At 37.9% G+C, this 72,089-nt stretch overlaps 1 protein-coding gene and 2 long non-coding RNA genes across 3 annotated transcripts; 1 reads left to right on the top strand and 2 right to left on the bottom strand.

Moving 5' to 3' along the window:
• Nucleotides 1-28,632: 28,632 nt before the first annotated feature.
• LOC311089583 (uncharacterized protein) lies at nucleotides 28,633-33,716 on the bottom strand. The gene is made up of 6 exons (XM_084124321.1): nucleotides 33,328-33,716; nucleotides 32,606-32,938; nucleotides 32,152-32,508; nucleotides 31,578-31,697; nucleotides 31,292-31,351; nucleotides 28,633-31,146 (listed from the first exon to the last, which is right to left on the bottom strand). The coding sequence occupies exons 1-6, from the start codon at nucleotides 33,386-33,388 to the stop codon at nucleotides 31,109-31,111; spliced, it is 969 nt and encodes a 322-aa protein (XP_083980447.1). The 5' UTR covers nucleotides 33,389-33,716; the 3' UTR covers nucleotides 28,633-31,108.
• A 6,292-nt stretch (nucleotides 33,717-40,008) lies between these two features.
• LOC311096251 lies at nucleotides 40,009-43,717 on the bottom strand. The gene is made up of 3 exons (XR_014608987.1): nucleotides 43,273-43,717; nucleotides 42,374-42,501; nucleotides 40,009-42,253 (listed from the first exon to the last, which is right to left on the bottom strand). It is a non-coding gene; the product is annotated as an uncharacterized lncRNA (long non-coding RNA).
• Nucleotides 43,718-46,551: 2,834 nt separating this feature from the next.
• Nucleotides 46,552-49,206, top strand: LOC311096354. Its single transcript, XR_014609003.1, has 3 exons — nucleotides 46,552-46,996; nucleotides 47,768-47,895; nucleotides 48,016-49,206. It is a non-coding gene; the product is annotated as an uncharacterized lncRNA (long non-coding RNA).
• Nucleotides 49,207-72,089: the final 22,883 nt, after the last annotated feature.

The raw sequence follows: 72,089 nt of genomic DNA on the forward strand, positions 1-72,089 counted from the left end.
CCTCAGCCTCACCAGAAAGAGCACAGAAACTCGCAAGTACATTATCTGATAAAAGCTGTTTCCAGGTGTCTCGTGAACCTAGGTTTCTGTATGTAATAATTACTAGCTTTTCCCCTTCTCTCTATTTCTTTCATCTGACCACGTTATTGTTTTATGTTCTTGTTTGGTTAAATGTTTGTTTGTGTTTATTGTTTGCATTTTTACGTACATTTATATTCGTAGCCCATATAATCTCGTCTTACATTTATTAAAATTCATTAATACTTTTAACTGTCTCTGTGTTTGAAAGCCCGCTTTTATAAAGTCAATGAAACAAAAGATCTAGCTACAAGCTCGATATATATAGACTACATTGAGTAGTTTTAATTAATAAACTCAGAAAGTTTGATGTTCGTGGCCAGAAGATAAAACTTTCTTGGAGTTTGTAAAGGGATACCCCTTCTTAACGGTGATAATCTCACATTTATTCGCTGGACGAATGACTGATGACCAAACCAGTTACAGAACAAGGTAATCTCGACAATTGATAAAATAAATGTACATGCGATTTCTGAATTATTATGACCATGAGTTATAATTATTAATATTTCCAAAATTCCCTATATCCTTGAGCTAATTCACATTTACCCAGAGTCATATTTGTTACACAAGTATGTTAAATGTAAATCATTCACACATCCTTGTACACTAAAAACGTATAAGATTAGACAATTGATTACTTGTAAGAGTACATATGTTATTTACATGATCATTTGACCAGGTTCACAACTTTATGTTGGCAAAACTACACATGCATTACGCACAAGAATGATTGAACACACAAGTGCCATTAAGAGACAGGATGATACATCTTCAGATTCTCGCCATTTCAAGTCTGCCAACCACTCTCTGTCTGACATGAAGTTCCTGCTGGGCATCGAGAGGATTCTGCCTCATTGAAGAGGTCGAGATAGAGAGAGAGGCTTTCTGGATCTTTGAACTTAAATCTTTATTTCCTGAAGGTATGAATGAAGACACTGTTGAATGAAGAACTTGAATTTTCTTGTTTTTTGTAAAATAATTATTATTACTATATTTATTTTTACTTTCTTCTCTGTTATATTTGCTGTGTTTGTAATGTTGTATCATTCTTTGAAGCTGTATATCTGAAATATTCTGCTATATGTGTGCAAGATGGAACTTGCTTGGAATTCTGCTTGTGATAACTGAGGTTTATCTGAGATAACTGTATTCAGCTGATTGTCCTTAATGGCTGACCCGCTTAAAAAGGGTGAATGTTGTTTGCTAAGTGAGCACAGAAGACAGCAATGTGCTGAAACGTTTGCTTGCTGGTGTCTATTTGTTTTTAACTCACATGCACTTTGCACTTTTTGCACGATGCAATTTATAGACAAGTTCCCTGAGTTAAATAGGCGGGCCGCCATTAGCCTTTCACTCTGCCAACGACATCCGGTTGTGTCTTCCAAGCACTTCTGGTTAGCGAGTTAGCGTCTTTTACTGTCTTTAGCGTGCAGAAAAAGTAAACTATGGATGGTGTTACACGCCGACACGGCTCCGGGACATATTGTGCTGTTCGCGGTTGCAACAACTCGTGGCGATTGCTGAATGTTTGGTCGGAAGGAGAATGTTTCGACCATCAACCATCTACAAGGCGCCAATGTGGCTGGCTCCCCCGTATGCGTTGTATGAGAAACCAAAAACAGATGTTGAATCTCGGAAGTGGCTAGCGGCTTTGAAGTTGAAGAATCCGCCCAAAAGACTGTTTGTTTGTTCTTATCACTTCATTGATAAAAAGCCCACAGAGGAAAACCCTTTCCCGGAACTTTGGTTGGGATACGAGCGACCTCCCCAGCAAAAGAGACGTCAACTCGACAGAAACACAAGTGACACGCAATCGGATGGTAAGTGTATTTTGATATTTTTCTGGTTAGCTAAAGTTTGCAGCATAAGTTCGACTGTTGATATATGTGTCTCTGTCCTGTGTTAGTAAGGTATATACATTTATAGTTGATGTTGTTTGTCTTTTAGAAGTGTGCATCGAGCCGAAGTTTAAAGATGCTGCAACACAATGGGAGGACCTAACAAAAACTGACCACAGCTACGCGGCAAAGTTGGACCACGTGAACAAATCGACGCAGACTGTGGGTCAGACTGTGGCTGATGATATGCTCCTGGATGATGATACCTCGCTGCTGTACACAGGACTGCGCTTGGTATATTTTTTTACTTTGGTGAAAACGATGTTGCCATTTAGTAAACCTTCATGTAGTATTCCTGTTGTTGACCAAATACTGATGACCCTCATGAAACATTGGTACATTGGGTGAGCAGCTTGAACCCATGGTTGCCTGGCTGCCAAGAAGTGTTATTCGTGCTAACATGCCACCATCCTTTAAAAAGAACCACCCCCAGACCACTTGCATCATTGATTGTGCTGAACGGCTATTCAGAGAGCTACAAACCTTAACTGTAGGAGTGGCACTTTCAGTCATTACAAGGGAACCAATACTGCCAAATATCTTGTTGCTGTGTCACCTCATGGGCTGATAATGTTTATATCAGAGGCCTATGCTGGTAAAAGCAGTGATAAGTTCATCACTATAAACAGTGGGTTTCTGGAGGCCCTAAGGCCTGGTGATGAGGTAATGGCTGACAGGGGTTTCACGATTCGAGATGTACTACATGAAAGGAAGGTGAAATTGAATATTCCTGCCTTTACCCACAAGCGTGGTCAATTGACCAATGAGGAGGTAACGCGCACTAGACGAGTGGCCAATGTCCGTATACATGTGGAGAGGGCAATCCGAAGACTTAAAGTCTTCAAAATTCTGTCCCAAACTGTCCCCATCTCCATGACCCCGAGGTTGGACAAGATTCTTATCATATGTGCTGCTTTAGCAAACATGAGGTCCAGACTCATCCGACTGCCACATGAGGTGTATATATACAGGTCCTTCTCAATAAATTAGCATATTGTGATAAAGTTCATTATTTTCCATAATGTAATGATAAAAATTAAACTTTCATATATTTTAGATTTATTGCACACCAACTGAAATATTTCAGGTCTTCTATTGTTTTAATACTGATGATTTTGGCATACAGCTCATGAAAACCCAAAATTCCTATCTCAATAAATTAGCATATTTCATCCGACCAATAAAAGAAAAGTGTTTTTAATACAAAAAAGTCAACCTTCAAATAATTATGTTCAGTTATGCACTCAATACTTGGTCGGGAATCCTTTTGCAGAAATGACTGCTTCAATGTGGCGTGGCATGGAGGCAATCAGCCTGTGGCACTGCTGAGGTGTTATGGAGGCCCAGGATGCTTCGATAGCGGCCTTAAGCTCATCCAGAGTGTTGGGTCTTGCGTCTCTCAACTTTCTCTTCACAATATCCCACAGATTCTCTATGGGGTTCAGGTCAGGAGAGTTGGCAGGCCAATTTAGCACAGTAATACCATGGTCAGTAAACCATTTACCAGTGGTTTTGGCACTGTGAGCAGGTGCCAGGTCGTGCTGAAAAATAAAATCTTCATCTCCAAAAAGCTTTTCAGCAGATGGAAGCATGGAGTGCTCCAAAATCTCCTGATAGCTAGCTGCATTGACCCTGCCCTTGATAAAACACAGTGGACCAACACCAGCAGCTGACATGGCACCTCAGACCATCACTGACTGTGGGTACTTGACACTGGACTTCAGGCATTTTGGCATTTCCTTCTCCCCAGTCTTCCTCCAGACTCTGGCACCTTGATTTCCGAATGACATGCAAAATTTGTCCAAAAGTCCAGTGCTGCTTCTCTGTAGCCCAGGTCAGGCGCTTCTGCCGCTGTTTCTGGTTCAAAAGTGGCTTGACCTGGGGAATGCGGCACCTGTAGCCCATTTCCTGCACACGCCTGTGCACGGTGGCTCTGGATGTTTCTACTCCAGACTCAGTCCACTGCTTCCGCAGGTCCCCCAAGGTCTGGAATAGGTCCTTCTCCACAATCTTCCTCAGGGTCCGGTCACCTCTTCTCGTTGTGCATCGTTTTTTGCCACACTTTTTCCTTCCCACAGACTTCCCACTGAGGTGCCTTGATACAGCACTCTGGGAACAGCCTATTCGTTCAGAAATTTCTTTCTGTGTCTTACCCTCTTGCTTGAGGGTGTCAATGATGGCCTTCTGGTCAGCAGTCTTACCCATGATTGCGGTTTTGAGTAATGAACCAGGCTGTGAGTTTTTAAAAGCCTCAGGAATCTTTTGCAGGTGTTTAGAGTTAATTAATTGATTCAGATGATTAGGTTAATAGCTCGTTTAGAGAACCTTTTCATGATATGCTAATTTATTGAGATAGGAATTTTGGGTTTTCATGAGCTGTATGCCAAAATCATCAGTTTTAAAACAATAAAAGACCTGAAATATTTCAGTTGGTGTGCAATGAATCTAAAATATATGAAAGTTTAATTTTTATCATTACATTATGGAAAATAATGAACTTTATCACAATATGCTAATTTATTGAGAAGGACCTGTAGTAATAGTTACTTAAATGACCATAACTAAATGCTTTATAACTACCTGAATTAACCATTAATTATTGACACACTAACTTTTTTTGTAAACTCATCTAAAGTGAGGACTAAGCCAAGTCATGGAATTTGGGAGTGCGGTGCAAAATACTCCAGTCCCGTCCCAAACCGAGGGTAACGCCCGCTAAGTATTCTCCACGCTTGTAAACAATGGGGCGGTACTTCCGCCTACGTCCAGCGTGACCTTTTCAACGTGATTACGTAATGCCTGGCGCGTCGTACACCAGCACAAGACGAACAATTGTGGTTAAAAAGTATATACATTTTTATTTGTTTTAGAAAATGAGTGATCGTTTCGCTAGATAAGACCCTATTCCTCAGCTGGGATCGTGCAGAGCCCTTTGAAGCTCTTCAGAGCCCTTTGAAACTGCATTGATTTGGACAATTTGGTGACCGTTGAAGTCCATTGTGTGGAGAAAAATCCTGAAATGTTTTCCTCAGAAAACTTCATTTCTTTTCCACTGAAGAAAGAAAGACATGAACATCTTGGATGGCATTGGGGTGAGTAAATTATCAGGAAATGTTCATTTTGATGTGAACTTATTCTTTAAGTAATGGGGGAATGTAGTGTTTGTGTATTAGTCAGGAGATGGTGCTGTAGTCCACATGTTGTCACCTATAAAAGGTGTAGAGTACGAGTTGTGTGTTGTACATACTGACCATTATGTAACATCTGGCACTGTTTGATTGCTTTAGGATTTTAATAAATCTATAAGAACTGAGAACTTTCTTGGCCTCATGCTTACCAGGATTTAAACATTACAACATCAGCAATTGCTGGTATACTGGAAATCTCTGAACACATCTAGTGTGTGTAATCAGAAATGTCCTGTATCTGATCATCTCTGTGCATCTCAAGTGTATGGACGTGTACGGGGTTTTCACACACCTTAAGTTTCACTAGAATTTCCAATGTCTAATTTAACCTGGAAATGACTCTTAAAAAAGGACAAATTGACATTAAGAGCTATCCAATTGAATATATCAGAACAGTTTATTATGCATTTCTTCCAATATACACAGATGGATCGAGAAATCCAGAGATAGGTCGTACTGGATCAGCATTTTATGTTCCAGAGTTTAAAATAGGAAAATATGGGAGATTAACAGATGGGACTTCAGTGTATACTGCAGAATTGGTGGCAATTCAGATGGCACTTAGTTGGGTGGAAGAAGTGATGCCAAATAAAGTTGTGATTTGTTCAGATTCAATGGCATCACTTATAAGCCTACACACATATCAAACAGTTAGATATGATATCTATATAGAAATATTGAATATTATGTATAGATTAAGGCAAGCTGGAACAATAATTAAATGTGTTTGGGTACCAGCACATGCTGATAGGCTATACTAGGAAATGAAAAATCTGATAAAATGGCTAAAGAATCACTTAAACTGAACATCCCTACTATTACAGTTGCATTAAGTAGGATGGAAGTGTAGGGCTGAGCAAATATGGGCAGGACTCTTTACTGCCCTAGTACTTCAAAAAGCCTTTTAAAGGTATACATGTGAATTAAACGTGGCACAATGGCCTTCATCATCACAGTATGCTAATGCCTATCTAGTGCAGGGATTCATCAATATGCGGATCGAGGACTGCTGGGACACTCCAGGCACAGGATAGTTCTGTCGGGAGAGACGGAGTCGTTTGCGCCTCAATCACACATCTGTACCATTTGCTTCACAGGACATATGCTTTCAACTACATGCTGTTTATTTACTAGTGTGCTCTAATGTGTAACTATGCCATGTTTGGTCTCATCTGACAGCCTAGGTTAGGTTAGGTTACTTTTATTGTACCCGTAGGTAAATTTGTTTTACAGTGCAATGACTATGGCATCCAATACAAAAACACACAACATAGAACACTCCACAATACATTGGAACAAATAATTAAATACTCATACTGAGTAAAGTACTCTCAAGACAGTGCTCTCAAAACATTAAATGTGGTCTTTGTAAAAGAACCTTAAGAAGAACCTAAAAACAAACAACTTAAAAATCAATAAAAAACATATTAAAATAAATAAAGATAAAAATCATAAAACCCTATTACAACATTTCTGAGAACCACCTCTACATTTTGTTAATCATATTAATCGCATTTGGTACGAAGCTGCTCTTATATCTTTTCGTTCTACACCTTGGAACTTTATACCTCCTCGCAGACGGCAATAACTGAAACTCACTGTGCAGGGGGTGAGAGTCATCATGTAAGATTGAGAAGGCCATCCTTTGTAACTGTTTGGTATACAGGGATGCCACTCCTGGTTTAGACTCACCTATCAAACGGCCAGACCATTTTACTATCTGGTCTAACAGATTTTTTGCCTTTAAAGATATATGACCATACCATACTACAGTGGAGAAAGACAACACAGATTCAATAAAAGCATGATAAAACATTTTCATTATCGTTCGGTCAAGATTAAACACAGATAATTTCCTTAGGCAGACCATTTTACTATCTGGTCTAACAGATTTTTTGCCTTTAAAGATATATGACCATACCATACTACAGTGGAGAAAGACAACACAGATTCAATAAAAGCATGATAAAACATTTTCATTATCGTTCGGTCAAGATTAAACACAGATAATTTCCTTAGGCAATACAAACGCTGGTGCCCCTTTTTGCACAGAGCCTCACAATTTTTTTTAAGCCTATAAACTGAACTGAATGGTGGTGAACTTAATAGAGATATTAAAATATCCTAATTGTATTGACGAGGCTCACTCACCAAGTACTGTTATCAGAAGGCTTTTATTCTGTTCAGTAACACACAGTGTTGAACTTGGCTTACTGCCGCTTTATACTGCCATCTAGTGGCCCAGTTAGCATGGAACACATATCAATACATCTTCCCTTCTTTTTTTTTAACTTCATACACAAACAACATTTGATCCTCCTTCAAAATAATACAAATAACTCTTTATATTCCACCATTTACAATGCTTAGTTGTCTCCACTTAAATGTGAAACTTTAACAAAATTCTTCCCTTATAATCTCTGCTTACCCTGGTTTTACACAAAAAACTTTATCTGTTATCTGAACACATCTTCACATTTCTTCTATCAGTCTTTGTGGTCTTTTAATTTGTCTTTTTGGACGTTCTGTCTGAGTCTCAACGTCTTTCTCTTCATCAGTCTCTGATAACTTGCCTTGCCATTTTGATTGTTCACATTGCTTTGAGATTTCCAGGTCATGTGAGTCACTTTCCTTGATTCTTGTGTCTCTCTGAGGCACTTTCAGCAGGTGTCTTCTGCTCATTATCTTTCCATGTTCTGTCAACACTTTGTATGACCTGGGTGTAGTCTCTCACACTGTCCATCACATCTCACCCGCTCTACTTCTTCCTGAGCTAGTGGACTCAGCGGTTTGGCTGTTCTGTTGTAATGCCTCGCCTGCCTCTCATTCGCAGAGTTCAGTGTACTCTGTACCTTGTGATGCTTCGCTGATGGAAGCTTTGTCGTTTAGGGACACGGGTAACGGTCTTACTGCAACTTCATAAGATAACGTTAAATAAGTTATCTCTGTGTGTGTTTTTGTACTGCTGCGTAGCGATATAAGCACGTATTTCAATGTAAGTTAGTACCATCTGACATTGCTGTGTTTTGTTGTTGGTAACTTGTGTGTTTAATGTTGTCAGGTTTAAAAACGCATGAGAGGTAAAAAGGCGTGGGAATGAGTAAAGTGATAAAACAGTCATTTATTCGTTAGAAGTATGTTTACATAACCTCTTCAAACACTGATAACGATATTGAAAATATATTTGTTTACATTTTTTATTTTTTAGATCAAGCAATGGAATAATTTTTATCGGGGGAGAACACCCAACAGAAAGACCCATTCACCATAGTGATGGGTCGTTCGCGAATGAGCCGGATCTAAGAGCCGGCTCTTGTAGGTGAACGACGGGAGCCGGCTCGCATATCTGAAGAGCCGACTCTATTTTTAAAAATATAGCCTATAGAAATTAAATCATTATTTAGGCTAATAATGAAATAATGAATGATTTTAATTGTATTTAAAATAACTGACTAATTCAAAAACCAACAAAAACATAATTTTATAGGCCTAAAGGCGCACACACATTTGTTTCGACTGTCTGATCAGCCTCACATTCTGTTCCTGTCAATCATACACGCGATGTCAACCAATTAAACTGCATGAGGGAGGGCCGAGCTAACTCTCACACACACACTAGAGATGAGGATAAACCGCGGATGACGTGACGAAAAATAATATTAATAATTTAATTAAATTCGGGCGGGTGGCGGTTGAACCAATCAAATGAAAAAAGTTTGCCACTAAGCAAACCTGCAAGCTATGAGCCCAGCTGTCAGTACTATTGGAGGAGGCCTAAACGTGTCTTAGATGAGAATGCCTGCGTTATTGTTATTTTGTTTCGATATTAGGCTAGTTATATTTTAAAACAGCCAGTCGTAGCCTACCACTCGTGGAATAGGCTAGGCATTTAAAAGAGAGACAGATTATGGTCTGATATGACTCAGAAATGACATCGGGCAATTGCCGCGCAAGATGTTCAGAAGAACGCAAGAGCTAAACTTCTACAAGCTCAATAACATCCACATAAAAAAATAAAAAAAGAAGGTAAGAAAAATAGTCAGTCATAACTTTGCCCATTAATTAGATGTTCAAGGCAAGCAGACAAGTTTTTGGGTTGTTATGGACAATTAAAAATGTGGATATTAGCGTTGCACAGTTGTGTGGTGGACTTTCAGCGAGTTAAAACATACATTTTTTAAAGAGCCGTTTGTGAGTCAAAAAGAGCCGGCTCTTTTCAGTGAGCCGAGTCAAACGAGCCGGCTCACGAAAAAGAGCCGGAATGCCCATCACTAATTCACCAACTAACTGTTACAGTAAGTTAATTTTACCCACTGTTCAAAAACCTACACTGGGATTAATAGTATTAAGTATGATTTTCACCTTTAAAGTAAGACATTTAACGTTACTGATAGAAAGTCTGAGTAACTTTGTGTCCTTTTGTGTTTCTTCTGCTGAAGTGGCGCACTGAAAGTGGATTCATGTCACCTTCATCAGTCCTTTCTTTAATCACTGGAAACCATTAAGGGAAAGACCTTCAGACGTGTCATAATAGGATAAATGCGGCTGCAGGTAAAATTATTTGATGGTTTGATTTTGGTACCAAATGGCTTTTTTGTAAGTGCTTCCCTTGCTATGATACACACTTCTGATGGGATTGCCATGCTTTAAGTTTATGTTTACATTTTTAATCATGTAACAACTAACAGTCTCAAAGATGACATTACTCAGTTCATGTTGTGTGAATGTTATAATGGCAAACGTTTTTACAATTTAAATCAATTTTAAGATTGTTTAAAGGAATGGTAAAAAAAAAAAAATAAATCCTGCTTTTTAAGGACTTTTCATTGAATAATTTCTTCTTACCCCCTTCAGATTCGCCAAGGATCCAGCTGATAACTGGCAATTTGGTGGAGGATTATTCTTTAGCTGCTACATTGCACTATCACTTCTGGTCATTCATTGGCCTTTTGTGTTATTTTTTATTTTACTTGATTTAATAAATTACTTTTAATTAGTAGGCTATAATGTATGGTTAGGATTCTGAATTAAAACATTGTAATGTTTCTCCACAAATATTATCAGAAATATACGGAGCCCCCAGGGGTCAGGCAAAAATTGTTGAAACAATATAAACCTGCATTGAAAGATATGTCAAAGAGCAACAGACCACAACCCTCTCAGCTCAACACCACAATTTGTTGATTTCTTCATCTGTTTTAAGGATGAAATCATGACCTTATGATTATAGTAACCGTAACTGACACATGGGAGTAATATTACATTTGTTTACAATTCCACGTTGGGGCTCTGAAGAATTGCTTGTGTAAATTTACATCTGAATACATAAAATGTGTTTTAGAATGGATAGTGTTGTATACTTTGTTTTCTACCTGACTCTAATTGAACTGTAAATTGAAAATCTTGTACATGACTTATATTGTATTCAGTTTTCTTGCTTTCAATTATACAGGATAGTACAGACAGCGGGCAAGAAGTGAAGAGGAAGTGATGGCATCGGAAGCAGCACAACCAAAAGCTTGTGACCCCATGGAAGTTGTCCGAGTGCGTGGAAGAACAAGTGTAAGTGCAGAAGCCAATCTTAGGATGTAGTGGAGGGAGTGTATATGAAGAAGATATAAAGGAGCCAACTTGTTTAGTTTTTAAAATTGAACTAAGAGCCAGTGCAAATGTTGTAAAACAGGAGAAATATGTTCTGTAACATAACATTAGAGCGAGCAGACTTTGTAAAGTTGCTACAACTTACATGTCAAGTGATAAGCAATATTTGAGTTGGATGAATGATGGGCAAATGTTTGGTTTTCTAACTCCCCCTGGGAACCCTCAGTACTGCACACCCACTTCAGATCTCGCAGTTTCTATAAATGAGCTAATGTGATGAATCAGGTATATTAGATGAGGGAAACGTACAAAGTCTGCATCTGAAAACCATTGCCTCGCTGCCCTATCAGGCAACGACTTAGCAGGCAGCGTTTACACACTAAGGTGCCTCACAAAACTTAATAAGTTTAGTTTATTTATTTATTTGAGCAGTAACCATTCTGATTTCAGACAGACTTATGAGGCAGCATAATGGTTTAATGATCTACAACACTAATTTCTAGAAATGACTTCAAAAGTGGTAAAAGTTGGTCAAAATGTACATTTTGTGCCTCCATATGTGCAGTGCAGGGGGTGTTCCAGGACAGGTTTGCAAACCCCTTATCTAGATAAACTTGATGTGGGGCACCAAAAGGTTAACCTGACACATCTGTTTGAACTGTGAAAAGGAATTAAAAAAGTGGCATAATGGTTGATTGATTTATTTTCTCTTTTCAAAGGGCCGTTGGGAGAGCGACAACGGAGGAGTGAGAAGCTGCACTTTTATTGTTTTGTTTGTGAAATAGTTAATTTTTCAGATATGCATACATATATATATATAAAAAGTTATATCTTTAAAAAGTTATATATATATATATATCTTTAACTTTTTTCTTTTCTTGTTTTGTGATACTTGTACTTGCTTAATAAAGTAACTTTAAAAGTGAACTACTGGTTTCTGTTCATTGAATACCTTTGACATTTCAGTATAGTTTAGTGGATTACATGTAATGTTTGTATTTAGGGGTTTACTGTAAAATAAGGTAACCCAAACAGACAAATATGGTAGCCCATATATATACCCGTTGTGGCCCATTCATTTTGATGTGAACTAATCCTTTAAGTAATGGGGGAATGTAGTTTTTGTGTAAAAGTCAGGAGATGGCGCTGTAGTCCACATGTTGTCACCTATAAAAGGTGTAGAGTAAGAGTTGAAGTGTGTTGTACATGCTGACCATTATGTAACATCTGGCACTGTTGGATTGCTTTAAGATTTTAATAAATCTATAATAATTGAGAACTTTCTTGGCCTCATGCTTACCAGGATTTAAACATTACAACATCAGCAATTGCTGGTATACTGGAAATCTCTGAACACATCTAGTGTGTGTAATCAGAAATGTCCTGTATCTGATCATCTCTGTGCATCTCGAGTGTATGGACGTGTACGGGGTTTTCACACACCTTAAGTTTCACTAGAATTTCCAATGTCTAATTTAACCTGGAAATGACTCTTAAACACACAAGATAACAAGTGACTTGATCAAGGACAAGTGATGGTGGTGATGGTGATAGTTGTCACAGAGATTAAACAGGGTATCTATGGAAACAAACAAGATGGAAACACAGGAAAAGGAACTGTAGCAAATTATCTCAAAATAAATATTGATAATCAATCATAACTTGTAATAATTAATTATGAATATTTGGATCAGTAAATCAGTAAAATAGAATTAAAAGCAGCAAAGGCATTGAGCGATTTTTTGCAGGTTGTAGTCGCTGTGCAAGTAAACCTCACTCCTCTGATCTTTAGCCTCCTTGTTAGAGTGCCTGACTCCCACGCTGGAGACCCGGGTTCGAGGCCCGCACAGAGCAGGGCGAGTAGGACCTTGGTGAGGGGTCACATATGGAAACACTTAATTTAATCTTTGTTTTCTTATTTTATTAGTTCATTAACTAATTGTAAACTCAACAAATGTAATGTAAAGAGCTAGATACTTATTACTAATTAAATAATGTCAACTATAGTAAATGTATTGATTAGAGTTGCCATAGACTAAAGATTTTTCTAGTCGACTAATCACACGTTTATATTAATTTCTGCTTAAAGACTGGGTGCATGGAGGAATATAGCCTATTCTGCATAAATCTTGCCACAAAAGCAGGCTAATGATAAATAATATGTCTTAAAACATATTTAAATGTGTCTTAAAAAATAATGAGGCATTTTAATTGTTTATTAATAAACTAGTGTTTTCTAAATCAGTGTCGGCTGCAAACATATCTCCATACATCTCCGCTGTAAAGTGGATGCACCTTTAGAAAGAAATGCATCTTTCATACGGATTACATAATCAGATGATATTTGCTTTCGATTATATATTTTTTTAGTTTAAAATTGGACATATCAAGCTTTATATAGATATATATTATGTTTTTCTGTTTATTTTTGAGACGTGCTCCAGTTCACGGAGACCATGAAAGCGCGCCCTGATTGTTTTATTAGTAGTATTAAGATTCAGCTTGTGTCAAAATGATTGATGGCTTTTTATTTAATTATGATTGATGGGTTTGACCTTTTGACCTTAATAATTTCAACATTATACTTTTGAGTATACATTCATACATTGAGGTAGTAAAAAAAATGATAGACCGGCATTACACACATAAAGTAAAACAATAACGATATTTACAGATGGTCTAACCACAATAGAAAATCGCGGTAGGCTATCATGTTTTGCTCTAGGGTAAAGCTGGCCAGACTTTCAACTATTTCACCAATGTCAGTTTTTGCATTTTTTGACACCTGTGACACACAGAGATCTGGTACAAATGTACACATATTTACATTTGTATCAGTATTACATTTGTGTCAGTATTTCGGTGACTCCGAACTCGTCACTACATACACGCAACACATCCAGAACTTTTCTGAGGATTATACTGATCGGCTCTTTGCCGTTAAAAAACATGGGTGTAACTCATCTGTCCAAGAATTTGTCGCCATTGCAGAAGTTTTTAGATTTTAGGGTCTTTAACAAAAAAAGCCTCTAAAATCGAGGAGGTCAGAGGTCATGCTTCCTGCTATAGTATCATCAGCTCTCCCCAAAGTCTATTCATGCGGCCACCAGACAGACAGCCTGTCGCATCAACAAATGCTAACATTTTAAACTTCTACATGTATTTTGAGTAGATAACCGATAGTATATTCTCAGCAAAGGGTTTCACCCTGTGTGTTTCCACACTGATTAACCCCCTGAGGTCGGCGGTATCGCCGGCGATACCAGCTCACTTTTTTTTTATCAGTGTAAAAGAAACTCATAAATACTCTGTTGACTTTGATTTTCCATAGGAGTTTTATACATCAATTGATTCTGTTAAATGTGTATTATTTTTGTGTATACTCACAATAAAAACAAAGTGTTGTGCTTTTTGCCAAATAATGAAAAATAAACACGAAGCGAGTTCTGCCTTCTCTCTGCCAGTGAAGTCCATTCTGAAACGCGTCCGAAAATGAACAATAACTCAGCGAATACTTAGTCAAACAGGCATACAGACACACAGGCATGAAGCTTGAATTCTCTTCTTTTAAATGAAGTAATTTATATAAAAAACAAATATTCTCAGTTCATGTAATCTGTAAGAAAAGAGCGAGATGTCCGTCGTTCTCATCTCATCTAATTGCTTGTAATGTGACTCCGCCCACGGAGAGCGCGCGCTATTCAAACGCAAATGGCTGAGGCAAGCCTGTGAACGCCCCCCATATCAGCTCAAGAAAACACAAGATTATTCAGATCATTGTAGCCTACTTGTTTACACCGTCTCGCAGCACTGTGAGGAATAATAATAATGGAAAATGTCCCTCAGAAGTGCGGGTATTTCGAGGAGCAAGGATCCGACTGAGCTAAGGAATACTGTAGTAAGTTTTTTTCCCTTCTCAAGTGATTCGCGTTTCTGTGTGTGTGAATGAATGAACGGCAGAGATGCTGTTTACCACAGCTCGCACACTCGCGTTTCTGTGTGAATGAATGAACGGTAGAGATGCTGTTTACCACAGCTCGCACACTCGTTGAACGGTAGAGTTCATTCTGTGTAAATGAATGAACGGTAGAGATGCTGTTTACCACAGCTCGCACACTCGCGTTTCTGTGTAAATGAATGAACGGTAGAGATGCTGTTTACCACAGCTCACACACTCGCGTTTCTGTGTAAATGAATGAACGGTAGAGATGCTGTTTACCACAGCTCGCACACTCGCGTTTCTGTGTGAATGAATGATGATGTTTTAGCAAACTGTATTGCTATACTGAGATGAGTAAAAATGTTGGCTATATTCAAACTAATGAATATATAATAAAATGTAGGCCTATAATCATTTTTTTAACAAAGAAAGAGTACACTTGAAATATTGTTGAAATTGTAATTATTGTTGTAATTGTTACCTTTTTAATAAAATAGCAAAAGATATTTACAAGATAGATGTAAGCAAAATCTTAAATGGTCAATATAAGGCCCCGTTTACACGATGGGAACGTTTTGGCCTGTCATTTACACGAAAACGCCGTTTTTATCCCTGAAAACGATTATTTCTAAAAACTCCGGCCAAAGTGGAGATTTCTGAAAACGCCGGTTATGTGTTGCCGTGTCAACTGGGAGAAACGGGGTTTTAGGTTCTCAAACGTCACATTATGCGCCAGAAAATGCTTATGTCATGTGAGCGCCATATGTTTATAGTTTGGCTACTGTTTGATCATGGATGCTGTTAAGGTGGTACTCATTTTTACTTTTGTGAAAAAAAAAGAAAAAAAAAAAACTTTTGTGCAAACGCTTTTGGCCTGTTTGCATTTGCAAAACACAACTGCTGAACTATATCGAGGAGCAGAGGCGAAGGAGTACACGAAAATCAGCATTTTTACAGCAGCTTTTCCTTCCAAGACGCCGGTACATTGCCTCCCAACGTCTGTTGTTTTGAAAGGAACTGGAAGTCGCTCGTGCTATTTGTTGTTGTCGATTTTGAGGATTCTGATTGGCTTGCATGGCTTTATCCTTCTCCCTACGCTCCCTCCCTCCGCTGCCCATAGGTTATGATGGCGCTCGAAGGCGAATTTATGCGGGTTGATGTAAACGACAACTTTTTTGAAAACGATGTTGTGTGCACGATGTTATTTTTGAAAACGGAGGGGGGAAAATATTTGTTTCTCTAAATACCCGGCTATGTGTAAATGTGACCTAAGTCTTCTTCTAAATATATCTTTTGTCCTTGCATTGTGGCTCAGTCAGTGTCACACCTGAATGCATGGCTCATTATGCAGAGTGGGTGGGACATTGTATTCTAAGGTGTAAACCACTCCTCGTTCACGCCCCCCTCGCATATTGGCTTTCCAAGCAAAACCGGTCTTACCCAATTTAAATCAATGTATTGTTTTATGTGAACGATAAAGCAAGACTATTTTCACATAATTTTGAAGCAAGAACTCGTAGCAACAACATCCATTAGTCAAAAGTCTTATTGACATATTTATTATGAGTTTTGTGGTCTTATTTCAGCAACTTTCATTTTTATTTTTTTCAATAACCACACATAAACATTATTCTCTTAAAAATACAAACATCTACATACACAATGCTTACATATTATGGTAGGCCTGTTTGTGCTATATAGAGTGAATTTACACCTTTGCCATTATCATGTTTATAAATAACTGAAAAAAGCACAAATGTCAGGGCATGTCAAAACATCCCAAGGGCCCCAAAAACACCCTAGACTCCAGAGGGTTAAGGATAGTTCGGGAGATACAAGAAAAGTAAAAATGATCTTATACATCTTACACATGCAATAGATCATAGCTACTGTAGAAAAAGTAAGATCATGCTTTGAATTAAGACGAGTAAAATGAAATATTCACTCAAGACAAACTTTACTTGTGCTGCGTCATGGACCACAGAGGCACATCGTGTCTCTGAAAATGTGGTATTTTTCTAAAAGATACAACTTAGTCTAAATAAGAGCAATGTGGAGTCCTCGGATTTCTTAAAAACAAAACATGTTACATGTTGAATGGACAGAAATACTGTTTGAAATATTTTTGTATAAATAAGATCTAAGCATAGTTTTTGCTTTTTTTTATTTTTTTTAATCTAAAGTTTTTGAACAGACTCTGTTTAGTAAAAATAAAAATAATACCTTAGGTTAAATTTAAGCAAAATCATTTATATCATACAAAAGTCTTCTAAGAAGATAAATAGAAGATGAGATTTTAATAAAACTTTAAAGATTAAAATATCTAATTTAAACTTTTAAGGTTATGCTTTTAAATGAGTTCATTATAAAACTCTGGATGTAGTATGCTCTGGAGCGCAGACTAGCTTTACTGTGACATTGTCCCTGGAACATCCATTTCACACTGTGGTTTATCACTGGGAGGGTCTGGGATTGTTTTGTTTATGACAACTTAAACTATTTGCTTTTTGGATTGTTTTTTATCATTGCATAAACAACTACTTCACCTCTCTAGAAATGTAAGGTGTTTTTATATATATATATATTAATTTAGTTAAAACTATGTTTTCATTTTTTTAAATACATTTTAGTAACATATTTATTATTATTCATTGATTATATATTGTATTTATAATAATTTAATTTAAAAATAGAGATTAGTTCATTTTATAGACACTTTTCAGTTGGTAAACATGGTGACGTTTTTGTGGGCGGAGCTTAGCTGGAGGCAGAACGATCCCTCTGGCCGCTTCACTAACGCTAGTTTGCTAGTTTTGTTAGCTTGTTTATTAATAATGACTGGAGAAAATCCGATTTTATCTTAATGTGCAAGGTCACTCCCTGTCCAGGACCGCAATTGTTATTTGCAAAAGTTAATTTTAACAGACATCCCAGATTGGCTGACCCGTACACGCTCAGTCAATGGATGGACGATCTGACAGGATTAACGTTAACACTACCTCTGGTTGAGTGGCCTGACTTCTACACCGACCCGATAGAGAAACTGAGCGTAAAGAGAAACTGAGGGCATATAAATCTGTAGATGCCTATAACTGTTGTAGCAGGTATTAACTCACTATCGGACCAGAAAAATAAAATCAGAAGACTGCACGGTACGTAAAAGGAGGTAGTGGTGATACTGAGTAACAGGCAGAGACAGAAGGTAAGTTGAACCAATAACACTTTACTTTAAGTTCAGTGATTTTCTTTAGTGTTATTTTTTTCTCAATCACATAAACAAAGTACAATATAAAACAAACAAACAAGACAAGTAACTATACCCTGGGTGCACCCTCTGAATACATTTTCATATCAGTAATCACAATCCAAATCAATGTATTCAATGGAACACAAATTGGAGAAACAATCAACAGTGGTTTTACATTTAACTCACTGAATTCAGTACTTCAAATTCAAATGAAACAACAATTTGACTATGGATCAGTCTTTTACTCTCAATTGGGTTCTTGAGATGTAATTGGGTTCTTGAGATGTTTCAGTCCCAACAAAAAAAAAATATATCAGTCTCTGTAAATGGGTTCTCTTACTTATCTCAGGAAGACATAATAGAACTGAAACGGTCCATTCCTCTAAGTTCGTGATCCTTTCAATCGAAGTGGGAGGCTCGCCATCAATTAATGAAATCCATCTCGAACAAAAAACATTCACACAGAAAAAAAAACCTGGCCTGATCACAGGCCAGAATATGCATTCAATATTGTATCTTAATAACGAGTTACATTTAAATATAACACAGAAAACAAATACAATACATACATGAATACCATCATCATAGTAAATGACATTATATTCAATTACCTGTTCATTCACGTCTTTCTTTTTTTTTTCCACAGGCACGCGCACTCAAAATGGCGTCAGTGGTGAACACTTAATACACCATGCGGTCTGACACAACCACACTGCAAATAAACAATCCAACCCATATAACATGACAATATAACCCAATTTTGTATCATATGCATAAAACAAATAAACCATTATCACATCCAATGTGTTGTCATTCGTTTTTTTAAGGCTAATTATAACATTTGGTAAACTCACCGAGTCAAAATGTAACCTCTGAAACGCCCGATCGGCACAATCACACTGGATCCTCCAGTATCTCGTGGTTACCCTCTGATTTATTTTTGTGAACTTTGAACAGTTTAAAGAACAAATGTTTCTATTTTTTGCACTCTCGCGTCAGATCACATTTCTCCGTCACTCTGCATCTGCTTTCTAACGTGATCTGCGCGACGCGATCAGTAAGCAAGGAGGCGGGGCTAACAACCCAGCGCTCTGATTTGTTGTTACTCACTTCTGAACTCCAATCAAATATACATATATTTATATAGATGTATTTTTATGTAGTTTCACATATATGAATAATCATATCATATTCAAGCAGCATACAAATAAACAATATTTGTAAATCTTATTTAACCAGGGTTACACTTTCCCCCCCTGAAATCATGCAAGTCCCTTTGCATGCTCTGAGTGGCTGATTAGTTACTACATTAGGTGAAATGTCAGGTAAAACGGAAAGGGAACCTGGATTGTCAACACCATTGAGAGAGCTAACAAGGGCAGTGTTTAACCCCTGAAACAATGATTGAACAACATAAGACAGGGGATTTCCAAGCTGAAAGTATTTAAGTCTCTCAGGTTCCCCTCTCTGCCTATTAGAGCGTCTGAGTGGAATATCTGAATTATGCCCCTCAGTTTCTGACTGTTGTTCTCTCCCTTCAACAGGAACATCTGAGATTCCAGCAACGTTTGTCACTTCAACTTCATCTTCACTTCGAACAGGTAGGTCTTTTTCTGTTTCAGTTGGGTCTTTATCAGGTATATTACTTGCTTCAGGGACTCCTAGAACATCAACAGGTGAGTCGTCAACTGGAGTATCAACAGGTAAGTATTTGTCTAGAGCATCAACAGGTGAGTCGTCAACTGGAGTATCAACAGGTGAGTCGTCAACTGGAGTATCAACAGGTAAGTATTTGTCTGGAGCATCTACAGTTATCATTGATTGTAGAGAACCTTACTGTTTCCACAACTGGAAATGCATTATACATTCCATTAAAACCTTCATCCTCCGAATCTGCGAATGAGTCATCATCATCAGGTGGTGGAATACCAGGATTCTGACGCGTTCTGGGTTTAGAAGTAGGTTTGGTCAAGGTAGGGCTTGAGATTTCTGATACTGGCAAAAATCCACAAGGGAGCAGAAGGTCTCTGTGAAGCACCCGAAGAGGACCATCCTTGTTCTCAGGACGGACTGTGTAGACTGGCAAGTCAGCTGCTCGCTTTACTACTACATACACCTCAGACTCCCACTTGTCTGCTAATTTGTGCTTACCACGCAGCCGAACATTTCTCACCAACACTCGATCGTTGACTTCCAAGGAGGAATTTGTCACATGTTTGTCAAACCTGGTTTTGTTCCGCTCTGCACTCTTTAATGCTCTACGGGAGGCAAGCGAATAGCTTTCTTCTAGATGAGACCTTAGATGCTTGACATATTCGGAATGGGATTTTTGTGGACTGTCTTGGTATGGCAACCCAAAGGCAAGGTCAACAGGCAACCGAGGCTGACGCCCGAACATCAATTCATAGGGGGTAAACCCTGTAACTTCGTGCTTCGTGCAGTTATATGCATGAACTAATGGCTTGACGAAATCTTTCCAATGGGTTTTGTCCTTCTCTTCTAATGTGCCAAGCATATTCAGCAGGGTCCTGTTGAAACGTTCCACAGGATTTCCCCTAGGATGGTAAGGCGTTGTTCTAATTTTCTTAATTCCTGATATCTCACAAAGTTCTTTGATTGTGCGCGACTCAAAATCTGGGCCCTGATCACTATGAAGGCGTTCGGGAAACCCGTAGTGCACAATTAAATTTTCCCAAAGACACTTTGCTACCGTCCTCGCCTTTTGATTTGGGGTAGGGACTGCCACCGCGTACTTAGTGAAAAAATCTGTGATCACTAAGATGTCTCTTGTATTGCTTCTGTCTGGTTCTAATGAAAGGAAATCCATACAAACTAATTGTAATGGTCTGGTGGCCTGGATGTTGACCAAGGGTGCAGCTTTTTGAGGTAAGGACTTCCTTCGCACACACCGACCACAAGTCCTGACCTTCTGTTCCACTTCAGAAGCCATTTTCGGCCAGTAGAACCGGGACCTGACCAGATCCAAAGTTCTCTCCATCCCCATGTGACCCATGTGGTCATGTAAACTGCTCATCACAGAGGATCTTAGTTCTTCAGGGAGTACTAACTGGTAAGTGGTAGAATCCTTGTCTTTCCGTCTCCTGTAGAGTACTCCGTCCTTTAACTCAAAGCGGTCCCACTCTTTTAAGAAATAGGGAAGACCAGGAAGTTCCTTCCTTACTGTTGGTGAAGGTTTTTCTCCCAACTCCAAATGCAAAATCACCTCTCGAAGAACTGGATCGGCTCTTTGTTTGTCATAGAGGTCTTTTGAAAGGTGAGGTATAACAGGTAAACAATCGGATCTACCCTCTTGTTCATAACAGTCGGGAACAGCATCGGGACATATCGCAAGGGAGCTTACGAGAGCAATGCCTGGGCCAACATCAGCTGACTGCCTAACCAAGTGCTTCTCATAGATAGCCTGGACTACATCATCTGGGGTACTGACAGAATATTCAGTGTTTGTAAGCTGATGCTGTATGAACTGTTGGATCCTTTCGTGCTCCTTTTGGGACAAGGGATTTTCTGGAAAAGGCTCTTGAGCTCGCCTTGAAAGGCTATCTGCATCAATGTTCAGTTTGCCTGCTCTGTACTGCAACTTGAATGAAAAAGTGGAAAGAGCTGCAAGCCACCGATAACTGGTAGCATCCAATCTTGCAGTGGTAAGAACATGCGTGAGAGGGTTACTATCTGTAATGACAGTGAATTGACTGCCATAAAGGTAATCGCTAAACTTTTCCGTTACTGCCCATTTGAGAGCAAGGAATTCAAGTTTGTGAGCGGGATACCTTGACTCACTGTGTGATAGCCCTCTGCTCGCAAATGCAATTGCACGCATCTGCCCACCTTGTTCTTGATACAGGGCAGCTCCCAACCCTTTGGTGCTGGCGTCTGTATGGAGGAAGTAGGGGAGTTTGGGATCAGCATAACCCAGGACAGGTGCACTAGTTAGCTTTCCGATAATGGACTGAAAAGCTTCCTCACATAGGGGCGTCCAACGACTCCCAAAGGGCTCTTTAGGATTGTAGTACTGACCTTTTTTGTCACTCTTTTTTCCACTTTTCCTTAACGGTGGATATCCAGATGTAAGATCATTGAGTGGTTTCACAATTCTCGAATAATCCTTAATGAACCGGCGATAGTAGCCGGAAAAGCCCAAAAATGATCTCAACTCTTTTAGGTTCTGGGGACTCGGCCAGGTTTTTAAAGCTTGTATCTTTTCGGGATCTGTCTCAACTCCATGCTCCGACACAATGTGTCCCAGATAGCGAACAGAGGTTTGGAAAAATTTACATTTCTCCAATGAAAGTTTCAGTCCGTACTCTTTGAGGCGAGATAGAACATTTAATAGCCGTCTCTCATGCTCCTCTGGAGTGTCAGAGAATATTATCAGGTCGTCCAAAAAGACCAGCACTTCCTTCAGATTAATGTCCCCCATACACTTCTCCATCAATCTTTGGAAAGTACTTGGTGCGTTGGTGACACCTTGGGGCATACGATTGAATTCCCAAAACCCCAATGGGCAAACAAAGGCAGTTTTGGGTTTGTCAGACTCCTCAACTTCTATCTGATAATATCCCGATTTCAAATCTAGTACAGAAAACCATTTAGAACCGGTCAGAGCAGAAAAAGTTTCCTCAAGATTTGGGAGTGCATACGCATCCTTCACTGTCTGGAGGTTTAACTTCCTATAATCAATACACAGCCGTATATCTCCGTTTTTCTTTCTCACCACCACTATGGGTGAGGAAAAGGGTGACTCGGACTCTTGTATGACTCCACTCGCTAGAAGGTCACGTAGATGCTTGCGGACCGCCTCAACATCTTGTGGGTGGATTGGCCGTGCTCTGTGTTTAAAAGGGGTCTCATTGTTCAGAGTTATGCGATGTTTTACCTTTTGGGTGTGCCCAAAGTCTAAGTCGTGCTGACTGAAAACTTCTGGCATTTCTCTGAGCTTTTTAGTGATACGGTCCTTCCATTCCTGTGGCAATGGGGACTCACCAAAATTTAAGGTGAAATTGAGCTCCTGAGCAGGTAGGTGCTTATCTACAGAGGTGTTTGGAGGAGGAAGTACTGATTTGATCGCATGGAGTTCTGCTAATATACACCTTGGTGGGATAGCTATATCATGTTCGGTTTCATTTGTGAGGACCACTGGTAAATGGTAAGGCCGAGTTTTAGAGAGGGTGAGTAGGCACCGTTTCACAAATACTCCACCAGGCAAAGATGAGTTAGATGGATGGTCCACCACAACACACTTTTCAGCTCCACAGGGCACTGCAACGGAACCTTCCACAACTACTGTCTGACCTGCAGCCATGACCTCAGGCACTTTACTTTTCAACCGCACATGACCCAGAATACCATTTGTGTTTTGTTTCCATCTTGTTTCAAGTGTCTTCAAAACCACTCTGTAACCAAATGAAGCTGGTTGGTATGTTGGGGAATTTGCAATCGAATGTTGTTCATAGAGAACATCAAGGGTGTTTGTTCCTATTAAAACCAAGGGTTGATTGTGAGATTTCACATCAGGTACTACTAGCGCTACGGTAGGCACCTCAACACTCGCACCCAGAAACTCCTCAGGAAAGGTAATGTCTACTTCTATATAGCCTTCATATGGAACAGACAGACCATTGGCGCATTCTACTTCCAAGATGTCATTGATGGAGTTAATGGGGTACTCTGAGAGATGCTGCTCATAAAAGGACTTGGGGACTGTTGTGACTTGTGACCCAGTATCCAATAAACAATGACACTTTTCACCGGCTATGCTGACCTTCGCAATGCACCTAGCACCGACTAAACCTTTTGGCAGGGTAGAACTTTTCTTACTAGAAGATTGACATTTGTTTGCAACATGTTTAGTAGTGGGACGTTTTGCTTTAACTTCAGCCCCTGTCTGTCCCACAACAAGAGCTGGCTCTAGTTTAAATCAGGATTGGCGGTGGGGTTCTGAGCGTCCCACTGAAGTTGCTTCTCTTTTAGGAGCTTGCGTTTGTTAGAGACAAGTGCAGGGTTAGGTTCAGAAGTGCAAGAAGATGCAACATGGCCATCTTCACCACATTTAAAACAGTACCATGGTCTCGGCCTGCCTGTTGGTTTCTTATTGACTGGATTTGCACTCATATTGCCAGCAGTTCCTATCTTCAGTCTGCACTGTTTGTCTACGGTTTCTTGCGGTAGGAATTTTTTCTGGGTCTTTGGCTTGGTCATAAGATTGGCTAACTGACTTTGTAGCTTAGCAATCTGCTTCTTGAGCTCCTGTGTTTCAGTTGCAAGTGAAACCACTCCCGGAGCTTCCCTTTGCTCAAGTTCTGCTGAGACCCACGTTCTTTGGGAATGCATCAGAGCTCTCTGTTTAGAAGACCCAAGATGCTGTTTCATACGAGTGACCTTTGCGGTATGTTTGTCTTCTTCTGTGCGTAGCATGAGCAGAAACTGCGCAAAAGAAGGAGGACGGTTGCGCTTCTGCTCTAGCTGCAGATCAGTAATCAATTCATTATCCCAGCAACCTCTACAAAATTGCTTGAGGAGGTGCCGGTCTGCCTCTTCAGGAGTTATTCCACCTCTTTTGATAGTCGCCCTCAAGGCTGTTTGCAATCTATAAAGGTAAGCGGATGGTTTCTCACCGGCATCCTGTAGGGTATTCATAAATCTCGCAAGGAGCTCATCCCCATCTTCAACAATGCCAAAAGCAGAATCTAGCAACTGAAGGTAAGCTGAGGATGGAGCTTCAGGGCTTAGATGCTTTATAACATCGGCTGCAGGCGGCAAAAGACTGTCCACTATCTTCCTGGACACATGCAGATCAGATAAGCCAGGGTCCTTCAGAACAAGCTCAACACTGGAGCGCCAAGTGTCATAATCAACCTCATTTCCAGGTCTAGGACATTTACCGGAGAACACCCTGAGCCTCGCCTGTACAGGCCCTTGGGCAGCCACTTCACCACTCCTCACAACGTGTTCAACAATGAATTTCTGAACTTCAGGTGGATTTAGTATTTGTTGAGAGGTAAAGAGAGGTGGGGCATTCGATTTAATAGGCGTAGGCCGTGACTGTGGTTCATCTACCTGGCTTGGTTTAACAGGTGCTGCTCCAACACACTCGCCAGGGAGTTTTTGGGGTGATTGCCCATTAGGGTTTCCGTCTCCAGCCTCAAGATCAGTGGATGCTGGTGTGAGTTCTGCGCTCATTTGAGAAAGCATTTGGCTCAACACTGCTTCAAAATTGGTTCCACTCAGTTTAGCTATTTCTTTCAGTCCTTCAAGGTAAGATTGAGTGACGCTACTGCCCAATTGCTGTGTAAAGACACTAGATAATGCCCTCACGTGGTAAGTGATACCTGGATCACTGGACAGCTGGTGAGTATAGGGTAGCTGGGGTTCTAGCGTTTCCAAAGCTTGGCCACTGTTATATTCAATTATTGTGCTCTGGTAAAATTCTGATTGTTTGTCACTAATGAAAATGGTTCTGGCAAAAGAACCATAGCTTTTCAAGATGTCAATTAACTCATCATCACTCTCTGTTTTAGTCAAGCCACTAACAATCACAGAGTTTGGAACCTTAATACCCTCTGCCTCAACTATCTCCATTTTTTTTGTTTGTGAAGGATCAAAAGATGCAAAATTAATCTCAACTGTTAATACTCAGCAACAGCGCCACCTCCTGGCTGGCTCGCCACAGTTGTAGCAGGTATTAACTCACTATCGGACCAGAAAAATAAAATCAGAAGACTGCACGGTACGTAAAAGGAGGTAGTGGTGATACTGAGTAACAGGCAGAGACAGAAGGTAAGTTGAACCAATAACACTTTACTTTAAGTTCAGTGATTTTCTTTAGTGTTATTTTTTTCTCAATCACATAAACAAAGTACAATATAAAACAAACAAACAAGACAAGTAACTATACCCTGGGTGCACCCTCTGAATACATTTTCATATCAGTAATCACAATCCAAATCAATGTATTCAATGGAACACAAATTGGAGAAACAATCAACAGTGGTTTTACATTTAACTCACTGAATTCAGTACTTCAAATTCAAATGAAACAACAATTTGACTATGGATCAGTCTTTTACTCTCAATTGGGTTCTTGAGATGTAATTGGGTTCTTGAGATGTTTCAGTCCCAACAAAAAAAAAAATATATCAGTCTCTCTAAATGGGTTCTCTTACTTATCTCAGGAAGACATAATAGAACTGAAACGGTCCATTCCTCTAAGTTCGTGATCCTTTCAATCGAAGTGGGAGGCTCGCCATCAATTAATGAAATCCATCTCGAACAAAAAACATTCACACAGAAAAAAAAACCTGGCCTGATCACAGGCCAGAATATGCATTCAATATTGTATCTTAATAACGAGTTACATTTAAATATAACACAGAAAACAAATACAATACATACATGAATACCATCATCATAGTAAATGACATTATATTCAATTACCTGTTCATTCACGTCTTTTTTTTTTCCACAGGCACGCGCACTCAAAATGGCGTCAGTGGTGAACACTTAATACACCATGCGGTCTGACACAACCACACTGCAAATAAACAATCCAACCCATATAACATGACAATATAACCCAATTTTGTATCATATGCATAAAACAAATAAACCATTATCACATCCAATGTGTTGTCATTCGTTTTTTTAAGGCTAATTATAACATTTGGTAAACTCACCGAGTCAAAATGTAACCTCTGAAACGCCCGATCGGCACAATCACACTGGATCCTCCAGTATCTCGTGGTTACCCTCTGATTTATTTTTGTGAACTTTGAACAGTTTAAAGAACAAATGTTTCTATTTTTTGCACTCTCGCGTCAGATCACATTTCTCCGTCACTCTGCATCTGCTTTCTAACGTGATCTGCGCGACGCGATCAGTAAGCAAGGAGGCGGGGCTAACAACCCAGCGCTCTGATTTGTTGTTACTCACTTCTGAACTCCAATCAAATATACATATATTTATATAGATGTATTTTTATGTAGTTTCACATATATGAATAATCATATCATATTCAAGCAGCATACAAATAAATAATATTTGTAAATCTTATTTAACCAGGGTTACACTGTACTAAATGGTCACGTACACGACTTGTGTGGTAGTCTACGATCCACAGTTCTGCCTAGCTATAAGAACTGAGAACTTTCTTGGCCTCATGCTTACCAGGATTTAAATATTACAACATCAGCAATTGCTGGTATACTGGAAATCTCTGAACACATCTAGTGTGTGTAATCAGAAATGTCCTGTATCTGATCATCTCTGTGCATCTCAAGTGTGTGGACGTGTACGGGGTTTTCACACACCTTAAGTTTCACTGAAATTTCCAATATCCTAAAAGTCCCAAAGTAAAAGTATGGGGTTAGGATTGTTACATTATTCCAAATAAATAGATTGAGATTCACAAACAAATGATCAAATTCACAAATAAATAGATTGAAATTCACAAACAAATGATCAAATTCACAAATAAATAGATTAAGATCCACAAATAAATGAAAGAGTTTCACAAAAATGTATAAAACTCACAAGTAAATAAAATGAGATTTACAAATGAATAAAAAAAATTCAACAAATGTGTTTTGTCACAAACACAACTCTGCCTGGCATTTATTTGTGAACCGCTATCTGTGCATTTCTAAATCGCTGCACGCATCTGTGGATTGTGAAACACTTCTAGCGTCAACATGCAGGAAAAGCCACAGATAAGTGGACTCCACCCACCGTTTACTCAAGCCAATCAGATAACAGCTACATTGCTGACGGCAGCTCTAAATGATAAATCTTATTGCATATGCATTAAACAATTTATCAACCCAACAAAATACAATAACCCACATTTTTCAGAAATAAGACAGAATAAGTGACTGATAAATGACTAATATTGGCTGATATTGATCAGGTCATTACACATGTAAAGCAACACTTCACTGTGGCATCGTGTCTCTATACAGCAACTCTAGCAGGATTTAATCACTCAGTTGATCAGAACAGAGGAAGTTAATAACCACAGGAGGAGCTGATGATGCCAGACACAGGATGAAAAATCTATGAGGGGATCTTATATTCCAGACTGCACTTGAAACAGCGCAGCCACACGGGCTAATCTGAGGTACAGAAAGGCCCAGAATCCCATGCTGCATTTCATTATATAGTCAGGACCTCTTTCACTTGGAAACATCTTTTAACAATGGAAATTTGCATTCAGAGGTTACACCTTTTGGGGGTGTGTGACCATGTGTCTAGAGACCACCTTCCTTTGTGTGCCAGTTATCTCTAAACTCTTAAAAATCGTATTACCTTTTGTTTTACTTATTTGGAAATCAGACATTTGTACCAGTCGCACTGAGACATTTCAAAAGATACCAAACATGAAAAATACTCTGTGTTAATCACATTAAACTATACATTTTCTTGGGTGAATTCAGATGATCTGAGCGTGAGAGAGGGGGTGAGGGGAGAGGGAAGGAGATGTAGATTACGATAACTCGGAGGTGAGACTTTAGTCTCGATAGTGCACGAGAGCTAGTTTTCTAATTTCCAGAGAGGTCCTTTTGTCCTCTCAGGGTCTAGTCGCTCCTCAACCAGACTGTCCGGCATCTCCTAATTTCTCAATACTTACATGTTATAATTATTTTTTTTAATTTTTTTTTTAATATAACAAAAAGAACCGAAAAGAATACCGTTAAAGTACCAAATCGATAAGGAGTATCGGTAAGAGTAGTAATACCATTAAAACCTTAACGATACCCATCCATGGCAAACACTGTGGGTCGTTTTGCTTGTTTAAACTGCAAGTAAATTGCTTAAAATAAATGTAAACTTCTGGGGGTTTTTTTTTCAGTTATATTGCTACTTGCTTTGACTTGACCAAAGCCTCCTAAGTGTCTTTTAAAAGAAACCATGGCTAGGACTGTAGTCTAAAGCATTCATGAGCTGCAATCATTCAAGCTTATGTAATCTTCCAGTGTTTGCTCATAAATAGGGATGACAGGTAAGAGTCTAGTTCATTGCTCTTTTATTTCTCGATTTGTATTTTATCTAATTCTTGTGTGATTCTGTAACTTCCTCTGTACTGATCAACTGAGGGATTAAAGGAGAACTCCGGTCAATTTTAACATTGAGCTCATTTTTTTGTACATTTGAAGTGCTGTCAGTACAGAGAACGACAAAAATCGGTGTTGCCTACACCATGTTATCCTCTTTTTAAAATTTGCACCCTGTTGACTTCAATGGAGCAAGTTTTAAACCGGCTTTAGTCTCTTAACATCCTTGATGTGTCATTACAAGTGCACAGCTAATGTGAGTGATTCCTTCAGAGTGAACACGGGTGAATCTGACTGCAGTAGATGTGAAAGATATGAATAAAAATGAATGTCTATTTTGTCCTCCATGTCCATTTTGCTTGGGGCCCCCAAATTCCTTCAAACGGCCCTGCACACATCTGCTCTGAACACAGTTTATAAGATATTCTTTTGCACACGAGAGCATTACTGTCAGTCTCCCTTCCTTATTTTAGCAGTTTCCTGAATTATAAAACAGATTTCAAAAGCATTGTAAAGTAATTATTAGCATCAGCTTGGTAAAATAAACCTGCATTTGCACATGAGCGTCTGTAAAGCAGATATTAACTGTCTTCAGGGAGTTTCTACACATGGATTATAACGTTCTGCTTTACTCTCTCCAGCCTTGAGAAATATATCAGATCCAGACTCCTTTATCAACACTACAAATGCTCTGGAAGATCTGGGATGTGTTTCTCAAGCACCACTGATTTAACTTCCTCCTCCCTGAACTTCTGGACCACTTTGCTAAAACACTTGAACGAGTCGTTTTCGACCAACTATCTACATTTCTCACACAGAACATCCTCCTGGACAACAACCAGTCTGGCTTCAGAAGCGCCACTAAACTGAGACGGCCCTGCTCTCGGTTATTGAAGCTCTGAGACTGGCAAGAGGAGCCTCCGAATCCTCAGTTCTCCTCTTGCTGGATCTGTCTGCTGCTTACAGTTAACCACCAAGAAGAGCATCTCAGGAACAGTGCTTCAAGTCTGACCTCTCAGTGGGTCCTTCAGGGTGTCGTGAGGTGTTTAAGACCCAATATCTAGCTCTCGGTTATTGAAGCGGCTTCTCAACTACAACTCGCTTCAGTGACTTACAGATACATTACCAGCTCATGAAGGGGAATTATCATATTCCTAACAAACATCTCAGGAAAGGAGACTTATTAAACACAACTGCAGCGGTTTATTAAGAAAATTATAGCAATCATTCAAAATGAAAAAAAGATGCTAAAAACAGGAATGAACAGACAAGATCCAAGAATCCTCAAATCAGCTCCATCACACAGAACAGAGAGAGATTATACAGTCTGAGTCTGTCCATTACTGTATTAATATTATATTTAAAGCAGTTTACATATGAAGCGCAAGAGAATGACTTTCAACACTGTAGGCAAATATATCCATAAAATCCATATAAATGAAAATAAATATTGGCTGTTATTTGCACACAACTTTATGGTGTCACTATTTAATATTACATAATGCCACATATACACAACATCATCATCACATAATACTGGAGCTTCACATCACAGAAATGATGAATATGTGCACGAGTCTGTCATCTATTATCTTCTTACTTCACTCTCAAGCTGTCAGGAGGAGAATGACTATCGCCATTCACCAAAAATAAATCTATTTGATGCTTTATTCATTCATAGATATTCATGTTAAGTGAGACTCTAGCACACCAGCATTTATACGCTTGCAGAAACATTGACACAAGGTTCATGATCACATGATCACTGTCACACATCATTCAGTCTCTCGCTTCAGCGGTTTGATCCCGCCACAATAAAATCAGCCAGATAATTCCATGAGTTCAGGACTGAAACCTCAAGGATTCATTTATTACATTACATCTACATAGAAATACAGACGCTTTTATCCAAAGCGACTTACAAATGAGAACAACAGAAGCAGTTAAACTAACAATAGGACAACAATAATGCAAGTACGATGACCCTTTCCAGTTTAATCTAACGCAGTACCAGGTTTTTTTTATATTGAAATATTGATTCATCAAAATTTGTGCATTTGAATGTTTTCATACATGAAACATTGTATGTTTTAGATGCCGCCAATAAATAGATATTCCACAGTAGGATCTGCAGGAAACATGAGAGGAAGAAGAGAAACTGTACATGACTGAAGTCAAGGGTATTCAACTATCAACAGTTATTGATGAAGCATTTACAGACTGACTGATAGTTTAATGTTATAAAGCTGTCAGTATAAATGAACGTGTCGTACCTCTGTATAATGATCCAGCAGTCACACTGACTTCAGTTTCTGATGCTGTATCAGCTGGATCTGTGGATCACGTCTGTTAGTTCAGTTCAACACATAATGCCACATATACACAACATCATCATCACATAATACTGGAGCTTCACATCACAGAAATGATGAATATGTGCACGAGTCTGTCATCTACAGTATTATCTTCTTACTTCACTCTCAAGCTGTCAGGAGGAGAATGACTATCGCCATTCACCAAAGATAAATCTATTTATACAGTGATCATGTGATCATGAACCTTGTGAAGGAGCTGCTGCTGTAGTTCGGCTTGATGTCTTCTCAGAGTTTGAGCTTCTGACTGGAATCAGTGTTGGTGAAGTGACTCGATCTGCAGAAGATGAATGTTCAGACGCATCACCTGTAGGACATTAACATCATATGTTCATATCGATCATGACCTGCAGTTTGTGTTCATCATCACAGTTTACAGTGGCAGTAGTTGAGAAGAGACTGTACTGTATTACTGTATAACTGTATTACTGTATAATTTATTCCTGGTTTATATGAGAGTGAAACACAGTTGAGCTTCTGCAAATAAACCTTCAGCTTGAATGAAGGACATAAGCCTTATAATTCCTAAAGCCGACCTCCTACATGGGTCATACTAGGCTTTAATACACTCGTCTGATTTATGCAATATATCATGTATGACCCATGTAGGAGGCCAATATTGGGAATTATAAGGATTGTTATGCAGTTTATGACTTTGACCACTAATATTTTACAACGCCAAAACGTATGAAGCCATCAGAAAGAGTAGAGCCAATCTGTGGAAGTTTTCACAAATCTGTCAGAAAAGAGTGTTTTCTCACCTGAATACTTGACAGTGAATCTGACTGAGGTCTTGAGTTGATTTCTGTGAGTAAGCTGACATCTCCACTCTCTGTTGTCATCTACATTCAGGAGTGTTGTAGTCAGACTGATGATACAGCGATCTGATGATGATGATATCTGATATCTGGAGTCTGTCTTCAGATCAACACCAGCCTGATTCACCCACAACAGCACAAATCCCTCAGAACTGACCCGATCATTACAGGAGCGTCCATCAAATGAATACAACTGACAGGAGAGAGTCACAGAGCGGCCTGGACTGATCTCAGTCTGTGAGGATGAAGATGATGATGAAGATGATGATGATGATGATGTTGATGATGGAGACACTGAAACTGAACACAAGACACAAATCACAGACTCTTCAATCATCATCTGAGTTTAAAGGGAGAATCTGCCCTTTTTAAATTGACCACATAATCATAAACTTACCATGAAGAACATGCAGAACAACTTCAGCATCAGGTCCTTGTGGTTCTCCATTCACAGATTGTCTGCATCTGTATAATCCATAATCTTCTCCTGTGACGTTCTTGATGTTCAGAGAGCAGTCAGACTCCAGACTCAGTCTCTCATGTGTCTCTGAGTCTTTATTCTTTATCCCTCCAGTAATCAGTTTAACACTCCCTGAACCTCTGACGTAATCTCTGACTTTGTTCACGTAGATCCATGAAGTTGAGTTGCAGTCAGAAAGAGCATTATTACAGGACAGAGAGACATTTTCACCAGAACTGATGAACACATGATCATCCACTCCACTGGTTCCTGAAACACAGTATATCTCAGTGATCATTATGATATATATTAATAAATGAAACATAAAACACACCAGCATAAAAAGCAGAAGTTTTAAATCATAGTATTTTTCCTGACTTAAAGCAAACAACACACTCTCCAGAATAAACTATTAGTCTTTATCAGAGAGCTGTTCAAATCACTGACACACTCTTAATATGAAGATAATTCTTCATCATCAGATGTTTGAGTGACACTATGTCCAGTATCAGGAATAATACAGTATGATCTGTGTGTATCAATACACAACTCTGAGATCACAACGTGAATGTGTGCAAGAATAAACTGAGCATGTTCAAATGAACTCTTTCCAGACTAATTCCACTAAATGTCTTTAGAGAAAATACAGATTTCTTTACCTGTGAGAAGTGAAGAGAGAATGATCAGTCCCAGCAGACACAGATCACACTTATCAGCCATTTTCTGTTTTTGTCAGTCTCCCTCTTCATTATATTTAGTTACAGCTCTTCCTCTTCATTATATATAGTTACAGCTCCTCCTTTAAACATCATCAGCTCCTCCTGTGGTTATTAACTTCCTCTCATCTGACCAACCAACCATCACTGGAGAAATAAACATAAAGCCTAATGTTGCAGTGCATGATGGGAACCACCAATCAAAGCTCATCCATGTCTCCCAAAATAATCATTATTGCTAATATAGCGTATAACTGTTGAGCTGAGTGAACCTGAAGGTAGTGATGGTGAGATGAAGCTTCATGAAGCTTTAAAGCTTTCCAGCCTGATGTGTGTAAAAGTGGCTGATTTCTCCAGGTTTGGAATGCACACAGCGACACCTGCTGGTCAATGCTGATATCATGCAGAACAAATCCTCAGTGGTGTGTTATGGAAATTAATTTGACTTCATGCAGGGCTGCCAATGCTGAGAATCAGGCAATCGACACTTTTCACTCGCTCTCACGACACACATCCAGTTTCTCACGCAGAGGAAAATCATGAAGCAAAGAGGACTGACACCGACAGACAAGGTCACTATTGATATGAAACATATTCTCAGCTCTCAGATTCTGTCCATTTTATCATGAAATTCAACAATAAATATGGTTTTGGCGCTTGTAAATGTGACGTGACAGATCACTGTATGTCCTGAACCAATCATCTCTTACTCTTCACTACTAGTTAATAGCAAATAAACACGAATGAACAATAGGTGTGTTGAAAGATACAGTACAACTTACCGAAATGTATATCCCTCATACATAATATCCATCAGTCAGTGTCTTTCACCTGCGGAAGAGCTCAATAACAGCTGGAGAACACTATAACCTACACGTGACGCTACATTTACCTCAGGAACATTAATGACCATAGCACGCTAGTTGGCTAGACAAATTAGCTAGAGTATTTTGCTAAATATGTGCACTATATTACATATTTATTTTTTTACATATATCATTAAAATATTATAGTATTATAATAAAAACTCTATTATATTTAATTTGAGTTGTTATTTTTAACCTCAGGGCATTATATATTTACAGCATTAGATTTTTATTTTTTTTCCTTGAGAAAAATTAACATGTATCTGTACCTAATATTTATCGAAATGAATCGATGTTGAATCAAAATCGGATTCAAATCACAAGAAATTAAAAATGTGTGCCTCCATCTAAGAGGCAGCGCAGTGAATCTGGCTGTCCTGGAGACAGAGCGTTCTATGATAAGTGGCGGCTTTCACAATATGCTCAAAGGAAAGACTATCTTCTCGGTAAGTCTCCAAATCTATCAATACAGCATTGGCACCTATTAATTCGACACTGATTCACTGTGACAAATTACTTGCATGAGTAAAAGACTTGTCATTCTGTCTTTCAGGTTACTTCAGTCTGCGGAGGCCTTCAGCCGCAAAAGTGGCAAGGCTGATCGGTCAGGAGGGGTGGACGACCAATTGCCCCAAAGCAGAGGAGGTAGTCAAGATGTGGAAGCCGTCCACCAAGCAGAAGGTCGAAACCGACCCTCATGTGCAGCACTGTATGGCTGAGCCGGCCTGGACAGGTTTTGCTATTAAAGATTGTGTTGAAAGGTTTCGGTAAGAAAACCTTTCAGTTATTTTCAAGGCAAGAAAAACAAAAATGTAAATTGTACCTTTTACCAGCCATTAACTGCACCAAGAACTAGAATCAAATCCTGAAACGTTTGTCTACATGCAAAGTATATTCAGTAAATCGAAATGTAATGTTTTCCTAATTACAGGAGTGGTTGCGACCAGAAACTTTTTTTAGTGGTGACATTGTCTGTGATTACCAGAGCTATGATGGAGGATCTGAAGGAAGAGGCAGGGAACCTTTGTAAATCCGGGGAGAAAGGCTTGTGATAGATCTCGAGTGATGGACGAGTACGCCCCAGTCAATTTCTTTTGTTCAAAAGTTCACTTCACTTCAATTCAATTCAATTCAATTCAAATTTATTTGTAAAGCGCTTTTCACAATACATATTGTTTCAAAGCAGCTTTACAGAAAGTGCATTTCAGAAATGTACATAGAAAAAATAGTTAGTTAAACATGCATTAATTTAGGGCATAATTGTACATAGAAAAATACATAGAAATGTACTTAGAAAAATACAGTTAGTTAAACATGCATTAATTTAGGGCATAAACATATCGCCAGCGTCGAGTCGTCTCTTCACAGGCTTCGAGTCGTCTCTGCACAGGTGTTGGGGCATCTGTAGTTTCCATGGGAGGCTGGATACAAACTGGAGCTGACAATCTGTATTTATCTCGGGACGCTAAAAGAAAAGCAGATAGAAAATAATTAGCGTAGCTGCTGTTCATAACAATAATGCATTCAATCTGATTCAACTGTAGTATAAAAGGTAAGTATTATGTGAATGCTTGGTTAAAGAAATGCGTCTTCAATCTAGTTTTAAACTGGGACAGCGAGTCTGAGCCTCGAACAATATCAGGAAAGCCATTCTAGAGTTTAGGAGCTAAATGTGAAAATGCCCTCCCTCCTTTAGTGGACTTAGATATCCTAGGAATGACCAGTAGCCTCGAATTTTGTGATCTTAAAGAGCGCGATGGATTATAGGGCGATAGAAGTTCCGTTAAATATCCAGGAGCTAAGCCATTTAGGGCTTTATAGGTCATTAGTAATACTTTGTAATTGATACGGAACTTTATAGGTAACCAATGTAGAGATGATAAAATCGGTGTTATATGATCATATTTCCTTGATCTAGTAAGAACTCTAGCAGCTGCATTTTGGACTAACTGTAGCTTGTTTATTGAGGATGCAGGACAACCGGCTAATAAAGCATTACAGTAATCTAGTCTCGAGGTCATGAATGCATGAACTAACTTTTCTGCATCAGAAACAGATAGCATGTTACGTAGTTTAGCAATGTTTCTAAGGTGGAAAAAGGCTGTTCTTGTAACATATGAAATATGATTTTCGAAAGACAAGTTGCGGTCGAGTATAACACCCAGGTCTTTTACTGTAGTGGATAAAGTAACAGGAGATCCTTCTAAAGTAAAGTTGTATTGTAGGAGGTTTTGTGGGCAGTTTTTTTGACCAATAAGTCAAAAAAATACCTCCGTTTTATCTGAATTTAAAGGGACACTTCACCCATTTGCATTAAGCTTTGTATTGTTAGAAACCCAGTCATATATTATAATAAACGTGGATTTTTCATTAATTTTTCCCTGAGATGGGAGAAATAAGGATGTAAGTGTTTTACTTCCTGCTTATTATGACGTAAAAATCATCATTTTGCGTCATAATAAGCAGGAAGTCACATTTCATTGAAAAGTGTAGAGACTACAAACACTAGCTCCTCATTATTCCAGGGGGCGGGACCCGCTCACGCTACGGGCCTATTACAGATCAGTGGGTGGGACTTCACTCTCTGAAACTGAAAGCAATATCCTCCATCTTGTTTGAAGCTAAGCTAACAGGCGCTTTGGAGACAGATGTAAAGTTATGACAATAGCGGAGGAGAGTGCTCAATATGATATAGAGGAAGAGGATTTCGGAAGTCTGATGCTTGAATCAGGTGTTTGTGGCTACCTTTACAAGCCGCATTAGTAGTACTTATGCTATGGCACCTGTCAAAATGATTGATGACTTCCGGTCCCGCCCCCAGATAAGACATCTGGTCACCGCCCTTCCGGTTGACGGTTGGCCTTGTCCCGCCCTTTCTGGCGTGTATTGATATGGATATGGATTGTCCTATTGACCCTTCGATCATGTGTTTTGACAGGTTTATCTACCGGTGTTTTTCCGGCATATGTTGTTGTTATGGTTTGCCCTATTGCCCTAGCTAGTCGTAGATCATGTGGTTTTGACAGAAAGTTTGAAGACTGTGTCACACACCCATTATCTCTTGTGCACACAAGCTGGGTGTATTTTCTGTGTTTGTGATAGACATCTGTTTTTGACAGAAAGTTTGAATTTGTTGTCCGGTTCAGTTATGTGTTTGTGTGTATGTGTGTGTGTATGTCTGGGTATATGGCATCACAAGTGCTGTTAGGAAATGTGTCAGCATCTGATATGATCCCCTCCACATTCCTGAGGTAACAGCAAAAGTGAAAAAAAAGAGAGTTGTCCCTAATCATGTTTTATATTTCACACAAATGATATACAATAATATCTTAGCAAAAATCTACTGAAACCATTTAATTCAGTTTTAGAGAAACAAAAGAATAAAATGAATAAGGATTTTACTAAATACTAAAGCCTATCACAAAAAAAAAGAGTTGAAAACATACTGTTCTTTAAAAAGTATAAATGAAAAGATTATAAAATAATTTAACCAAGGTTGAAAAAACATACCGTTCGTTTAAAGTATAAATGAAAAGATTATAAAATAATATAACATAAATGTCAGTGTTTCTCTCTCTCTCCTGCTAGGTTTATTCAGCGATCAGAATGAGACAATAGGGCTAAATTTATTTCAAAGTTTAAATGATATCTTTATAAAATGTTGTTTTTATTTTATTTTATTTTTTTAATTAAATTTAATACATTTATTAAAAGTCGTAATAATGTTTTTAAATTCAATACATTATTAAAAGTTGTAAAACAAAAACACTGTTTTTTCTGAATGCCTCTCCAGCCAGAGTAGTGTGTGTGTGTGTGTGTGTGTGTGTGTGTGTGTGTGTGTGTGTGCGTGTGTGTGTGTGCGTCCTCTGACATGACCCCCTCCACATTCCTGAGGTAACAGTGAAAGTGAGAAAAAGAGAGTTACCCTAATCATGTTTTATATTTCACACAAATAATATGCAATAATATCTTACTAAAAATCTACTGAAACCATTTAATTCAGTTTTAGATAAACAAAAGAATAAAAAAAAATCATATTACATAAACATTCCGTTCTTTAGGCCTATAAGTGTATAAAATAAAATAGCCATCTTGCTAATTTAACTAAAGTTGAAAACCATTCAGTTCTTTATAAAAGTATATAATTAAATGCTTATAAAATAAATATCTTATTGATCCAATTGTTTTTGATAAACAAAAGAATAAAAATCATATTACATAAAAAACGGTAGGCCTATACATTAAAATGGTTATCTTGCTAATTTAACTAAAGTTGAAAAACATTCTGTTCTTTAAAAGTATATAAAAAAATAAAAAATAAAAATCTACTGAAATTTCAGTTTTAGATAAAAATAAAATTCATCTAAGTCTGCTGACTGAAGATTTCATGAAGCACCAGACAAATGGTATGTTTGTGTGTGTGTGTGTGTGTGTGTGTGTGTCTGTGACAGGTTCTGGTAAATTAGCGTGCCGTCATCTTTCTGAATTTATTTCAAAACATAATCGTAAAAGTTTAAATATGATCTTTTAAAATTAAAAGACTGTTTAAATAAAATCTTTAAAGTTTGAATACATTCATATCTTCTATTTATCTTTTAGAAGATTACTTTAATGATTTTGTTTAATGGTGACCTAAAGTATAATTGTTATTAAACAATGTCTGTTCAAAAACTTTAGATTGTAGAAAAACTGTACTTTTTAGTCGTTTTAAATCTCATTTATATGAAAAGATTCAATCAGCATTTTTTTTGTCCATGCGGGGTTTCAATTTTTATGGTGGGGGCTTTCCATAGCTATAATGAATTTTGTACCGTACACCTAAACACAGAAAACTACATTTGTACATTTTCAAAATGAAATAAACAAATAAATAAATCATTTAATATCATTTTGTGCACACACACGGTTCTAAAAAATAAACTAATCTCTATTTTAAATTAAATTATTATTATTAATAACATATGTTACTAAAATGTAAACAAAGTTTTAGCTAAATAAATATATAAACAAAAACACCTTACAGCCCCAGATCCTTCAGAGATAAACCACAGTGTGATCTGAAGCTTCAGGAAACAGGGTATCAGACCAGATGAGTCTCGGGGGACAATGTCACAGTAAATCTAGTCTGCTAACGCCTTTTACAGAATACATCCAGAGTTTATACTAAATTCATTTAAAAGCATAATCATACAAGTTTAAATAAGGTATTTTAAAATTAAAAGAAATCTTTAAAGTTTTATTAAAATCATATCTTCTATTTATTTTCTTAGAAGATTACTGTAATGATTTTGTTTAACGGTAACCTAAAGTAGAATTTTTACTAAACAGCGTTTAGTTGTTGATTGTTGAAAAACTGTGCTTGGTCATCTTAGATCTTTTGTCCATACAACATGTTGTCAAAGTTTGTCACAATGTTTTGTTGTTGTGTTGTTTTTAAGAAATCCGAGGACTCCACATTGCTCTTATTTAGACTAAGTTGTATCATCTGCAAAATCACTGACCCGGCATAAGTAAAGTTGGTCTTGAGCGAATATTTAATTTTATCAGTCATAATTCAAAGTATAAGTATACGATCGTATAAGATCATTTTAACTTGTATTCCCCGAACTATCCTTAATCAGTGTGGAATCACACAGGGTGAAACCCTTTACTGAGAATATACTATCGGTTATCTACTCAAAATATATGTAGAAGTGTAAAATCGGTGTTTAAAATCTGTCTGCTGGCCGCATGAATAGACTTTGGGGAGAGCTGATGATACAGGAAGCATGCCCTTTGACCTCCTCGATTGTGGAGGCTTTTTTTTTTTTTTTTTTTTTTTTTTTGTTAAAGACCCAACTACAAGTTAGTTCTCCCAAAAGAATTTCTCCCATCTAGTGGTTCTCCCATCTACTCGCTTTTTCAAATGCGTGTTGCAACTGCGGTAGCCTAATGTGTCAAAAGCTATGACAACATGGCTTCCAATAGCGCTTCATTGAGTTTAACGATACATGTTTTTGTACTGTTATGCCAGCTATATAATGATTTACACAACCAAGCAATGAAAAAAGCTTGTAATTTAGACCATACCTTTGACTTGCCTGTCGAGAAGAAATCAGGCAACTTCCCTTTCAAAGTCTTTCTCCTTCATTAGATCTTTCCACATGGGGAAAAGCTATCCTGATATTTATTTACATACCGATAAATTAAATGTTAGCTTTTAGGCGTTAACGATTCCTTCTCCCGTGGCTCGGCATAAGTATGATCCTACATTATAATGTACTGTGCAGTGCAACCTTTCAAATTTGCCGGGGCAGTATCATTGCCTCCCATATGGTCTAGCGGTTAGGATTCCTGGCTTTCATCCAGGCTGCCCGGGTTCGACTCCCGGTATGAGAAGACATTTTTTTTTTTTTTTTTTTACATTGTCAACAAAATTCAAGTTATTCAATAATCATTTTTAGTTATCCATAGTCTTAGAGGCCTACAAGTCTTAGAGGCCTACACGAACTGCAGAAACAAGCAGAAGATACGTAAAAACTCATAAATGCTGTTTCAGTAGGCTACTGAATCATTTTCACAAATACAATTATATAGAATTCAGAAAATTTCACTATGGAATATTTACTTTATCTATCATAATTTCAATTTAGTACATCATCATTTAAACTTTTCATCTCATAATTATGACGCATAGTCATAATTGTAATTTCAACTTTTTGTTATAATTATTACTTAATTCAGAATTACAATTTTTGTCAATTACACCTTTTTAATGTAATACTTAAAACGTTTTTAAGGCATAATTTGGTTGTTGACTATAGTAGTGTTGATGATGAAACGTGTTGAGTTAGGCTAGCGCTTTTTGCCCCTCTCTGGTATTATAGTGTTTCAAGATGGCGGAACGACACGGAAGCCTCCTTGGACTTACCCGCCCCGTGTAAATAAAGATAAGAAATGTTTCGCTTACGAGGATAAGTCAGATCATTGGCAGAGGTCATTTTACACCCATGAGGACATATTTTATGAATACAGACAATGATTTTAGCTAATAAAATAAAACATTTTCAACGAGCGAATCTACACATGAGAGGCCTTCAGAAGTCATAACTCCAGGGGTCAACGGCTTAGGCCCATTGGTTTCGGTATTTGTAAAAATCAAATACTGTATTACACTTTTCAAAGTTACAATAAAAAGACCTGTTGTGTTCTGACACAAGGCCATTAACTTGTTTTTATAAATGTATTTTGCTTATTTCTACAAATATCGACCTGAAAAATGAAAATCAGAAAAAACAGAAAAAACATTGTTTTAAAATACAACTAAACCATGATAATGTTTAGTTTAGATGTTGATGACTAAGCTTCTGGCATATAGTGCAACCACGCAACAAGAAATCTAATATTGGTGTAATCTTTGCGAGGTCTCACTCACGACACACAACTTTGTAAATAAAATAAAAAATATTATGGAAGTCATTGTACTGTAATTTAACCATATTTTATTTATTAATATTATGGCTTCATGTTGATTTAAAGTTTTTAATTGTTATTAACAAATACCTTTTAACATCCGGCACAAAATGAAAGAGATGTATTATTTGAAAAAAAAAGAAAAAAAAAAAAAGAAAAAAAAAATGGAATGTTCACAATCACTATGTGTCAAAAACAGTATGTGTGTAAATAGTTGTGCAAAGTTCCACACCCTATGGACTAACACATAAATAAATATATATAACATACACAAAACATTTCTTAACTAAGCAACTGTTTCTTAAATTATCAGACACTCACCGCACTGATGTTAACATCACCATATATTGTGTTTTCTACCATGATTGTAGTAACTATTGTCCCACCATTCTTCTGGGCAACTGTTAAGTTAAGCTGATTAGGGTTCTGAATTAATGGCTGTCCGAATGTTGTAGAAATATTACGCTGTCGTCGTTGTGGAAGGTTGTTAGGCTGTTGATTTGTCATGTTTCCAGAATGTGTTTGAACGCACAGCGTTTGAACGTCACCATCTGTTAAAAAATGAACAATTAAATACACAACCAAAAACCATGTAAACATTATAGTAAAGCTTATTGAAGATTGAGAAACATATTGACTACTAACAAAGTAAATTATACATCTTTTCCTACGTTTGATATTCTTTTTTCTGATTTTTTTCACTATGGACTTGATCCTTTTTAATGCTGTTTTCTCTCCATATTTATTCTGTAGTTCCTCTACTGTGTCTTCCAACCTCCCTGTTGTTGTTCTTCTCCTGCTGTGTTAACCAAAGACAAACAGTTAGAAGAATAAAATGTATGTACAATAGCAAAAATAAAAGTTGGTCATTAGTTGTTAGGGTTAGATACACCTGTAGACACATTCACACACCCGTTCGCCTGTTTTCATTTAGCATACACCAGAGTTCAAACATTCACTTTTTCAAAGGGTCGAATGATTACGCGGTCAAAATTTCTCTTTTTAACATGAGAGTTAAAAAATGTACACGAGTCACGACGCATTGCATTATGCACCTGACCTGCCGGCTGATGAAGTATTTATTACATCAAGAAAACATGAATACAACACACTGCACTTGGATGAATACATTTATTAGATTTATTTAATAATATTACCAGTTCCATATTATCTTTATATAAGACATATAAAGACATCTTAAAAATAAGACAAAAAATGATTTTATTTTTTAAATTTGACTGCATTCTTTACTTTTTGATTTATGAATTATAACAGACTGATGGGAAAAACATTATTTTGCAGTTACTTTTTTAAAATTTGTTTTATTATTCAACTATCTCTTTCTTTTTGTTAGATTTTTATTAGTTGTAATTTTATATATAAACATTTAACTTTTAAAATAAAGGTTTTACAACAACATCACCATCTTCCGCTATATTTGGGCCTCCATGCTCATCTATTTACAGTATATGATATTGGTGAAGGGGGCCAGCATGAATATATATTTTTAGGGGGCCCCCCGAATTCTCTACGGCCCCGTTCACATCGCATCGTAAGCGCATAATATCACCTGCTCAAGTACGTCTTGACGAGTTTCTTCTGTATTAAACAGCGAATCTTCTCAGTCAGATCGTCGCAAGATCTCAGGAATCCTCTCACACTGCTTGTGTTCACGAGCTCCATCGCTGCACTTTTGTGCGGCTGTGTGTGACTCTTAACAATTCAAACAGCAGCGCGGAGATGTGACGTCATGTGTCGAGCACATCTTTGCATTTCTTCTGAAACAACAATTTTTAACATCACTATCGCAACACTTATCGTATTGCCGGCTGGGATTGTAATGTTTTGTATGCCGTTTTCTTTACACTCACCCCGGATATCTGTTTCCTGCAGTTAGCTGTAATGTTAGTGAACTCTAGGTCTTCTCTTTGTTCATATACGACAGTATTCGCATGAATTGGCTTGATTTGATAAAATTATGTTTTAAACCATCATCTTCACTTGAGACATTTACATTATACCGTCCTAGTTTTTAAATAGCGCTAAAATGTATATTTTAACCCTTTATGCGGATATGCCGTACAAGGTTCTCTGTTCTCTGGTTCTGTGTTTTTAAAAATAAAGACAAGGATACCTCTTTCTATAAGCGACCCTTAAAATCTGTGCATACAACAAAACACGTGTAGGTGTACGATGATTTATCAACAAATTACTTTTGTTTGAAGAAAAACTTAAATCAGCTGGTGCTTGATAACTATTGAAGTTATGATGCGATATTTATCACGTTTTAATTTTAACTCAATACTCTATGAACTTTAACATCTTGTTGGTCAAATTAACTTAAAGCCTACGCATCCTAGCTACTTTCTAAATGTGTGTAACAGAACTTATGGTGAACAATTTAGCCATATGTTTTAAACGTGTAATGTTTAAACAAATTTTGTTACTGGACTGAGTGAAAATAATAAACTTCTCTTTTGTTTTTATGCATCAAGTTAAATGCAAATGATAGGAAAACTTTATGATAGGAAAGTACGGACGGCGCCTTTGACCAAGCCTCTACATATGGGGCACTTGCTCAGAGAAGGCGCACATTCTTTGCACACAACTAGGTGACCACAGGGGATGAAGACAATGTTCACTTCCTTATCCATGCAAACTTTGCATGTGCGCTCCTCTTGAAGTCTTTTTAACTGTTCCTCCATAGGCAAGTCTGAAAGATCTTGACTAGGGGATGCAGCTTCATTTGTCTCGACCGTCAGGCCACACTCAAATTCCATCTCTAAAGCAGGATTGTTCTCTTGTTCTCTCACAAATTCTATCGATTCGCTGTCTCGCAATCTTGCTTGAATCTGATGAACAAACTCTTGGCCCTTTTCTTGCAGCAGGTATTCACATCTTGGAAACCACTTAGCATGTTCTACCCATGGATCATCACCAGACTCCCAACATCTGAGTCCACCATCGCAACAAAAGCACTTCACGTCATCATTACGACCAACATAGTAAAAACCAGCCTTTGCCAATTGTTCTGGTCGAACAATTATTCTTGAGGGCCAGTAGACAAATGTGAGCAACCTTTCTTCACACTGTTGCATTGCCGATACATTGGAAAGGTCGCCACCAGATAAAGGTACATTATCTGCACGGTCATCTCGAACGAAGCGGCAGTGGGGGTAATGCCTCTGGTGTTCTGATACTGCACGATCTCCCGGTTCCCAGTTGCTAAGCTGGCCTCCACAACTGAAGCAAGCCACTCTGTCGCCCTGGCCAAGGTAGTAGAAACCACTTTTGGCAAGCTCGGCTGGAGTTACTGGTGCAAGAGGCCAATTCTGAAAGGTGTCAAGGCGTTCCTGTTCCCGACGCATGCCAGGATTGTGACAAGCCCTTCTCTCTGCTGGACATCCCATGCGACACCCGTTTCAGGCCAAATGGAGAAGTTTACTTAAACATGGATATGTCTCACCAGCGACCTCCGGCTTGTCACAATCCTGGCATGCGTCGGGAACAGGAACGCCTTGACACCTTTCAGAATTGGCCTCTTGCACCAGTAACTCCAGCCGAGCTTGCCAAAAGTGGTTTCTACTACCTTGGCCAGGGCGACAGAGTGGCTTGCTTCAGTTGTGGAGGCCAGCTTAGCAACTGGGAACCGGGAGATCGTGCAGTATCAGAACACCAGAGGCATTACCCCCACTGCCGCTTCGTTCGAGATGACCGTGCAGATAATGTACCTTTATCTGGTGGCGACCTTTCCAATGTATCGGCAATGCAACAGTGTGAAGAAAGGTTGCTCACATTTGTCTACTGGCCCTCAAGAATAATTGTTCGACCAGAACAATTGGCAAAGGCTGGTTTTTACTATGTTGGTCGTAATGATGACGTGAAGTGCTTTTGTTGCGATGGTGGACTCAGATGTTGGGAGTCTGGTGATGATCCATGGGTAGAACATGCTAAGTGGTTTCCAAGATGTGAATACCTGCTGCAAGAAAAGGGCCAAGAGTTTGTTCATCAGATTCAAGCAAGATTGCGAGACAGCGAATCGATAGAATTTGTGAGAGAACAAGAGAACAATCCTGCTTTAGAGATGGAATTTGAGTGTGGCCTGACGGTCGAGACAAATGAAGCTGCATCCCCTAGTCAAGATCTTTCAGACTTGCCTATGGAGGAACAGTTAAAAAGACTTCAAGAGGAGCGCACATGCAAAGTTTGCATGGATAAGGAAGTGAACATTGTCTTCATCCCCTGTGGTCACCTAGTTGTGTGCAAAGAATGTGCGCCTTCTCTGAGCAAGTGCCCCATATGTAGAGGCTTGGTCAAAGGCGCCGTCCGTACTTTCCTATCATAAAGTTTTCCTATCATTTGCATTTAACTTGATGCATAAAAACAAAAGAGAAGTTTATTATTTTCACTCAGTCCAGTAACAAAATTTGTTTAAACATTACACGTTTAAAACATATGGCTAAATTGTTCACCATAAGTTCTGTTACACACATTTAGAAAGTAGCTAGGATGCGTAGGCTTTAAGTTAATTTGACCAACAAGATGTTAAAGTTCATAGAGTATTGAGTTAAAATTAAAACGTGATAAATATCGCATCATAACTTCAATAGTTATCAAGCACCAGCTGATTTAAGTTTTTCTTCAAACAAAAGTAATTTGTTGATAAATCATCGTACACCTACACGTGTTTTGTTGTATGCACAGATTTTAAGGGTCGCTTATAGAAAGAGGTATCCTTGTCTTTATTTTTAAAAACACAGAACCAGAGAACAGAGAACCTTGTACGGCATATCCGCATAAAGGGTTAAAATATACATTTTAGCGCTATTTAAAAACTAGGACGGTATAATGTAAATGTCTCAAGTGAAGATGATGGTTTAAAACATAATTTTATCAAATCAAGCCAATTCATGCGAATACTGTCGTATATGAACAAAGAGAAGACCTAGAGTTCACTAACATTACAGCTAACTGCAGGAAACAGATATCCGGGGTGAGTGTAAAGAAAACGGCATACAAAACATTACAATCCCAGCCGGCAATACGATAAGTGTTGCGATAGTGATGTTAAAAATTGTTGTTTCAGAAGAAATGCAAAGATGTGCTCGACACATGACGTCACATCTCCGCGCTGCTGTTTGAATTGTTAAGAGTCACACACAGCCGCACAAAAGTGCAGCGATGGAGCTCGTGAACACAAGCAGTGTGAGAGGATTCCTGAGATCTTGCGACGATCTGACTGAGAAGATTCGCTGTTTAATACAGAAGAAACTCGTCAAGACGTACTTGAGCAGGTGATATTATGCGCTTACGATGCGATGTGAACGGGGCCGTAGAGAATTCGGGGGGCCCCCTAAAAATATATATTCATGCTGGCCCCCTTCACCAATATCATATACTGTAAATAGATGAGCATGGAGGCCCAAATATAGCGGAAGATGGTGATGTTGTTGTAAAACCTTTATTTTAAAAGTTAAATGTTTATATATAAAATTACAACTAATAAAAATCTAACAAAAAGAAAGAGATAGTTGAATAATAAAACAAATTTTAAAAAAGTAACTGCAAAATAATGTTTTTCCCATCAGTCTGTTATAATTCATAAATCAAAAAGTAAAGAATGCAGTCAAATTTAAAAAATAAAATCATTTTTTGTCTTATTTTTAAGATGTCTTTATATGTCTTATATAAAGATAATATGGAACTGGTAATATTATTAAATAAATCTAATAAATGTATTCATCCAAGTGCAGTGTGTTGTATTCATGTTTTCTTGATGTAATAAATACTTCATCAGCCGGCAGGTCAGGTGCATAATGCAATGCGTCGTGACTCGTGTACATTTTTTAACTCTCATGTTAAAAAGAGAAATTTTGACCGCGTAATCATTCGACCCTTTGAAAAAGTGAATGTTTGAACTCTGGTGTATGCTAAATGAAAACAGGCGAACGGGTGTGTGAATGTGTCTACAGGTGTATCTAATCCTAACAACTAATGACCAACTTTTATTTTTGCTATTGTACATACATTTTATTCTTCTAACTGTTTGTCTTTGGTTAACACAGCAGGAGAAGAACAACAACAGGGAGGTTGGAAGACACAGTAGAGGAACTACAGAATAAATATGGAGAGAAAACAGCATTAAAAAGGATCAAGTCCATAGTGAAAAAAATCAGAAAAAAGAATATCAAACGTAGGAAAAGATGTATAATTTACTTTGTTAGTAGTCAATATGTTTCTCAATCTTCAATAAGCTTTACTATAATGTTTACATGGTTTTTGGTTGTGTATTTAATTGTTCATTTTTTAACAGATGGTGACGTTCAAACGCTGTGCGTTCAAACACATTCTGGAAACATGACAAATCAACAGCCTAACAACCTTCCACAACGACGACAGCGTAATATTTCTACAACATTCGGACAGCCATTAATTCAGAACCCTAATCAGCTTAACTTAACAGTTGCCCAGAAGAATGGTGGGACAATAGTTACTACAATCATGGTAGAAAACACAATATATGGTGATGTTAACATCAGTGCGGTGAGTGTCTGATAATTTAAGAAACAGTTGCTTAGTTAAGAAATGTTTTGTGTATGTTATATATATTTATTTATGTGTTAGTCCATAGGGTGTGGAACTTTGCACAACTATTTACACACATACTGTTTTTGACACATAGTGATTGTGAACATTCCATTTTTTTTTTCTTTTTTTTTATTTTTTTTTTTTTTCAAATAATACATCTCTTTCATTTTGTGCCGGATGTTAAAAGGTATTTGTTAATAACAATTAAAAACTTTAAATCAACATGAAGCCATAATATTAATAAATAAAATATGGTTAAATTACAGTACAATGACTTCCATAATATTTTTTATTTTATTTACAAAGTTGTGTGTCGTGAGTGAGACCTCGCAAAGATTACACCAATATTAGATTTCTTGTTGCGTGGTTGCACTATATGCCAGAAGCTTAGTCATCAACATCTAAACTAAACATTATCATGGTTTAGTTGTATTTTAAAACAATGTTTTTTCTGTTTTTTCTGATTTTCATTTTTCAGGTCGATATTTGTAGAAATAAGCAAAATACATTTATAAAAACAAGTTAATGGCCTTGTGTCAGAACACAACAGGTCTTTTTATTGTAACTTTGAAAAGTGTAATACAGTATTTGATTTTTACAAATACCGAAACCAATGGGCCTAAGCCGTTGACCCCTGGAGTTATGACTTCTGAAGGCCTCTCATGTGTAGATTCGCTCGTTGAAAATGTTTTATTTTATTAGCTAAAATCATTGTCTGTATTCATAAAATATGTCCTCATGGGTGTAAAATGACCTCTGCCAATGATCTGACTTATCCTCGTAAGCGAAACATTTCTTATCTTTATTTACACGGGGCGGGTAAGTCCAAGGAGGCTTCCGTGTCGTTCCGCCATCTTGAAACACTATAATACCAGAGAGGGGCAAAAAGCGCTAGCCTAACTCAACACGTTTCATCATCAACACTACTATAGTCAACAACCAAATTATGCCTTAAAAACGTTTTAAGTATTACATTAAAAAGGTGTAATTGACAAAAATTGTAATTCTGAATTAAGTAATAATTATAACAAAAAGTTGAAATTACAATTATGACTATGCGTCATAATTATGAGATGAAAAGTTTAAATGATTATGTACTAAATTGAAATTATGATAGATAAAGTAAATATTCCATAGTGAAATTTTCTGAATTCTATATAATTGTATTTGTGAAAATGATTCAGTAGCCTACTGAAACAGCATTTATGAGTTTTTACGTATCTTCTGCTTGTTTCTGCAGTTCGTGTAGGCCTCTAAGACTTGTAGGCCTCTAAGACTATGGATAACTAAAAATGATTATTGAATAACTTGAATTTTGTTGACAATGTAAAAAAAAAAAAAAAAAAATGTCTTCTCATACCGGGAGTCGAACCCGGGCAGCCTGGATGAAAGCCAGGAATCCTAACCGCTAGACCATATGGGAGGCAATGATACTGCCCCGGCAAATTTGAAAGGTTGCACTGCACAGTACATTATAATGTAGGATCATACTTATGCCGAGCCACGGGAGAAGGAATCGTTAACGCCTAAAAGCTAACATTTAATTTATCGGTATGTAAATAAATATCAGGATAGCTTTTCCCCATGTGGAAAGATCTAATGAAGGAGAAAGACTTTGAAAGGGAAGTTGCCTGATTTCTTCTCGACAGGCAAGTCAAAGGTATGGTCTAAATTACAAGCTTTTTTCATTGCTTGGTTGTGTAAATCATTATATAGCTGGCATAACAGTACAAAAACATGTATCATTAAACTCAATGAAGCGCTATTGGAAGCCATGTTGTCATAGCTTTTGACACATTAGGCTACCGCAGTTGCAACACGCATTTGAAAAAGCGAGTAGATGGGAGAACCACTAGATGGGAGAAATTCTTTTGGGAGAACTAACTTGTAGTTGGGTCTTTAACAAAAAAAAAAAAAAAAAAAAAAAAAAAGCCTCCACAATCGAGGAGGTCAAAGGGCATGCTTCCTGTATCATCAGCTCTCCCCAAAGTCTATTCATGCGGCCAGCAGACAGATTTTAAACACCGATTTTACACTTCTACATATATTTTGAGTAGATAACCGATAGTATATTCTCAGTAAAGGGTTTCACCCTGTGTGATTCCACACTGATTAAGGATAGTTCGGGGAATACAAGTTAAAATGATCTTATACGATCGTATACTTATACTTTGAATTATGACTGATAAAATTAAATATTCGCTCAAGACCAACTTTACTTATGCCGGGTCAGTGATTTTGCAGATGATACAACTTAGTCTAAATAAGAGCAATGTGGAGTCCTCGGATTTCTTAAAAACAACACAACAACAAAACATTGTGACAAACTTTGACAACATGTTGTATGGACAAAAGATCTAAGATGACCAAGCACAGTTTTTCAACAATCAACAACTAAACGCTGTTTAGTAAAAATTCTACTTTAGGTTACCGTTAAACAAAATCATTACAGTAATCTTCTAAGAAAATAAATAGAAGATATGATTTTAATAAAACTTTAAAGATTTCTTTTAATTTTAAAATACCTTATTTAAACTTGTATGATTATGCTTTTAAATGAATTTAGTATAAACTCTGGATGTATTCTGTAAAAGGCGTTAGCAGACTAGATTTACTGTGACATTGTCCCCCGAGACTCATCTGGTCTGATACCCTGTTTCCTGAAGCTTCAGATCACACTGTGGTTTATCTCTGAAGGATCTGGGGCTGTAAGGTGTTTTTGTTTATATATTTATTTAGCTAAAACTTTGTTTACATTTTAGTAACATATGTTATTAATAATAATAATTTAATTTAAAATAGAGATTAGTTTATTTTTTAGAACCGTGTGTGTGCACAAAATGATATTAAATGATTTATTTATTTGTTTATTTCATTTTGAAAATGTACAAATGTAGTTTTCTGTGTTTAGGTGTACGGTACAAAATTCATTATAGCTATGGAAAGCCCCCACCATAAAAATTGAAACCCCGCATGGACAAAAAAAATGCTGATTGAATCTTTTCATATAAATGAGATTTAAAACGACTAAAAAGTACAGTTTTTCTACAATCTAAAGTTTTTGAACAGACATTGTTTAATAACAATTATACTTTAGGTCACCATTAAACAAAATCATTAAAGTAATCTTCTAAAAGATAAATAGAAGATATGAATGTATTCAAACTTTAAAGATTTTATTTAAACAGTCTTTTAATTTTAAAAGATCATATTTAAACTTTTACGATTATGTTTTGAAATAAATTCAGAAAGATGACGGCACGCTAATTTACCAGAACCTGTCACAGACACACACACACACACACACACACACACAAACATACCATTTGTCTGGTGCTTCATGAAATCTTCAGTCAGCAGACTTAGATGAATTTTATTTTTATCTAAAACTGAAATTTCAGTAGATTTTTATTTTTTATTTTTTTATATACTTTTAAAGAACAGAATGTTTTTCAACTTTAGTTAAATTAGCAAGATAACCATTTTAATGTATAGGCCTACCGTTTTTTATGTAATATGATTTTTATTCTTTTGTTTATCAAAAACAATTGGATCAATAAGATATTTATTTTATAAGCATTTAATTATATACTTTTATAAAGAACTGAATGGTTTTCAACTTTAGTTAAATTAGCAAGATGGCTATTTTATTTTATACACTTATAGGCCTAAAGAACGGAATGTTTATGTAATATGATTTTTTTTTATTCTTTTGTTTATCTAAAACTGAATTAAATGGTTTCAGTAGATTTTTAGTAAGATATTATTGCATATTATTTGTGTGAAATATAAAACATGATTAGGGTAACTCTCTTTTTCTCACTTTCACTGTTACCTCAGGAATGTGGAGGGGGTCATGTCAGAGGACGCACACACACACACGCACACACACACACACACACACACACACACACACACACACACACACTACTCTGGCTGGAGAGGCATTCAGAAAAAACAGTGTTTTTGTTTTACAACTTTTAATAATGTATTGAATTTAAAAACATTATTACGACTTTTAATAAATGTATTAAATTTAATTAAAAAAATAAAATAAAATAAAAACAACATTTTATAAAGATATCATTTAAACTTTGAAATAAATTTAGCCCTATTGTCTCATTCTGATCGCTGAATAAACCTAGCAGGAGAGAGAGAGAAACACTGACATTTATGTTATATTATTTTATAATCTTTTCATTTATACTTTAAACGAACGGTATGTTTTTTCAACCTTGGTTAAATTATTTTATAATCTTTTCATTTATACTTTTTAAAGAACAGTATGTTTTCAACTCTTTTTTTTTGTGATAGGCTTTAGTATTTAGTAAAATCCTTATTCATTTTATTCTTTTGTTTCTCTAAAACTGAATTAAATGGTTTCAGTAGATTTTTGCTAAGATATTATTGTATATCATTTGTGTGAAATATAAAACATGATTAGGGACAACTCTCTTTTTTTTCACTTTTGCTGTTACCTCAGGAATGTGGAGGGGATCATATCAGATGCTGACACATTTCCTAACAGCACTTGTGATGCCATATACCCAGACATACACACACACATACACACAAACACATAACTGAACCGGACAACAAATTCAAACTTTCTGTCAAAAACAGATGTCTATCACAAACACAGAAAATACACCCAGCTTGTGTGCACAAGAGATAATGGGTGTGTGACACAGTCTTCAAACTTTCTGTCAAAACCACATGATCTACGACTAGCTAGGGCAATAGGGCAAACCATAACAACAACATATGCCGGAAAAACACCGGTAGATAAACCTGTCAAAACACATGATCGAAGGGTCAATAGGACAATCCATATCCATATCAATACACGCCAGAAAGGGCGGGACAAGGCCAACCGTCAACCGGAAGGGCGGTGACCAGATGTCTTATCTGGGGGCGGGACCGGAAGTCATCAATCATTTTGACAGGTGCCATAGCATAAGTACTACTCGCATTATAGCGAAGAGCAGCCGAGGCAGAAGACCTGCCTGCCGCGGATGAGGAGCCCGGACTGGCTCGAGTTAGGGCGGACCGGTGGCGCCGGTGATCTCATGCAACTACGAACACAGAGATAGAGTCCGTCTGCTGCAAAGGCGATGACAATTTCTCCTGGACGAAATCTCTGAATCAGACGAGGACACGGACGTTTGTGTTGAGAACTATCCTAGTTTCGCACCACATCTGACTGAACATCCCGGTAACGTTTATTTGTTTATTTAAAAGGATCCCCATTAGCTGACGCCGAGACTACAGCTAGTCTTCCTGGGGTCCAAACAATACAAAACCGAATAATTACAATCACAATTACTTCCAAATATATCATATATAAATACACATAAGAGAACAAGAAAAAATAACAATACAAAAACGTTACTATGCAATAATTCACCACTTCGAAAGAAATACAAATGAGGAGTACTAGTAGCCTAATTCACTAATGAGTTCGCCAACTAACTAACGTTAGACATTTTGTGTGAAATGAATTTCAAGCTCCGGTGGTAGCTAGCCTTATAGACGGATGAGTGATTCATATGCTGTTCTGGAGTGGGAGTGGCTTGCGCAGCTGTGCAATGTGGTGCATTGTGGGAGTTGTTGTCTTTCATAAAAATGCGTCCTGAAGTTACTTTCTTTCTTTCCTCGGTCAAGAAGGCACCAAATTCAAAATTTATTTTACATTTCGACTACATATATGACCCACTTTCAATAAAGATCAATGTTCCCATGGGTGAAATGCTCCTTTAATAGCAGAAAATTACACGTCATCCAGTATTTTATATCTTTAACACACTCTGTCAATTTAGATAATTTATTGTTTTCATCTGGTCGTGATGAAATATATAATTGAGTGTCATCAGCATAACAGTGGAAATTAATTCCATGTTTCCTTATAATATTTCCAAGCGGCAGCATATATATTGAGAATAGCAGAGGGCCTAACACAGATCCTTGCGGCACTCCATAGTTTACTGACGTTATCTTCGATTTTTCACCATTTAAACAGACAAAATGGTAGCGGTCTGATAAGTACGATCTAAACCAGCTTAATGCCTGTTCTTGAACACCAGTATAATTTTGTAGTCGATCTAAGAGTATTGTGTGATCTATAGTATCGAACGCAGCACTAAGATCAAGTAAAACTAATATTGAGATACAGCCTTGGTCAGAAGCTAGAAGTAAATAATTTGTAATTTTAACGAGCGCAGTTTCTGTGCTATGATGCGGTCTGAATCCTGACTGAAACTTTTCATAGATGTCATTTTCTTGCAAGAAAGAGCCCAGTTGAGCAGACACAACTTTTTCTAGTATTTTAGACATAAAAGGTAGATTTGAAATGGGTCTGTAATTTGCTAGATTATTATGATCTAATTGTGGTTTCTTAATAAGAGGTTTTATAACTGCCAACTTGAATAGTCTTGGAACATGACCTAAAGATAAAGACGAGTTAATAATATTGAGAAGAGGCTCTTCCACTATAGGTAACACTTCTTTCAGTAGTTTAGTTGGTATAGGATCTAATAAACATGTTGTTGGTTTAGATGCAATGATAAGTTTATTTAGCTCTTCCTGTCCTATAGTTGTAAAGTGCTGTAGTTTTTCTTGAGGGGCGATAATTGAGGCTGAATCATAAGACACCATTAAAGATTGTACATTTACAATTGTGGTTCTGATGCTTTCTATTTTCTCAGTGAAGAAATTCATGAAATCATTACTACTAAACTGTAACGGAATATTTTGCTCAGGTGACGTCTGTTTATTTGTTAGTCTAGCCACGGAGTTAAATAAAAACCTTGGATTATTTTGGTTATTTTTTATTAGTTTGCGGAGATGCTCAGCCCTGGCCGCTTTTAGTGCCTTTTTATAACGTGACATACTGTCTTTCCATGCGATTCTAAAGACCTCTAAATTAGTTTGTTTCCATTTACGCTCTAAATTACGGGTTTCTCTCTTGATAGCATGTGTAGTATTGTTATACCATGGTGCTTTAGTTTTTTCTCTAACCTTTCTTAATCTAATTGGTGCAACAGTGTTTAATGTACTAGATAAAATGGTGCTCATAGTGCTAGTCATTTCCTCTAGTTCATCTGTTTGTTTGGGTTCATTAATCAGCTGAGTTAGATCAGGTAAGCTATTTGAGAATCTATCTATAGTAGTTGGAAGGATTGTTCTGCCTGGTCGATAACGCGGCGCAACGTGACAAATTTCAGCAGTACGTAGTATGCAAGTGACCATGTAATGATCAGTGACTTCATCACTTTGTGGTATAATATCTATATCGGTTCCATGTGATATAATTAAATCCAGCGTATGATTAAGACAATGAGTGGGACCAGTGACGTTTTGCTTGACCCCAAATGAGTTTAATAAAACTGTAAACGCAGCCCCTAAAGCATCATTTGTGTTATCGACATGTATGTTAAAGTCTCCAACAATTAATGCTTTATCAACATTGACCAATAGATCTGACAGAAAGTCTGCAAACTCTTTTAGGAAATCAGCGTAAGGCCCAGGCGGTCTATATACGGTAGCCAAGGCTAGAGATAATAGGGATTTCTTTCTTATATCTAAGAGAGTAACATTTAGCACAATTACTTCAAACTAATTAAACCTGTGACCTGTTTTCTGAGTAACATTAAGAATATCTCTATAGATTGTTGCAACACCGCCGCCACGACCAATCAGACGGGGCTCGTGCTTATAACAGTATCCTGATGGAGTAGACTCATTAAGACCGAAATAATCATTAGGTTTAAGCCAGGTTTCAGTAAGGCAAAGTACATCGAAGCTATTATCTGTGACCATTTCATTTACAATAACTGCCTTAGGTGTGAGTGATCTAATGTTAAGAAGACCTAGCTTTATAAATTGTTTTTGTTCACTAATATTGAGATTTTCTGGTTTAATCACAATTAGATTTTTCCTGGATCCTACAGTAGATTTAAAGTTTGACCTCACTAAACGAGGAATAGACACAGTTTCAATATAATTTTCTACATTGGTACTTATATCAATTAAGTTTAGACAGCAAAGAGTGTGATTTGGACTTTGACTTACTAGTCATATGGTGTGTAACGTCTTCACTCATTTAGATGTAAAGTATTTTTTAACCCAGCCTCTGACATTACACAAAGTAGTGCAATGTCAGTGTCGGTCCCAATCCCGGATAAATGGTGAGGGTTTTTACTCACTTATGGTGCACTTTGTCACGGTCACCAGCTAGTCACCACCTCCTCACTACATTTCCCATCATCCTCTCTGGCCCTCACCTGCATGCACTTACCTGACTCCTTACCTGCACGATACCTACCTGAACAACTTGTCTTCAGTCATCTGCTTCCTTCATCCGTCTTCAGTCATTGCCTCGATCTCCATTTCAGAACAGACATCTATCCTGAACACTGTATTCATCAGTTACTCTCCTGCTTCCATCGCTGCGATCACATACTTCTGCAAATAAACCTGCTGATTACTTTACCTGTGTGAATCCTTTACCTGTGTGAAAAATAAATCAGTGTTTACAACATTTATAATAAGTGCACCATATATGTTATGAATACTTATAAATATAATGTGTATATATATATATGTTATAACATTTAATAATCCATAAGCATTTCACAGATTCTATGTACACTAATTGTATAAAACAATTCTGTCAGTACACCATAAGTTATAAAAATGAACTAGATCAATGTGATTAATGCCATTCATAGTTTCCATCCTTGTGTTGTGTCTCCCTCTAGTGGGCAAGCAACATTTATTTATTATATGTGTTTTAAACACTGAACATATAATTATAAAATATGTAAATAAATATAACATTCATGCATTTATAACATTAATAATTTTTAGAAATGTGTACTTTTATTTGTTAATATTACAATTTGTGATTTTCCATTGATTAATGTTATTAAAATCATGATAACTAGTTTACTGCAGTGGTTCCCAAACCTGTCCTGCCGGCACCCCAACACTGCACATTTTCTTTGTCTCCCTAATCAAACACACCTGATTCAACTCATCAGCTCATTATCACATGGGTTAATGAGCTGATGAGTTGAATCAGGTGTGTTTGATTAGGGAGACAAAGAAAATGTGCAGTGTTGGGGTGCCGGCAGGACAGGTTTGGGAACCACTGGTTTACTGGATCAATGCGATTATTTCCATTCATAGTTTCCATCCTTATCCTATGTCTCCCTCTAGTGGGCAAGCAACATTTATTTAGCAAAACTATGGACCAGAATCAGAAGATTTGGATCGACTCACTGAAGCAAAAATGAGCAAAGATGATCGTAAGAAAAGAATAAAAACAATTAACCACTCAGACCACTGGAATGCAGCTAATTAATGAAAAGGTAAGTGTGTTTTTCTATTTGTTTGTTCTTTTGCATGAGTTGTATCTTTTAAAATTGAAAGAATGAAAGAAAAACTAAATAAAAACAAAAAGATAACCGTAACACACAGTATTTCGAATAAATGATAAACACAGAAACACAGAGTCAAAATCTTCCAATATTAATTTCAGAAATTAAACCTCAAGTTTCTCAATTTCAAGGTCAATGTCTTGTTTTCAAATTCCAAAAAATGACTGAGCAGGAAAGCTGTTCAAAAATTAACACAGTTTCAGTCCATGAAGAGAAAAAGGTAAAAGATAATTTTGTCTTCAGGGAAATCCTGGAATACTTGAAAAGCGCAATGTCTGTAGTTCTGTCCTACCCAGTCAGAAAACTCCTTTTCTCACAACTCCTTTTACGAAGGTACGAAACGAAACGAAACAGGTACGAAACGATGGGATGTCTCGCCAGTCCAAACCCGGGATAAGAGTCCACAGCCAGGACAGGATTCAGGATCACAGCAGCAATTTTTCAGACACTCACAAAAGAGAAAAATAAAACACAAGAACAAAACCTGGCCTTGCAAAAACAAAGCAAAAACAATCATCAGTAACTCATTCAAATAAACAGTTTCTAATGACCAAAATGTCTGTTTCAATTATTTGGATATAGGCAACACATGCTAGTCACCATGTGCTTGATTAACACACTAGAGTCTGTGTACAGAGCTAGCAAAGCTAGCAGCGCATGGCACACACTTCACAACAGAAAAAATATAATCTTTCAAACATTTAAACATAACTATATGCACTCACAGATTGTATTAGAAAACACTTAAAGCATTTTCAAACATTTTTTATATCACTCATCACTTTTTCAAATGTATTTTTCACATTAAGAGTCCAAAAACTGTATCCACATTACCTAAATACATCTCTTATGAAGAAATTGGTACTCACCAAGGAGAAATATAAATCAAAGACAAAAAAGTATTTTCTCAAAGAAACAGATTTAGTTCAGATCCTATCACGTCAGTGTCTTTTCTTCTCGTCGTGTTCAGATTCACATCGCACTCTTCTCAAAGTGTGGGCTTTTTAAAGAATTAATACCTCATAAACCTACTTCTCAACTTGGTAATAATCTGTTGCTGGATTTTTAACAGTTTGTTCTCACTAAAATCACTTAATCGCATCTGCTCTCACTCTCGTGTCGTTCGCAATCTCTCTACATTTCTGCTTGTACGCGATCTTCTGGAACTCTCCAACAGGGGGCGGGGCTAACCTTTCACCCCACCAATCAGGAATCAGTTCAGGAACCTTTTCTTTTATCATAATATAAAATAAAAAATACTTCATGTTCTTTTCTTACTGTTAGTTTTATAGTGATACAAAAAAAATAATACTAATTATTAATATTACCTGGGTTACATAAATCAACTATTTAAATGTACATTCATACATCTTATTATTCAGACATATTGTAATAGTTACTTAGTGTGTCAATAATTAATGGTTAATTCAGGTAGTTATAAAGCATTTAGTTGTGGCCAGTTCACTTTTTTTGTGAGCTCATCTAAAGTGAGGACTAGTTATGCCTTGTAAAGCTTTAAAGGGGGGTGAAAAGCCCATTTTCACTCAATCTCCTGTTAATCTTGAGTACCTATAGAGTAGTATTGCATCCTTAATATCTCCAAAAAGTATTTAGTTTGATTATATTTATAAAAGACAGATAGGCAGTACCGAATATTTCCGGAAAAAATCGAGCGGCTGGAGGCGGGCCGTGTGCTAGCTGCAATACTGTCTATGGCCGTGTGGGCGAAGCTAACGCTGTGAGCTAACGCGCCACACTAACAACACAGAGACATCTGAAGCAGATACCAGTTTTACTCAACGGTTCCTTCCAATCACGACCGCGAACCTTTATCATTGCGACTGCTCGATCCATTAGATGCATTAGACGATCTGGGCTTTGTTTGTAAAACAATCATCTCGACTCGACATGCAGGGAAAGTCTTGCACAGCTCCGTTGATGCTCTAAAAAAACAAACTCCATCCACTGGTCCGTTAACGCTGGGTTCTTTGGGAATATGTGCATGGTTCTCTTGCCCTGGCATCCAAAAACACACTTATTTGGTGACATTTACTTCCAAAAGCCGCCCTCAGCCGAGCAGAGCGCTCTGATGGCGAACTGCTTTCACTGTCTGTCTGGTCTACGAGTGCGTGCGCGCCTGCGGGAAGTGCCCTTTGGACCCATATAAGGAAATTCCGCCCTCTCTTACGTGAGACAGAGCCATACTCGAAAAAAACTTTCCGAAACTTGTGACAAACCGGAAGGACAATTTTTGGCACAGAAATACTCCTTCAAACGTACAATTTAATTTTTGAAACTTTGTCCATGTTTAGCATGGGTATCCAACTCTTTAACAGTGTAAAAAAACTCAGTATGCATGAGACAGTAATTCACCACCCCTTTAACAAAGGAGATTTTACAGTTATCTTCTAAAAAGAAAAAGGAAACAAACACAACACAGTGATACAGAACACAGAAATATTTAAGATGTATGAGTGTATATTTAAATAGTTTATTAATCGTTTACTTACACTTTCTAAGTGATCTTATGAACCCCTGACAACCACTCCTAAATAACCGGTTTGTAAATAATGCAATACTTCATTTAGAAATGATAAATTGATCATCAAAAAGTAAGAAAATAGAATTATTCAGATTCAGTGATGAAGTCAGTGATACAGTTTTATTTGTTTTAGAAAATGACCGACCGTTTCGCTAGATAGACCCTAAATCTGCCTCATCTGGTGCTATGACCTCCCTCAAGATAGTTGAGAGCTACTGAGGACAGCACTGAATCACTGACCTCAGATCCTGCAGTGACCTTCTGGTAAAAAATGATGCAGCCACAGCCAACCCTGGCTCATGTGGCAATGAAATATCTCACCTGCCCCCCAACAAGTGTCTCCTCTGAGAGGATCTTTAGCACAGCAGGAGATATTGTGTCCCCACATCGCTCCAGACTGCTCCCCTCACATGTGGAGGAGCTTGTGTTCACAAAATACAACATGGAGAAATTTAACTGAGAGTATGTTGGCAGAAGATATCTTCTTCCAAGTGAAATATGGTTAGGTTATGGTTAACATAAAACATAAAAATAATTAAAAAACATAATACATAAAAAAACATTAAAAAAAAAAACCTTTGTGTCTGTTTTTGGCAGACAGTTGACAATAGCAGGGCTGTGTCTTTTAGTTTATAAGAGTATTATGTAGAATACAACTTTTGTTCTGCCAGATCTCCAAGTCAGGGTTTGATTAAGTTTAGTTCTTGGAATTCTGTGCATTAGAAATAAGTTCTTTCAGAAGAAGAACAGTTCTTGGAAGTATTATTTGTTTTTATTCTATTCTGAGCGTCCTCCAACAAGGACGGGTGGTGGTGAGGTTCATAATGTTCACAATGGTATTTTATTAGTTGTTGGTTTAACCCTTCTGCTGCATTAGGACATTTTTGTCCATTTTCCAGTTTAATTTCTTTGACCATTTTGGCTGTTTTAATGCAAATGGTATGTAATTTGGCAAAATTGTGACTTTTTGGATAAATTAAAAAATGTTGATCTCATTTTGCAAAATATGTATAACACACACTGTGTAGATCAAATAGCAACATCTAGCACCATAATGGACAAAACTGTCCCATTGACACCCATTAAAACATTGTTTAAAGCCGGGGCCGTCATTAATACATGAATCATGACTTATGTTGAAACATCCTTTCATTTGGAAGCAAAATTATATTTGCTTCCAAATGAAAGGATGTTATATTTGCATGATTATGATTATGATTACATTTAATTTTCATTTAAATGAAAATGGATTATATTTGCATTATATAATGTATTCCACCAGATGACGTCACTACATAGGTATTCCCTATGGGGGGAAACGCACGTAATTTTCCTGGTTTCCACTAGGGGTACTATTTACTGTGTTATGAAGCATTTTAATGGCTCAATGATCTAAAATGATGTTTCTGAGTATGTGTGGATGTCTGAGAGCAATGTATGTCTGCGTTGACAAAAGTGTGTGTGTGTAGGGCCTACATATAATACATGGTGTTTAGGCGAGTGACAAAAATCATAATATCCTGAAGGTCATATTTTAGACATGACGCACAGACATGAACCTTTGACACACCTTCGTTTTTTTTTAAGCAGTCTATGTTTCAAAGTTAATTGATAATTCCAGTCAGTCCTTAGACAATAATAACACCTTGCATCTTGCGGCAACACAAAGATGTAGCTGCGAGGGATCCAAAACAAAGTCTGCCTTTGTTTTCCAAAACATGTGTGTGCGTAAAATATGCATGAATCAAAACGAAAGAAAACAATTGTTGAGAAATCAGTGTTTATACAAGTGCGGTTGATGCAAAAGTTAAAAAGCTGGACACAAATATAATGTTGCTGCTAATCTTTGACATATTCAAGACTGTGATAATCCAAAGCCAAGGTTTTCACTTTGCATTTAGTTTGGAAAATAATTACATTTTTGTGTTTTTGCCTCTTTGCCTCAAATTGATGGTATCGGCACCAAAACTGGAATTTAAAGGGTTAAAATCCTGAAATTAAATAAATATTTGGTAGTTATGATGAGGACTGATGCTGGTTAAAAGATTTAACTTAGTAAAAGTGGAAAAAATAATAATATATAATAGTTTTATGGCAGTTTTTAGAGTGGACATTTTTGTCCCTTAACGCGCTATGTGTGTTTTTTTTTGTAAAATCTGACATAGCACAAAAAATAAAAATTCACCAAATATAATGTTGCTACTAATCTTTGACATGTTCAAGACTGTGATAATCCAAAGCCAAGGTTTTCACTTTGCATTTAGTATATGGAAAATAATACATATTTTGTGTTTTTTCCTCTTATACAAATTGATGGTATCGTCACCAAAACTGGAATTTAAAGGGTTAAAATCCTGAAATTAAATAAATATTTGGTAGTTATGATGAGGACTGATGCTGGTTAAAAGATTTAACTCAGTGAAAGTGGAAAAAAATAATAAAATCCAATAGTTTTATGGCAGTGTTTAGAGTGGACATTTTTGTCCCTTAATGCACTCAACGTCGTAAAATATATAATGCAGCACAATGGTTAACCAGAGTGTGAATTACCCCACCATAATTGGGGGTACTGCTCCATCACTTCTTCTATGACCATCATGGTCCACTACCATATCAATCCCCACCGTGTTTGCCAAGTGCAACATGTGTTGTGCAACACACATACAAGGTCTAAACATGCGACAAACTGATAATCAGTAGGCTACAGAATATCTCATTGTTATTATATATCCAAAAGAGAACTGTTTTGATCAACTCCCAGGAGTTAGAAGTTAAGTGCACTGAAATACCATTCTAATTACTAGAAAGAGTAATACTTTTACAAGAAGCCTATTGTCTATTTCAGGGTTTTTCCTGGCTCAAAATGAGGTGGAGGTGGTAAAATCATAATGTATTTTAATAATAAGATAATTAAATGTGTATTTTCTTGTAGATCATCATATAGCCTAATGTGTTTCATGATAATATGGTAACATATCACACTGAAGTAGGCTGATTTAAAATGAATATTTATTTAAAATAAAAGTTCTCCTTTTGGCAAAATTACTTTTCCTTAATAGCCTAAACAGAGGCTTTACTCCCGTCAAACTTAAGTTGTCAATGTTTCATTACTTCACTGTTTGAAAACACTTTTCAATTTTTTTTTCCTGATAAGAGTGGAACAACTTGAGGGAGAGTAAATGATGACAGAATTTTGGGTGAACTATCCCTTTAAGGGTCATAGGAAGAGAGTGTATGTGTGTAGCTATCGCTACATGACATGTTTCAGGGTGTTAAAACCACATGTGTTTCTGAAGAGGACTTGGAGCATCTCTTGATTCACAGATAGAAAAGGTGTAAAGCTGAAGAGGGTCAAAGGGGCTGGAACAGGGGAACTTTCCATATAGAGCTTTTGGTGTGTGTGCTGCATAAGACAAGAGTGATAAGATCTGTAGATAATCTGAAAATGTGCTTTCACAAGCTTATGTTAGTGAAGGGACTCGGATAAGTCACAAACTTTACCTTATAAGGGAATTAACTGTACTAAGATGACAGCCCATAGATAGAAGGCGGCCCAAAAAAGAGGGTTTTTGTGAGGGTTTTTTCGGGTCCACAACTCGGGTGAAGACTCTCATGTGTTTATTATTCTGAATCTTTTTAAAGGGAAAATGTGTGGGAATTTCTCCCATTCCTTCGGGTGAACAGGTTTGTTATTTAAAACAAACTGAAACTTGAAACAACGAAAAAAAGAATGTTACATTATGATTTACTGACTGTGAAAAACATGAACTATGGTAATTAGTAGTAATGCCTTCTCTATTCGTTATATTTTTTGAAGTATGTGCATTGTTAGATATCATCATCATCAGAGCCTTCTCTACTTTACTCAATTGCTGCTATTCATCAAAAAACCTGTTTAACTTTTAACTATAAATGTTCTACTGTCTATATAATAAAGTACACAACCAAGCAATGAAAAAAGCTTGTAATTAAGACCGTAACATTGACTTACCTGTCGAGAAGAAAGCAGGCAACTTCAGTGTCTCTTTTGAAAGCTTTCTCCTGCATTAGCTATCCCGACATTAACCCCTGTTTTTGTAATCTCTGGTCACGTTTCCTTTTACAGTCTATTTTGGACTTTTTCAACGACGAGGACTCATCCTGTGACTCAGCATATGTATGAATGAACGGTGTATATATAACCATACAGTGCAGCCTTTTAAACTTGCCGGTGCGGTGACGAGCGCCTCTCACTGCTCTGCTCCTCCGCTTCTGCTGGTCTCAGTCACGTGACGCTGGCTCTGAACGAAAACACGCTGTGGAAACGCGTTGGCCTAGTACTATTTGTCCCTCTCTGCTATTATAGTTTTTCAAGATGGTGGAACTACATGGAAGCCTCCGTGGACCTACCCGCCCCATGCATAGATATCATATAATAAAGGCTAGATGTCTTGTGCGCGCTGCTGGCCAATGGAGGTCGACGTCCGCACGTGGCGGCCATCTTACCACAGGGTGCTCGCTCACTCGTAACATGGTGCATGTACTTTTAAATAACCATAACTTGCTCAATTTTCTACCGATTTTCAAACGGTTTGGTTTGTTATAAACGTCAGAGATGTAGCTATTACACTGCATACATATGAATAATTATGTTCAAAATGTTTAAGCATTCAGAATTATAGCCACGTTAATAACGTTGAAACCAAACTGTTTGTAAATCCGTCCAGATTTCAGCGAGATAAGAGGATTTGTGTGCGTGCTGATCACTCACCCTTACACGAGTTAATAAACGAGTTCATTAATAGTCTCAGTAAAAGTTCAAAGAACATATTCCAGACAGGACATTGTATTCTTTTGCAACATATCAAGGGATTATTACATGGTGTCAGAGTGCCGATCGTCGGGATGGCGAAGTTTAACCCACCTGAAAGCTTTTGCTTCGAGAGACCAGCGGAATGGACTGACTGGAAAAAGCGGTTCACGCGTTACAGAACGGCGACTAAACTGGATTTAGAGGACGGCAGTGTACAAGTAAGCACCCTTATCTATGCCCTGGGAGGCGAAGCTGAGAATATTTTCAGTTCATTCACCTTCGAAGTGGAGGAAGATGACGAAGATTACGAATTAGTGCTCGGCAAGTTTGATTCGTATTTCATACCAAAGCGCAACGTAATACACGAAAGAGCGTGCTTCTATCAGCGCGTTCAACGTCCTGGAGAGAGAGCGGAATCTTTTATCCGCTCCCTTTATGAACTGTCAGAGCATTGCGAGTATGGGGCCACTCGTGACGAACACATTAGGGACCAAATCGTGGTTGGAATTCAGGACAAGGAGCTGTTGCGCAAGTTACAGCTGATTTCAAATCTCACACTCGAGATGACGGTGCAAGAAACCCGCCAATCGGAGGAAGTGAAAGCACAAGTTAGCGCGCAAGGAGAAGCTGCTGCGTGCGCTGTTCAAGAGGTAGCACATAAACGATACACACATCGGAAGCAACACGCTCCACGGCCAAAGTTTAAACAACATGCCAGAGAAAATGAAAGAGAGAAAATATGCGGCAGATGTGGAAAAGGGATGCACAAAAAATCTGACTGTCCAGCGTTGAAATCCTCATGCAACAGATGCAGGAAAATGGGACACTGGGAAAAGATGTGCAAGAGCAAAGTGGTGAGTGAAGTAAGAGACTGTGAAGAGTATAGTTACCACTTTCTGGGTTCAGTTAATAGCACAACTTCATGCAATGAATGGACTGTACAATTAGAGATTGGCAGTACACCGGTTAACTTTAAAATAGACACCGGTGCTGATGTGTGCATTATGACTGAAAAAGCATTCAGAACGCTCAAGCCTGAGAAAACACTGCTCACTGCTAAGACTGTACTGAATAGCCCAGGTGGCCGTCTAGACTGCATTGGTCAGTTTACAGCACATACAGAGTTAAAGAATAACCGGTACTCATTTAAAGTGTATGTTATCAGAGGAGAGACCCCTAGTAACCTACTTAGTCGAACAGTAGCTGAACAGATGGGGCTGGTGAAGAGAATTCTGGAGGTGAACAGTGCTGTAATGGAGGTTGGCTTACTAAAAACACAGCCAGTGAAGATTGCGTTACAAGAAAATGCACAGCCCTATGCAGTATATGCGGCGCGCAGGATCCCAATCCCCCTCATGACACCTGTAAAGGAGGAACTGAACAGGATGGAAGCCGAAGGTGTCATAGAGAAAGTAACGGAGCCCACAGAGTGGTGTGCACTGATAGTGCCAGCTCCTAAAAAGTCTGGACAGGTGCGTATATGTGTTGACCTCAGGAAGCTAAATAAAGCTGTCAAAAGGGAGAGGTTTGTCTTACCTACAGCAGAGGAGATCACGGCTAAACTGAATGGGGCAAGGGTGTTCTCCACACTGGATGCAGCTGCAGGGTTCTGGCAAATACCACTGGATAAAGATAGCCAGAGACTGACAACCTTCATTACTCCATTCGCCAGGTACTGTTTCAAACGTTGTAACAGCCTTTAGAGCAGTTACTTTGGTTTTGAGCTGTGGTACCTCTACCATGCTCTAGGGGGCTCTCCAGTCTACTTTTCCTCTGTATAAAAGACAGGGAGAAGAAGAGTAGGGTATGTTTGGTTAAAGAGAAGCATGGCTTCCTTCTGTTAACCTTATGTGTAGTCCAGATTGAGAACCTGTGGTTTTAAGCTCATCCAAAAGGACTTTTTGTATATGCCACCACAAAGTTATCTTGAAGATTCCTCCATTCCAATGCTGTAATATTCCTGGTGGGGATTCTACTTAATCATGCCAATAGCATCATTGGACTAATTGAATCAGACTGAGATCTGGAGGTTTGAGTCGAGCAAGGACATCATTTTGCAACGTACCCTAAACTGAACCATGGTTTGACGGAAGCTAAGATATGAGATGAACTACTGAACTGTTTGCTCCTTCTTTGTTTGACAAACCTCTATCTTCATCTGTACTTTGCATAAAGACCTGTCAAGGAAAGACATTCTATGGACAATGATCAGATAAGCTCGGTTCCTGCATATATTCAATTGTTGATTCACTGTTTTGGTAGTCTTGTGTGACTTTATTGATATAAACACTTTTGCAATTACATGGGTATTTGTACTTGGTTTGTGTGTTTCTGAGTCTGGTCAAATCTATAATAGTCAATGAAGTCCTCCCTTATAAATTTATTAGTGATGCGCCCTTCTGAGTGTTCTCTGAAGGACGGTTACAACGTCTTCCCTTTGGAATTTCCAGCGCTCCGGAAATTTTCCAAAGGAAAATGATGGAAACTCTAGAAGGCCTGGAGGGAGTGGATGTTTACATGGATGACATTATCATCCGCGGAAGGGACGTGGCGGAGCATGACCAACGACTACAGTCGGTGATGGAACGACTACAATCAGGTGGCCTGAGGTTAAACATGGGGAAATGTAGGATGAGGCAAGAGAAGCTGCACTTCCTGGGCCATGAAATCAGTGCGGACGGTGTACGGGCGGACCCGGCAAAGGTATCGGCTATTAACAAACTGCCTCCACCTGATAACGCCCAGGGGTTAAAAAGAGTTCTCGGAATGATCAATTACCTGGGAAGGTACATCCCCGACCTAGCAGATGTGGGACGGCCGCTCTACGATTTGCTGAAAGTCAAATCAACATGGACATGGGGTCCAGCCCAACAAGCAGCTTTGCAGGAGATTAAAGGACTCCTCATGTCCTCACCTACCTTAGCATTTTATGATGCGAGAAAACCAACCATGGTGTCAGCAGATGCAAGCAGCTATGGAATCGGTGGTGTACTGATGCAGCAACATGACAAGGACTGGAAACCAGTGGCTTATTGCTCCAGATGACTGAGCGAGGCTGAAACCAGATACGCTCAAATAGAAAAAGAGTGTCTGGCCGCTGTCTGGTCGTGCGAAAGATTTGAAAAATACTTGTATGGTCTAAATGAGTTCAAGCTGATCAGTGATCACAAGCCATTGGTGCCACTAATAAATGCCAAAGACCTAGACGTGGTTCCACTTCGTTGCCAAAGGCTGCTGATGCGATTGATGAGATTCAACCCTACTGCAGAATATGCACCCGGGAAAACTCTCATAGTGGCCGATGCTCTGTCCAGGAGCCCTTCAGATGATTTACAGGACTGTAGTGACACCCACTCAGATGTGGAGTGCTATGTGGCGTCCATTATTGGCAGCATGCCGGCTTCAAAGCAAAAGATGGACATCATCCGGTCTAGCACTGCCGAAGATGAAAGCCTGCAAAAGGTAATCACATATATTCGGTCAGGTTGGCCTGAACACATAGCCAGGGTGCATCCAGTGGCCAGAGACTTTTTCCCCGTGAGAAATGAGCTTTCAACCCTAGAGGGAATCGTCACCAGGGGCAACAGAATGATCATACCTGGAAAACTGAGGGCAGAGATCTTAGATCGCATACACGATGGGCACCAAGGTCTGAGCAAATGCCATGAAAGAGCAAACACATCAGTGTGGTGGCCCGGTATATCGTCCCAAATTAAGCTTAACCCTCTGGAGTCTGAGGGGTTTTTGGGGTCCTTGAGATGTTCTGACATGCCCTGACATTTGTGCTTTTTTCAGTTGCTTATAAACATATTAATGGCAAAGGTGTAAATTCACTCTATTTAGCACAAACAGGGCTACCATAATATGTGAACAACTTGCATGTACATGTTTGTATTTTTGATAGAATAATGTTTATGCATGGTTTTTTAAAAAACAAAAAACTAAAGTTTCTGAAATAAGGCCATAAAACACATTCTAAATATATGTAAATAAGACTTTTGACTAATGGATGTCGTTGCCTAGAATTTTTTCTTCAAAATTATGTGAAAATCATCCTGCCTAATCATTCACTTAACACAATACATTGATTTAAATCTTGTAAAACACTTTTTGTTTGGAAAGGCCATATGCGGGTGGGCGTGATTCACACCTGAGGAGTCAATGGCCCGCATAATGAGGCTGCATATGTAATGAGCCTTTCATTCAGATGTGTGACTGAGCCACAAGAATGCAAGGACAATATATAACTGGTTTGTTGTTTTTTCCACAAATTTTGCTTGCAAATTGTACAATATCCAAGGTAAACATTTCTAGTAATTGTGCAGTTAATTGTTCTCATACTGTATTTTCAGATTTGGAATATATTCTCTTCCCAAATGTGTCACTAATAAAGCATAATAAAATTATTTAAAGATAAGGCTTATAATGACCTTTTAAGATTTTGTTTACATCTATCCTTATATGTATATATATATATATATATATATATATATATATATATATATATATATATATATATATATTTGTTTTAAGGTTATACAATTACAACAGCATTTATTTCCAGTGTAATCTTTCTTTGTATTCGCGATTCATATTAAAACAGTATTTTCTGATTCGGTTCTGATTAGTTCGGTTCGAGAAATCTCCAACATGGGGGGTTCTGATTAATTCGGTTCGAAAGTAGAGATAAAATCCCGAGGCACACATGCACACTAGCGCACACACGCAAGGTCTCTCGCTCCCTCTCTCTGCCGTGAAAAGTCTCTTGCTTCCGGGAGATTTTAACTGATTTGCGGGCATCAGGGAGCCGCTATCAATATGCGGGAGACTCCCGGAACTTCCGGGAGACTTGGGATGTCTGCAGTATTATTCCTCACAGCATCGTAAAGTACATAAGTCTGAAAGTGAACTCGCGGTGTGTGTTATCCAGCTGATGGGCGTTTTACAGGTTTGTTTGGATCGGCTCACATTTGCGTTTGAATAGCGCGTGCTCTCCGTGGGCGGAGCACATTAAAACTTAATTAGCTGAGATGAGAACGACTGACATCTCTCTCTTTGCATACATATTACATAAACTGTGAATATTTGTTTTTTTATAAAAAATACTTCGTTTAAAAGAAGAGAATTCAAGCTTCATGCCTGGACGTCTGAATGCCTGTTTGACTATGTATTCGCTGAGTTATGGTTCATTTTCGGACGCGTTTCAGAATGGACTACACTGACAGAGAGGAGGCAGAACTCGCTTCGTGTTTATTTTTCTTTATTTGGCAAAAAGCACAACACTTTGTTTTTATTGTGAGTATACACAAAAATAATACACATTTAACAGAATCGATTGATGTATGAAACTCCAATGGAAAATCAAAGTCAACCGAGTATTTTTGAGTTTCTTTTACACTGCTAAAAAAAAAGCGAGCTGGTATCGCCGGCGATACCGCCGACCTCTGGGGGTTAAAGTCTCGTCATGCCAGTCCTGCCAAGAAATGAGAAGAGCTCAGCCCAGAGAACCACTAATTTCCACGCTACTTCCTGAAAGGCCATGGAAGAGGATCGGAATTGATCTGTGTGAACACAACAAACAGAGCTACCTTGTCATTTCAGACTACTACTCACGGTTTCTGGAGGTACTACACATGCCAACAACTACCAGTACACAGGTAGTGAGAAAACTGAAAGCCACCTTTGCCCGCTATGGTATAGCTGAAGAGGTGGTCAGTGACAATGGGCCACAATTCACCAGTGCGGAGTTCAGATAACTGGCTTGTGAGCTAGATTTCAAACACATAACCTCCAGCCCACATCACCCACAAGGAAATGGGCATGCTGAAAGAGCCATACAAGTAGCCAAAAGAATTCTAAAGCAAAAAGACCCCCTCCTGGCGCTTATTTGTTACAGATCCACTCCATGCAGTAGTACAGGTGCCAGTCCAGCAGAACTCTTGATGGGTCGGAAAATTCGGACCACCTTACCCGCCCTTGATAGTAATCTGTTACCCAAATGGCTAAACAAAAAAGTCATTGAGAGAAATGATGCAGCCAAGAAAAAGGAACAAGCTTACTACTACAACCGGCGTCATGGTGTGAAAACCCTACCTGTCTTATATCCAGGGAATCAGGTCCTTACCAAAGTGGACACCCAAAAATCCTGGCTCACAAAGGCAACTGTGATGAAGGGGAGTGTCACACCACGATCATATCTGTTGGAGACAGAGCAAGGCGGTATGTTACGCCGAAACAGGCGCCACCTACAGGAAGTGCCAGTGGGGAAAGCACCAATAACAACATCTGTAAATACCCCACAGCATGAGACCACAATACAAACATCACTGAGTGCTGTCAAAACACCAAATGTTCCAGAACAATATGGAACAAATCCATCTCCTGACGGACTGATACGAACCAGGTCTGGCCGGATTAGCAGACCACCACAAGTCCTGGACCTATAAATGAGGAAAGAAAGATAAGAGAAAACACATAGCATAGATATAGCATAAATACTTTGAGAAATGTTATGAGAAAAGAGGTTACAGTAAACCCAAGTTAATATGGGTTCATTTGAGACTGTATGTTCTACATATGGAAGGAAATGTTTTGCCTAAATGTTACATGTATGTTTGAAGTAACAATGAAGCATTTGTTTTGTTATAAGGCAAACAATAGACTGAAAGGGGGAGATGTAATAGAATGATTAGTTATGTCTGAGTATGTGACGTGACTGATGACGTATGAGGAACGCAGAGAGAAAAGGAAGTAAAGTGTGTGTATAGCGTGGCTGCTGAATAGTTGTAAACGAGTTCATTAATAGTCTCAGTAAAAGTTCAAAGAACATATTCCAGACTGGACATTGTATTCTTTTGCAACATATCAAGGGATTATTACAGTGGTAATTCGTAAAACTTGTTAAACAAGTCTCAGAGTAATTTTCCATATTATTATTTCATGAATTTAGTAATGAAATATTAATGCTAGCGAATGCCCAGTGCATTCGAACTCCAGATTGATTTGGTTTGAGGATCCGCCTAAAC

This window comes from Abramis brama (genome assembly GCF_963993115.1).
Source record: "Abramis brama genome assembly, chromosome: 1".
In the NCBI taxonomy this organism is placed as follows: Eukaryota; Metazoa; Chordata; class Actinopteri; order Cypriniformes; family Leuciscidae; genus Abramis; species Abramis brama.

Bases quoted from the DNA above. Each gene is read 5' to 3' on its own strand.
- LOC311089583 (XM_084124321.1), bottom strand. From the start codon at position 33,388: ATGGCTGATAAGTGTGATCTGTGTCTGCTGGGACTGATCATTCTCTCT. The intron at 32,509-32,605 runs GTAAGTTTATGA...TCTTGTGTTCAG, and splicing joins TGTTCTGCATGTTCTTCATG to TTTCAGTGTCTCCATCATCA. The intron at 31,147-31,291 runs GTACGACACGTT...TGTTTCCTGCAG, and splicing joins TGCTGGATCATTATACAGAG to ATCCTACTGTGGAATATCTA.